This window comes from Heterocephalus glaber, unplaced genomic scaffold (genome assembly GCF_053883595.1).
Source record: "Heterocephalus glaber isolate CG9 unplaced genomic scaffold, H.glaber_assembly_v1.0 deba00001733, whole genome shotgun sequence".
In the NCBI taxonomy this organism is placed as follows: Eukaryota; Metazoa; Chordata; class Mammalia; order Rodentia; family Bathyergidae; genus Heterocephalus; species Heterocephalus glaber.
In genome coordinates, this window is record NW_028258444.1 from 17,144,419 (window position 1) to 17,214,077 (window position 69,659).

At 50.3% G+C, this 69,659-nt stretch overlaps 1 protein-coding gene across 4 annotated transcripts; it reads right to left on the reverse strand.

Moving 5' to 3' along the window:
- Positions 1-941: 941 nt before the first annotated feature.
- Positions 942-31,262, reverse strand: Col2a1 (collagen type II alpha 1 chain). Of its 4 annotated transcripts, none has more exons than XM_004863102.4 (54): positions 30,987-31,262; positions 26,571-26,777; positions 25,125-25,141; positions 24,902-24,934; positions 24,768-24,800; positions 24,607-24,660; positions 24,360-24,461; positions 23,193-23,270; positions 22,523-22,567; positions 22,226-22,279; positions 21,783-21,836; positions 21,000-21,053; positions 20,619-20,672; positions 20,438-20,491; positions 20,149-20,193; positions 19,547-19,600; positions 16,909-16,953; positions 16,359-16,412; positions 14,765-14,863; positions 14,417-14,461; positions 14,229-14,327; positions 14,017-14,070; positions 13,550-13,657; positions 13,158-13,211; positions 12,976-13,074; positions 12,775-12,828; positions 12,242-12,340; positions 11,788-11,841; positions 11,348-11,401; positions 10,958-11,011; positions 10,689-10,742; positions 10,425-10,469; positions 10,143-10,241; positions 9,845-9,952; positions 9,482-9,535; positions 9,205-9,258; positions 8,816-8,869; positions 8,461-8,514; positions 8,057-8,164; positions 7,529-7,582; positions 7,070-7,123; positions 6,150-6,311; positions 5,890-5,997; positions 5,570-5,677; positions 5,189-5,242; positions 4,940-5,047; positions 4,689-4,742; positions 4,469-4,576; positions 4,168-4,221; positions 3,696-3,803; positions 3,115-3,403; positions 2,565-2,752; positions 2,001-2,243; positions 942-1,515 (listed from the first exon to the last, which is right to left on the reverse strand). In XM_004863102.4, exons 1-54 carry the CDS (start codon positions 31,069-31,071, stop codon positions 1,369-1,371), a joined length of 4,464 nt encoding a protein of 1,487 aa, XP_004863159.1. In that variant the 5' UTR covers positions 31,072-31,262; the 3' UTR covers positions 942-1,368. The 4 variants fall into 4 exon arrangements, with proteins under 4 accessions (XP_004863159.1, XP_087056048.1, XP_004863160.1 ...); XM_087199922.1 differs by having other exon boundaries at positions 1,186-1,515; positions 26,571-26,774; positions 30,987-31,199; XM_004863103.4 differs by lacking the exon at positions 26,571-26,777 and having other exon boundaries at positions 1,186-1,515; positions 30,987-31,199.
- Positions 31,263-69,659: the final 38,397 nt, after the last annotated feature.

Below are 69,659 nucleotides of genomic sequence, written 5' to 3' on the forward strand. Positions count from 1 at the left end.
TCTGTGGAAGGTTTAAATGCAGAGCCAGGAAGTGAAGGCGTGGGAAAGAGGAATGAGAGGGTAGGAGGGGCAGGGTTTAACTTTTCCTCCTCTCCTTGACCTGAAAGACATATAGGAAGATGCAAATGATCCCCCGGATTGCTTATGCACACTTCTCATGGTTCCTGGAGGAATCGCCCTCCTGCCCCCTCCTTCCCCCTCACCTTTCCTCTCCATGTTTCCCACCCAGCAGGATCTAGCCCACACCTGGTCTCACGCCCACCCCTACAGGGCATCCTGCCTCTTGCACTATTCTGCTGTAGAGCTGAGATCAGTGTTTACTCCCCACAGCAAGGCCATCCCTCAAGTATGCCTCCCTTCCCAAATCCTAGTACTATGGTTTGAATATGGAGCGTGCCCCTCAAAGGTGACCCATTAAAAGGTCAGTCGGTCCGAGGGTGATGCTGTTAGGAGGTGGTGAGAACGTTGACAGGTGGGGCCTTGAGGGAGATCACTGGGCCCATCCTCTCAGAGGACAGTGTGGGCCCCTGTGGGATCCTGGTCTCCTGCCATTCCCTGCTTCCTGGAGCATGACGTGAGAATATTCCCCCTAGGTAATCCCGCCATAATGGCAGCCTGAGGGCTGCCTGACCTTGGCCTTAAACCTCCAGAACTGTGAGCCAAAGTAAGCCTTCTCTACTTCATTGTAGCAACGTGAAGCTGGCTAAGAATACACTTGGTTTCTGGCCCCAGTTCACCACTGGGTTCCATGCATGGTCACGGGTTACAGAAGAGCTAAGTCTGGGTGCGTGTGAGGTCACTAAACCAAGCCATGTGACTTTAGTGTCCTTCCTCTTGATTGAAAAGTCACCAGAAGAAGGTCCTAGGACCACATTTGAGTAATCCTACAAAATCAAGGACTAAAGGAGAAGAAACTCAAGAACAAAACACAAATCAATGTGTACTTTCCAATAATTTTTTTGTTTTTAATATCAATTGATGTTTTAAAAAATACAGAGGTGTTTGACACAGAATAGCACCATTGTGTAGAGCACACAGTCCCTGCGCCCAGCATCTGGAGGAGGTCTTCTTGCCGGGGCTGGGGGCAGTCACTCAGGGGACATTTGACTCATACCAGTTAATTTCCTGCCTCTGCCTTGACCCAAAGGTCTTACAGGAAGACAATAAATAAATAGAATACCAAGATTTTATTTTGCAGTCTGCCCAGTTCAGGTCTCTTAGAAGCACAGTCCAAACTGTGACAGGGTGGGATGAATGGACATCAGGTCAGGTCAGCCATTCAGTGTGGAATCCTAGAGTGACTGGGATTGGAAAGTACTTGGGTCCTTCGGGTTTGTAATTGATTGTGTTGTTTCTGGGTTCAGATTTTTACAAGAAGCAGACAGGCCCTATCTCCACGCCAAATTCCTGCTCTGGCCCTCCTATGTCCATAGGGGCAATGTCAATGATGGGGAGGCGTGAGGTCTTCTGTGACCGGTACTCAATGACAGTCTTGCCCCACTTACCGGTGTGTTTCTAGGGAGAAAGAGAGGAGATGCTATTCAGTAGATGCCTTGAAGTCTAGTGCCAGCTTCCCAGGACCCCAACAGTGAGCAACCACAAAGCGTCAGCCCCATTTAGTGAGCAGCCCAGACCTCTTCTTGACTTGCCCGAGCCCTCTCCTCTTCAGCTATTCTCAGCAGAGCCCTCCTCCACCAACCTGTCTCCCACACTGTCCACCCTCACAGTGGGCTCCTCGTCCGTGACCCCTTCTTCAATGTGTTGAATATCGAATAGGTGTGCGCATTCATATTACATCACAAGTTACTCATCTACAAGAGTCACTGAGGACCAGGCAGGGCCTTGTTTGCTCTAAGCCAGGGAGTTGACAAGCTGACTGAACGACATGTACCTCTCCCTCACCTGTCACTTTAGGGCAGGACACCTGCTGCAGGCTGGCCTTCAGCCCTGTTCCAACGCACCCCACCCTGGGCAGTTCTCCTCTCTGGTGCCCCACTCACCGTGCAGCCATCCTTCAGGACAGTATACGTGAACCTGCTATTGCCCTCAGCCCGTATCTCCACATCGTTAGAGCCCTGGAGGAGCAGGGCCTTCTTGAGGCTGCCAGCTACTTCATCCAAGTAGGCAATGCTGTTCCTGCAGTGGTAGGTGATGTTCTGGAAGCCCTCCGTGGACAGCAGGCGTAGGAAGGTCATCTGGATGTTGGCAGTGTTGGGAGCCAGGTTGTCATCTCCATAGCTGAACTGTGGGGGTAGAGAGGCAGGCGTGAGGCCTGGCACAGCATTCACTGGGTCCAAGGCTGCAGGGGTGCCCACAGTTCGGGGCTCAGGAGTTGTGGGCTGCTTAGGCAGCAGGGAATGGGTATTTTGCTTCCAAGGAGCAGAACAAACTCAGAGGGCCTCTTTTTCACCTCTAAGTGAGGAACAACACTCTTCCTCCTCTTTCCCTCCTCTCAAGACCAAAAGAAAGCTGGTGGAGAATTGGGGGAGATGCTAAAAACACCCATGGAGAGAAAAAACAAAGACAGAGAAGCCAACTTGGGCCTGAAGCACCCAGATACTCACATGGAAGCCACCATTGATGGTTTCTCCAAACCAGACGTGCTTCTTCTCCTTGCTCTTGCTGCTCCACCAGTTCTTCTTGGGCACATTGGCTGGGTTGGGGTAGACGCAGGTTTCTCCTGTGTCCATGTTACAGAAGACCTTCATGGCATCCAAGGTGCACCCCTGGTTGGGGTCAATCCAGTAGTCTCCTGCACAGAAAGAGGCAGTACCCCATCAGGCTCAAAGTCCTACAAGGGTCAGGCTGACTGGGAGACAGAGGGCCTACAGGGAGACCAGGGTGCAGAAAGGGGAGGCCTGCAGATGGCCTAAAGGGAGGGGAGACAAAGGACACAGGGCCAAGGAGATCTGGAAGAACACAGGCAAAAAGGGAATGAGGAGTGCCCCCCAGGGGATGGGCCCCTCCAGTCACTTCTGTTGTGCCAGGACAGGTGAGATGGGGAAGCAGCCATCTGCTGGGACCTTCCTGCCCTGCACTAAGTGGCATCTTCGCCTTGCTGCTGAAGGTAGCCATGCCATCTCTAGGGCAGGGGATCCTGGCCTCCAGGCTCACCACTCTTCCACTCTGGGTGGCAGAGTTTCAGGTCCCGGCAGGTGCGAGCAGGGTTCTTGCGGGAGCCCTCGGGGCTACGGATGCTCTCAATCTGGTTGTTGAGGGACTTGAGTGTGGCATCCACTTCCACATCATGCTGTCTCAGGGTACCGGCTGCCTGGTCAGCCCGCATGTACTGCAGGGGGTCGGGGCCCTTCTCTCTCTGGCCTAGGCCAGCAAAGGCAGACATGTCAATGCCAGGGCCAGGGGGACCTGGGGGCCCAGGGGGGCCCGGATTCCCAGGAGGACCCTGCAACAGGAAACAGAGGTCAGACAGGAGCCATGGGGAGGAGCCCCTCCTGTGTCTGTCCCCGGCTGCTAGAGTATACTAGTGTCCTCTTCCCAGTCCCGTGCCAGGGCCTTGCAAGGACCAAGAAAACCATAGCACCTCCCAGTTCCTCCTCAGCCCCTACCTCTGAGGAGACCTCAGGATAAAGTACACCATCACCGTGAGCTACAGGCCCATGCTCCCAAAGAGGTCCCAAGCACCAGAGAGATGCTGGGGACACCTCAGCCAGCAGGGATAGAGTCAGGACACTTACAGCAGGGCCAGTTTCGCCTGAGCGTCCACGGGGACCAGGAGGCCCAATGGGGCCAGGGATTCCATTAGCACCATCTTTGCCAGAGGGACCGACAGGGCCAGGGGGACCCTACAGAGCAGGAGAGAAAAGGAGTAATAAGAAAGGAGTGGAGGCTGGGAGTAGCTGTGGCCAGTCAGGTGGCCACCCTAAGGGGACAGGCACGCCGCTGAGCCACAGTGCCTGGAATTGGTCTCTGTTTGGCCGAGGACCAGCAAGCTCCCTTCATTGTTCTCCCACCCTTCTGAGTTCCTGGCTGTAAAATCCTGCCAATGGAGGCTGGCGTGAAGAACTGGCCTCGTATTCCTCATGGAAAATCGGCCCTACCTCTCTCCAGGTACCTTCTGAGTACCCGGGAGGCAGCAGTGTCCCCTCCGCTTCAGAGCTCCCACCCCTCTGGGAGGGCTCACCCCACCCCCAACTCCACCTCACTTACTCTAGGGCCAGAGGGGCCAGCAGGACCAGAAGCACCTTGGTCTCCAGAAGGACCCTGTGAAAGAAAGCAGCAAAGGGCAGAGATCAGCGCAGGCAAACGCATAAAACTGTCTATCTGGGGAGGCGGGCAGCAGCTGCATGTCCCTCCGTGTCCTCTTTCCTCCTCCTCCTCCTCCCTCCGTCTCCACTCTGAGGCAGCCCAGGGGGTTTCTGACAGTGACCCCTTGGGCAGCAGACAAAGCACCGGTGGGCTCTGAGCAGCATGAGGCGCTGAGTAGCACTCCTCAGGCAGTGACACTCACAGGAGGGCCAGGTAGACCCTGCAGGCCAGTGAAGCCACGGTGACCCTTCACTCCCCTCTCTCCAGGTTCTCCAGATTCTCCTTTGTCACCTCGGGGGCCTTGAGGGCCCTGGGAATAAGACAGACATGGATCAGAGAGCAGGTAGGGGCCAGCAGGAGCCCTCTGTTCGTCCCAAGCCTGTCCCTCCAGGGGTCCCAGCACGGGGTACTCTGATACTCACTGGGATTCCTCGGGCTCCAGCTGGTCCTGCGGGTCCCATGGGGCCCTGTGCACCCTGCGAGGAAAAAGTGAGAGCGACATGTGGGAAAAGCAGTGTGAGGGACGTGGACAGCCCTCCACACCTGCCACTGGGCTGAGCACTGCGAGGCCCCTGGACCCGAGGACTGCCCAGGGGAGGGCGATCCTGGCCGCGCCCCCTGCTCGCTCGGCCACTGCCCCAGCACCAGCTCCTACTGAATCGAGGCTACTCACAGCTTCTCCTCTGTCTCCTTGCTTGCCAGTGGGGCCGGAGGGGCCGGGAGAGCCAGGAGGCCCAGGGGCTCCGGGACCACCCACGGCACCAGTGTCACCGCGATCACCCTGTCAGGACACAGAGCTCAGGCTCAGAACAGAACATTCCAAAAGAGGACAGCAGCTCCTTGTAGACTGACAAGGTTAATGCCCACCTCTGCCTTGGCTGACCTTTTAGGCCCCGTGCACACGGAGACGTGACAGACTCACCTTGACTCCCGCCGCGCCATCTCTGCCAGGGGGGCCGTCAGCACCAGGGCTCCCCTGGGCAGAGAGAAACAAGAACACGATTAGAGCTGCTCCTTGGCCCGCCCCTCACCCTCTCCTTCTCCCCGGAAGCCCAGGCCTGTTCTCTTCCGTTCGACTAGCACTTTGGAGCCAAAGCTGCCTCTCCAGGCTTTTGCCCTGTTTTTTCCCTGTGTGCCAGTATCTGGGCTGCCCCCCTCCACGGCCTATGGCACTGGGATCTTGGGCCTAACAGCCCACACCGCCATCCCCTTCTCCGGGGCTCTGAGACTTGGCTGGCCGGGGACACCGATACACCGGGCCCTCTCCCTGGTCAGGATCACCCCAAGGGGGTTCCCCACTCACCTCTCGTCCAGGTTCACCTGCAGGACCCGTCAGGCCAGGAGGCCCCACAGGGCCAGGAGGACCTCGGTCTCCAGATGAGCCAGGTGCGCCCTGCTTGCCAGGCTCACCCTGCAGGGACAGACACAAGGACCGTGAGTGCACACCCTGGACATCCCCCTGGGCCCCCACAACCCCTCTCAGGAGACAGGACTGGTAAAGGGACAGTTCTGAGGGTGCAGGGTGGGTGAGAGACATGGGCCGGGAAGGCTCCTGCCAAGGCCGGGCCCTGCAGCAGCAGACACTGCCCAGCTGGGCTAGAGGGAGGAGCACCCGTCACTCACCGATGGGCCCGGCAGGCCCGGGAATCCTCTCTCACCACGCTGTCCCGGCAGACCAACAATGCCTCTCTGACCAGCCAGACCCTGGGGGCCTGGAGGACCATCAGCACCCTGGGAGAGGAGGGCCAGGAGAGGAGGGCTGACAGAGCTGCAGTGCCCTTGCGCATCCACACAGCCCCTGCAACCTCCCGCCTGTGCGTGCGGCTCAGGAGCCCTCACGACTGTGCACCAGGGACCTCGGCACAAGCCTGGTGGGCACTTACAGAGGGACCGTCATCTCCGGGCTCTCCCTTCTCGCCAGGGGGTCCTGCAGGACCCTGGAGGCCAGGGTCACCAGCTCGGCCAGGGGGACCACCATCTCCTCGAGCACCTTTGGGACCATCTTTTCCAGAAGGACCAGGGGGACCAGGGGGTCCAGGGTTGCCCTAAGAGGAGCAAATGCAGGAGTGAAAACTTGTCTCTCCCTTCCCAACCAGGCTGCCGCTTTGGCCTCAAGGAAGTAGCTCCCCTGTGGGGACTTCACTGTCCCACACTAAGGACAGCTTGACACCCCAACCCAGTCTTCCTCTTTGGGCTCTTCTCTGGCAGCACCTGGCCAGCCCCTGCACACTTTACCTTTCCCTGTCCACACAGAATCCCTCCTGCCTCTTCCACTTCACCCTCCGTCCCCCAGGCCTCAAGTTGCGAACAGCCCCAAGCCTTCTGCTCACCCAAGCATCACTCCCTCTGCACTTTGCCTTGGTGAGCTGAGTGAATTTTCCTCATCTCTGCTCTCTCCTATAGCCCCCTAGGAGTCAGATGTGGGACTTGCAGGCTTCCTTATAAAGCAAAGAGCCAGGTGCACAGAATGTGCTCTAGAGATGTGTCCAGGATAAAGGCCATCATGCCAACCCTTCTTGCTTGCTGAGTCAGAAATCTGGGGAGGGAGCCCAAGATAGAGGGGAAGGTTGCATGATCCTGCCCCTGCCCTTAGCTGACTAGAAGAGGCCAGTTAGCTCATCCTCCCAGTTAGCTAACTGGCTAGTGGCTGGCTGCTGGCCTCCTCCACCAGGAGTGGAGATGGGCAGAGGAACAGGGGCAGCCTGGAGCTCTCTAGACCTCTGCTGGGGGGACTAGGCCAGACAGGTCCACTCCTGCCTCCTGTCCCGGGAGTAAGGTAGCCACCAGCCAAAGTGACACTTACATTGGAACCTGGGGGTCCGACGCGGCCAGCGGCTCCCGGGAATCCGGTGGCTCCCTGTGAGGAGAGGACAGCTCTGAATACCTTGGGCCCTCGGTGGGGCCAAGAATCAAACCAGCAGGGGTCAGGGCGGGGGCAAAGGGGATGTCTCAGCAGCGGGAGGCTAGAGATCAGCACGAGGGGAGGTAGAAAGGGAGAAGGAGCCCCTTGGGCCATGGAATCAGGCACCAGGACCTCACACCCACAGGACATATGGGCGGCCGGGCGAGGGCTGGGAACTCCCAGGATGACTGTGCCAGCAGAGAGAGACGCTTTCGCTTCACCTGGCAAGGAATGGGCTTGGGCTGGGGCATGAACAGGACTGAGAGGGGAGGAGGAGGAGGAGGAGGAGAATCCTGAACACCCCAGGAATCAATTAGCTTGGTAAGTCAGGGTGGGGTGAGGGTGGAGGACCTCACTTACCGGGGGCCCTTGAGCACCTCGGGCTCCTTTAGGCCCAGTCACTCCAGTAGGACCCTGGGAAGGAAAGGAGACAGGGAGGCTTTGAGCCCCAGCACTGGACTCCTGAGGCCTAGGTATTCAAAGCACAGCTTCTGGGAAGTAAGATCCTAGCTTGGAGAAGCCACCATAGGCAGCCTACCCACCCCACCAATGGAAGACTCCAGAGAAGCCAACCAGGCACCCACGGAAAGTCTCACCTCCGGGAAAGTCTTTCCAGTCCCCTTACCATCCCTAGGGGACCAGCTGTCTCCTGGATGTCTGTGGTCAGTGGAGACACTGTCTGTACTTTGTGCTGGTCCTCCGCCACCCGACCTGGGCGCCCCCTACACCACACCCCAGACAATGAGAGCCCCTTCCACTGTCTGACAGCAGGGTGTCCCTTGGGCCCCTAGCCATTCTCTCTCTGTCCTGTCTATCAGGGCCTCTCCTCTTGCACCCAGCCACCCCTGCCTCATGGGAACACTTCTGGGGGAGCTGGGCTTCACCCACCTGAGGCCCAGGAGCTCCAGAGGGGCCCTGAGGACCAGGGGACCCAGCATCACCTTTCTGTCCGGCCTCTCCTTGCTCACCCTTGGCACCAGGCTGTCCATCAGCACCCTGTAACCAGACGTGGGGACAGGTGAGGGAGGGGGAAGCCAAGCCCTTGAGGCTCCAGGAATGTAATGTGCGTGAGTTTATGTGTACAATCTGGATATGAAGACTGGGTCTAAGACAGGACTGTTATATTCCCGTGGAAGCATGAAAGAAGAGGGGAGAGTCCATTTCCCTCTTCCTGAAATTCTGTCCCTCCCTCCTTCCATCCCTCCTCCACACAACTAGAGGGTACCCTTGGGTGCTGGATATGGAGCCAGCCTGTGGCAAGGGGTAGGACTGGGGTGAACGGAGATACTCACAGGGGGTCCAGCAAATCCAGCAGGTCCGGGAGGCCCAGTCTCCCCACGTTCACCCTGTTAGGAGCAGCCCAGGAGAGGTCAGGTGCCACTGCCTGCCTCCTTCTGTGCCCTCTCAAGAGCCCAAAGACCCCTGCCCAGCCCAGTCTCATGACCAGTCACCCCCAGAGGGCATATGAATGTGGCCCGAGTCTCAAAGGAAGGGACCCAGGCTGGAAAACCTCTCTGGGGCGGAGGATCTGTGGCCCAAAGGCCCTGTGCTGTGACTACATCCTGGGCAGGAGGAAACTGTGTGAGGCAGACCGCAGGGCAGGCTAAGGACAGAGCTGACTCCCTGGCTTCTGGAGCAGCCACTCACCGGGGCACCGCGAGCACCAGCACTTCCGGCGGGGCCAGGAGGTCCAACTTCTCCCTAGGGGGAGCCAGAGATGAGGAGACAGCTCAGAGGGGGCCCTCAAGAGCCAAGGGCCCCCAGGAAGTCCTGCCTGTTCTCCCCTTGTTTCAGTCTCCCCGGCAGCTCTTCAGGGCCTTTCACCCCCGAGACCAGCTGCTCCACCAAGCAGGGCACAGAGCCAGGGGCTTCCCTGCTGAGCCGACCCCCACCCCCGACTCCTGCAGCGCCAGTGACAGGAGGGTGAAGGATGACGAGGGAGGTGGATGTTTGAGAAGACGGCATCTCTGCCAGGAGATGAGAACCAGCCTTGCTGGGCATGGGAAGCCAAGTGGGGAAGGGCAGGAACCACTCACCTTCTCCCCATTGGCACCTGCTGGCCCAGGGGGGCCGATGGGACCGGTCAGACCCTGGGAGAGAGGAGGCAGGAAGTCAGCCACACGCAGCTACACAGGGTCTCCTGGGCCCCACACCCGATGGACCTTGGTGTTCCCTCCTGCCGTGGCCTGGTTCCCAGCTTTCACAGGGAAGACCCCGTGGTTTTCTGTTCCCTCCCCAGAGTGCTGGAGATCCACTGTGTCCCTGCACCTGTCCCACCTCAATCCCCAAGTCCCGCAACCAGCAGTCACTTACTCGTCCGCCATCCTTTCCAGGGGCGCCCTCAGGGCCTTTCTCACCAACATCGCCCTGGAGAAGAGAAAAGCAGCTGCCTCAGGGGGGCACTTCAGGGCTCTTTCACCAGCTCAGTCCCACCCTGCTGGAGTTCCAAGTTCAGTGCTTGCCCAAGAAGGATTTGCTGTAGCCTCAGCATAAATGACAAGAAATAATGGAGCGAGATGAAGGCCAGGATGTCACTCAAAGGCTGAGAGCTTTGGAAGGAAGTCTGCAATCTTCTGAAGAAAGGGTGATCACAGCCCTCATCCCCACAGGGACACGGAGTGAGGAATGTGGCAAAGCTGAGGCTTCGGGGAGAGGCACATGAACCCTGGAACTTACCCTGTCTCCCTTGGGCCCAGTGATGCCTGCCGCTCCTCTCTCGCCAGGCATTCCCTGCAGACCTGGAGGGCCCTGAGCCCCAGGAGGGCCAGCTGGGCCAGAGGCACCCTACAGGGTGGGGAGGGAGGCCGGAGGAGTCTTGGTGGGCAGCACCTCCCCCAGAGCCCCAGTGTACACAGTTTGGAAAGCCTATATCCCAGTCCCTCCTTCCTTCCCTTCTTCTTCCCCTCATTCCTCCTACTTTTCCTCCTCCTGAGCCCCTTGCCTCCCTGTCTCCTCAGGTCTCGGTCTCACTTACTTTGGGACCATCTGTGCCGGGAGTGCCAGGGAGGCCACGGGGACCCTGGAGGCCCTGGGCACCGGGAGATCCACGTTCACCTGGAAAGCCTCGTTCACCCTGTGACAGACACAGGAGAGTCACTCTTGGGCAGATCAGCAGGGAGGAGGCCAGGCAGAAGTAGGAAGGGGCGGTGCAGAGGGGATTGGAGACCTGAGACCAGGGCTAGGAGGTCTTGGCAGAACTGCACGGAGAGGGCAGGCCCAGGGAGACACCCAACAAAGGTGATGACAGGATACTCACCCTGGGACCCACGAGGCCGGGGGCTCCAGCTTCACCAGGAACACCCTGGAGAGCAAAGGAGAGGTGAGAGGGTGATGACCCTGGACTCCGCTCCCCCAGGGCAGCTCTCCCTCCAGGAGAGCTGTGCTCAGACTGTGTCATCTGTGCAGAGGTGGGATGTGGGTCTGGGACATTCCCAGGCCTCATGGGCTCCTCATGCCTTCCTGCCCTTGTCTCCTGTGCATCAGCTAAATAGGTTGCAGGCTCCAAGAGCTCCCTACTTACCTGGTCACCTGGTTTTCCACCTTCACCCGGGGCACCCGGAGGGCCAGGAAGTCCCTAAAAGCCAGAGTAAGAGTTACACATGTTAGCGTAGGAACGAGTTTGCTTCCCTGGCCCTTTAGGGAGGCACAGCACAAGGAACACCAGAAGGGGACAGGGATGAGAGCCAGGAGGGCAAGGAAGCCTCAGACCCCTGGCATCCCACCTGCTGCTCCCCAGAGAACCCCAGGTGTGGAAAGGAACTGGATAGAAAGCTGGGTCCAGCCACCTACCTGGAATCCAGATGGCCCAGGAGCACCCTGCTCGCCTCGTTCACCAGCAGGTCCCTGTAGAGGACAAGAGAAGGCCAGCTGGGCAAAGCCCTCCAGAGAACCTGCGAGCCACAGCTAGAGGGACCCGGAGCAGCCAGCAGGGTGGGCAAAATGAACACCCCCTCCTGCACCATCCAGCTATGGTGTGCTGTGAGCCTCCCTCCCATCAGTCCACCAAGGTGGGGTCCACACTGTTCCTGGACACCCCATCTCCATCGGGATGGATGTGTCCTAGTTCAGCCCAGATCCCCATCTCTCAGCTCTATTACTAGGAGGGCTTGAGGTTCCCCTCCCTCTACCCACCAAGCCTCTTCCCACAGAGCCACCTACAGGGGCTGGGTAGGTACTTACAGCGGGGCCAGGAGGCCCTGCAGCACCCGTCTCACCATCTTTGCCAGGAAGACCCTAGAGAGCAGAGAAAACAGGTCATGTAATGATCTAAAGGCTTTTCTCCAGTTCCCCAGTCCTCCCAGGACTACTGGGCAGATGCACTCTTTGGCCCAGGGTTTCTAGATCACCTTGATCCCCTAACTGAACTCAATTTCCACCCTTCCCCACCCTTCCTTCACTGGCCCCTTCACTGTCTCTGCCTTTCTTCATAGAAGGATCCCCATTTCCCCACAGCTGCCTCCAGCAGCCAGAAGTCTCCCTGGGTGGATGCCAAAGGACCTGAGCTAGTATGGGGTCAGCCACAGGAATCAACACTTGTTAACCAGGATCCCAAGACTATGCCCTGTCCTCCACTGGTGTCCAGCCAACACCAAGCCATGGGTAGTGGGAGGGGTACTTACTCTTAGACCAGGAGCACCAGCCAGTCCCTTCTCGCCAGCTTTGCCAGGCTCTCCCTGGAGAAAGAAGAGAGCAGGACCATGAGGTGGAAGGTTGTAGAGGGAGTGGGGGGATAGAGCAGGCTGGGGACTCTGGGGCTTGGAGCTCCATGCTGATGGGCAGCAGGGAATAAAGCCAAGCATCACTCCCTTCTGTTATACTCAGAAGTAGCCAGGCCACTAGGCATTGCCCTGTGGCACAATGTCATGGCTGTGATGTCCTGAACCTCAAAGGGACCTCCCTTGTCCAGATCACGTGCACTCTGTGGGACAGGAGAGACTGGAGCTGCCCATGGTTCAGAGATCCCACCATCACTGTCCCTGGGTTAACTGTGTTCAGGATCCAACCCTTTTCCCAAGGACCAAGGAGGGAGGCAGCATCACATGGAAGGAAATAGAAGAGCAAATTATGACTTACATTGGCACCCTTGGGGCCAGGGAAACCCATGACACCAGGCTGCCCACGAGCCCCCTGAGGACCTGGAGGTCCAGGGCGCCCATCTTCACCAGGAGCTCCCTGAAAGAGATGATGCCATTCTCAGAACATAGACCCTCTGACTGCTTCCAGTCATCAACATGTCCCAAGTGCCCACTGTGTGGCATGTACAGGATGAGGCACAGGTCACACGCGTGGCATCTAGGATTGACCAAGGCTGCAACCCGCAGCCCAATCCACACACCTGGGCTCATCTGCAACAAGCTGCAATGAGCTCCGAATTCTGCCCCTGAAAGTGCACACAGAGCTTTGTCTTTCCCGCAGGAGTGGCCTCCAAATGATTGGGGGGTGGCATTTTCCGAGCTCATAGTGACTGCACGGGCCACACCTGGCCCCACCACCCACCCTCTATCCCCTTCCCCGCTTCTCACTCTTCACAGCACACCCAAACTCCTTCCCACCACCTCCCCATAGGTGTCCTCCATTCTCCCCGCAGCCCAGGATGCTGAACTTACAGATGGACCAACTTTGCCTTGAGGACCAGCATCACCAGGGCGACCAGTGAGACCCTGTGTTCAGGAGAGATAAGAGGGTGGTATCAAGGCCAGGCCCAAGACCTCCCAACCTGACAGCACAGGTTGGAGAGGGCAGGCAAGAAGGGTGTGAGGGTCTGTGCAGAACTCAAAGCCAAGGGCAACGGCAGCCGTCCTACTTACCCGGGCTCCGGGAAGGCCAGGTTCTCCGGGACGGCCAGGGTCACCATTGGCTCCCTTGGGGCCAGCAAGGCCACTGGGCCCTCGCTCTCCAGGGGCTCCCTACACCAGAGGAGACGGGGAGTCAGTGGGATGCCTTGTAACCATGAGTGGGGGGAAGACCCAACCCTTTCTTCCCCACTCACCTTGGGACCTGCCAGACCATCCTGACCTGGGAAACCGCGGTTGCCAGGAGCACCCTGGGGAGAAATGGGATGGAGGCAGGGAGTGAAAACAGCTCCTCACCCAACAGGCTCCAGAGGTCCATCCCATCCACCCACCCACCACAACTGGTTTGGAGCAGGAGCTACAGTCTGCGAGATTCTGGGAGGTAACTTCTTGGCTCCATGCCCATCTTTCTGGGAAGGAGTTCGTTGTTTTGTGTCATCCTAAGGGTAGGGGCACAAACAGGATAAAGATCCCTGTCTCCCTGGTCGTGGATGGAGGAGAGGAGTGTGCTATCCAGAAAGTCACAGGACTTGGCAAGGACTCAGCCCCAAGACGCGTTTAGCAGACAGGAGGCTCCTTGTCCACTTACTCTCTCTCCAGGGGGACCAATGGGCCCCGCACCACCAGGCTCTCCACGAGCACCTCTTTTGCCTTCTTCACCAGCAGGACCGGGAGCTCCCTGGGGGCCAGCAGGACCCTGAGGACCAACAGAGGGAGAAACAGGGTGAGTCTTCTGGCCTTGGGGCAAGCACTGGCTCCATGTGCAGAAGAAGTGATCTTGGCAACATTTCAGGGCTAGGGGACTTGGGGAAGGAGGGCCACACAGAATCACCATGGAAGAAGCACCCCAGGGGAGAAAGGTAGTGTAAAATTCAATGTGTTCAAACTGGGAGCAGCTGTAAGAGGGTCCTCTTAGCCCCATGAAGCCCACTTGTTTGGTACAATGGAAGAGAGCCCGGGCTGGGGGATGGCTCCAGGAGAGGGGCAGTGGGTTAGGGGCTGTTCTGTGCCCCAGGGCAGCGGCGAGGAAGACCAGACTGGCAAGCAGATACTCACCGTTTCTCCTTTCGGGCCTTGTTCGCCTTTGAAGCCAGCAATACCAGGCTCACCCTGTATGAAGGCGAGAGGCAGACTCACACTGGGTTTTCTCCACGGAGCCTGCCTACCTCCAGAAACCCTATCAAAGTGCCCTCACAGGACACTGGGTGAGGCCAGAGCAGGAGAACACAGGAAGAAGAGGGAACATCAGGGTCACTTCGGGTTCTTACCGCCTGACCTTTTGGACCCAGAGGACCTGTAGCACCTTGAGGACCGGGAGGACCACGGGGCCCAGGGAAGCCAGGAGCACCAGCAATCCCAGGAGCACCCTGTCAGCATGAACAGAAGACAGGCACCTCAGGAAAGAGGGGAGGAAGGACTGAGCCCACCTGAGGAACCAGCCCAGTGCAGCACTCACGGCAGATCCTTTGGCTCCAGGGATGCCATCAGTTCCGGGGTTTCCCTGAAAAAGGAGAGAGTCACTGTAAAGTATGCAGCGGAGAATGAACCCCGGCCACCTGCCAGCCCTGCAGGTCCCAGTCCGAGGCACCAGGACAGATGCTGTCCACTCAGGGATGTTCCTGCTGCGTGTCTCAAGGGAAGGACCGGGGATGGAGAGAACCATCCCTCCTGGAGGTCAGAGGGAAGGAATTGGGCAGGAGGAAGGTTTGGTGATTGGAGCCCATGCCCCTCAGAGGGACACATGGAGTCAGGAGTGCCAAGGCCACAGACCCTTCCCCTCAGGGGAAAGAGGAGCTGCACTTACGGAAGCACCAGCAGGCCCAGGGGACCCAGGGTTGCCCGGTTCGCCTCGGGGACCTTGACCACCTTCAGGACCACGGGCTCCAGTGGGGCCAGCCTCACCCTGGAAAGAAACCAGAAGATAAAGAGAAAAGTGGAGAGCATAGACCTCCAGGGGCCGGGCAGCAGTTTAGGGCTAGCTGCTTGAGCGCACAGTTATGTGTATGCACTAGCCCTACATGTGACCATGCATGTGCACACAAGTTTACATGCAGGTCTCATGGCCATTCTTGTCCTCACCAGACTGGGCCTGAAGACTTCCTACTCCTGCCTTCTCTGTTCTTCTCCTGGCCTCTACACTGGAACCCCCCACAGACACAGTTGCAGTTGCTTGCTCAGTTAGAGCCATGGGCAGCCTGCTGGGTCTGGCAGCCCTTTCAGAGAAGCCTGGGTTCTGGGACACTGTGCCATCCTAGCACCATGAGATAATGACAGATAGCCTGGATGGTCATCTCTCCTACCCTGTCCTATTTTTCTACTCATGAAGGAAGAGAGGCTTGAGAAGGTGACTTCCCAGTCACCTGGCCTTCTGCTTCCTCGAGCATTTCAGCTCAGACCACTGCTTCGTTCCTACCTGGCTGCAGAGCAATCTGTTTGAAGCACACGAACCCAGGGCAGAAGCAAGCTGGGACAGTCATCCTGATTCTACTTTTCTCTGCTCCAACTCCAGCCAGATTCTTCTCTACCTCTGGCAGCCCCCTCCCCCACAAAATGGCTCTGCTTTATTTTCCTTTTTTCCTGAAAGTTACAACTCTCTGAGATTAGACTCTCTGGACAAGGAAGGCCCTAGGGAGGGCTGCTGACCTAGAGAGAGGGCAGAGCCTCCTTAGGTTTCTTCTCAGAGCGTTCTTGCTTCACTTTTGTAATTATTATTTTCTAAAGGTCAGGCCCCCTCACCTTCCGCTATCCCTCTTCACAATGAGTCTCCTTCACCCGGCTCCCTGGGCCTCAGACACTGTCTGGTTGTCATGGAAACCCCCCGGAGGGGAAAAGCAACCTGATGCCAGTGACTCGAGGAGGCTCCTTATTCATTCCCAGGGACATACACGCTGGAATCCCTCCTGGGCTAGGGGCCTTTCCCTGAACTGGCTGGCCTCCCACTGGCCTCTATAATCTTTAGAAGAACTCCATTAACGTGGCTTGGAGGAGGCCAGCACCCCAAGTGAAGCAGAAATTCGAAGGGGGCAGAGGGAAGCAAGGTGCCCTCTTCCCCTGCCCACTTTACTTCAGCTCCCTCTGCCCAGCTTCTGGATTCCCCCAAGCCTGTCTTCTTTCCTTTCTGCCCTGGTTTTCTGCTCCCTCCAGGGTCTCTGGGATCTTCCCATCTCTCTCTGCCTCTCCCTATTCTGAAGCTGTAACCAGACCTCCAGCTTCTGTCATCCCATCTTATTCTCCCTTCCAGAGGATGACTCTGGAAAGCCTGGCTTTCTTTCTTTCCTATGTGGGGAGCTTGGGTGGAATGGGGGAGATTTCTCAGGGCAGTAGTGGTGTCCAAAGCCCTGTAGCAGGGGTTTTAGGAACGGGGAGCTACTGAGCGACTTGATGAGCAGGGCACACACCTTGGCACCAGGAGCACCAGGGAAGCCAGGACCACCAGCTGGACCAACGGGACCCTGGAAAGAGAAAGTGGTGGAGGCGTCAATCTGGGCAGAATCCCTCTGACCCCCAAAGAAGACTCCTCCCTACCTCATGATCCCCCCGCCCCGCACCTTTTTACTGATTTTGATCTATGTCCATTGTGGCTAAAATCTCTGGACAGAAACTCTCCCTGTGGTCTATGTCCCCAAGGAATGCCAGAGAATGCCTTGCTTTGCCTGGCTTCAGAAGGCAAAGAGAATCTCTGACTATACATACGGTAAGAAGCTCCTTGGCTATCCCTCCTCATGATTAAAAAAAAAAGTTTTTAAAGGGCTGGGAATGTAGCTCAGTGCAAAGACCCTGGGTTCAATGCCCAGTTCAGGGGAAAAAAATAAAAAGACACAAAGCTGCTAGCAGGGAGTTGAGAAGGAATGAAGCTTCTAAGGCTGTCACCGGCAGGCCCAAGGGGCAGTCCGCCCCCTCCCCTCTCTGAAACTGCTGAGCACAGTGGGAACCGCAAACTGAACTTACCGGAGGCCCAGCCGGGCCTGGCTGGCCATCATTGCCTCGGGCACCCTGTGAGCAAGGAACAAGAAGCCATGTGAGAGGTGCGCACAGGCCCAGCAACCCCACTCCCAGGGAGCGGCACCCACCCTCCCAGGAAACGTGAGAGACACCATCTCAGGGCCCCAGGGCTGAGCATGAGGACGGCAAGGCCTGAGCTGCCGGTCAGCCTGCCCCCAGGACCTGCTGTGGTGTCGGTGTGGGTGGGCCGAGGGTAGCAGTGGGCTTGTTCTTCTGGTTAATGAACCTTGGGTAATTTCCCAACTGGCCCTTCATTTCTGAAACTTCAATTTAGACCCCAGATATCCCTAACTTTAAGGCTGAGTTTTCATTTAGTGACTCAGTGAACTGGGCAAAAGGAAAATGAAATAGCCTTGCAGCAACTTTGACTCAGTGCTTGCTGACCACACAGAGGGAAGCGCAGGCATGGCTTGGTCAGGGGTCTGTTGAGGCCTCCCCCTGGTTAGCCCCAGGTTGCCCCTGTGCTCTGCCTCTCCAGACAAACTGTTCTTGAGGAGAACAAAGATGCTCACAGGATGCCTCTCACTGGCTGAGGAGGCAGCTACTTGATGGAGATGGGGCACCAGCAAAGTCCCAGAATCACACCTGAGCTCCTGCCCTGTGAGGCTCCGCTCTGCAGAGCAAGGCAGGGCTGCCAGGACTCTCTGCAGGACTCACATGTTGAGGGCTTTCCTTGTTTATGGTGAGCACCTTCCAGATTCTGTCTCAAGGTCCTCTAGGGCCAGGGAATTCTACCCTAACCCAGTAGCCATTGGGCTGGGCAGAATGAACCAGACCTGGAATCTGGTCCTTGGCAGGGGACCCCAGCAGGTCAGGAGGGGACATTTCCCCAGCTGAGCCTGGTCTGTCAGCATCTGCCCCTCCTCAGAAGCTGAAAGAGAAGGGTGCTTTGAAGGGAGTTCATACTTTAATACTTAGGCTATGGTCCATTTCTCCTGAATGAAACTATCCAAACTGGAGGTCCACAGGAAAGCAAGACAAGGAAGAAAAATCAGAGGGGAGGCACAGCTTCAGTTTTTCTGTAGCCCTCTTAGGCTGGCCAGGGTGCTTCGGGAAGCTGTGTTCTTAAGAATCCCCAAGGTTGGCCAGCAGAGAGCCCAGAGCTGACGATGAGAGAGGGGAGCTGCTGTGTTCCTCTGAGAGGCCTGTGCTAGGCTGAGGTCTGCATCTGCCGCTCTCCCTGCGACAGCACTGGGCTGAGGGCAGGGTCCGGGCCAAGGCAGAGAGCTGCATAAGCCCGCCTGTGTCTGGGGCTGCACAGCTACCTTCGGGAAGTCCAGGCTCAGAAGGCCACAGGAGACCTCAGAGCAGGGGCCTGGGTGGAGGGCTCAGAAACAACAGAGTCAGTGTTCTAAGCCAACTCTTCCGCACACAGTTCCAGCCTGACTACTGTGGGGACAGGAGCCAGCAAGGAGGGGCAGGCACCTGGGAAGGAGGAGAACCACAGCAGGGATGCAGCTCAGCCTCACCTCTTCATGGCCAGGGCCACTGTGGCTCAGGGCCTCCCACAAAGCCCAAAGTCATGGTCCTGCAGATCCATAGAGGCAGCAATGCTTCTAGGCAGGCCCAGCGCTCTCATCCCCTCTCACACAGTGACCCTGGGACAAGGCACAGTGGCAGCTCTGGCTCATGAGCAGGGCTTGAGGCTGCCTCTTATTTCACTGAGCTGCTCTTGAGGGAAATGTCTGCCAATCAGATACATCATCTGGAAAGCAGCGCGGCGAGTGCAGCTGATTTAGTGTGGCCCACCCCCCACGGACCTGGAGGAAGAGCCTCTGAGCTGGTGTGGCTGAGGAGAGGGAGCACCAGAAAGCATAATCTTTCTTAAACACAGCTTTCATCACATCACTCGCCTGAACAAACACCTACAAGGCCTCTCTATTGCTAAGGATCCAAGCTAACTGCCTCCTTCTGACACCTGCACCTTCCACTGGCTGCCAATCCCTTCGCTGGTAATTTTCCACAGCAACTAGAGGCCAACAGAGTCCAAGCCTGCAAAGTACCATTTGTCTTAAGCTATTTAACCTTTCTGTGCCCCAGTTTCCTCTTCTTTAAAATGGGGAAAAGAACAGAAACTACCTCACAGGGGAAGAGTAGACAAAGCGAAGCATGTAGGTATTAAACCCAGGAAGTGCCTGTGAGAGGGAGACCATCGGAGACCGTCACTGATGCAGCATCCTGTCTGGAGCCCCGTGAGCTGACGCTCGACTCTGCTACCCTTTTTGAGGACACCATCATGGGAGCAACCCCAAAGAGCAGAGTGGCACAGTTCTCTAGCTAAGTCTGTACACTCCACCCAGATGGACAGGGCGGGTGGAGGCTGCTGAAGGGGTCACCTAATAATCCAGACTGATGGAGAGAGAGCCTGGCTCTCCCTGCCCAACCCCTCAGGCCTGATCAGCCCTTCCTCCTAGCATGGTACAGGCCTTCCTGGGGCTCTTTCTGGAGCACACTCAGGGTGTGTCCTTCTGGGATGGTGTTGCTTTCTACACCTCCGGGACTTGTCCTGAGGACCAGGTCAAATAAGCTTGTAAATTCTAAAGAGCTGAGCATATAACGGCATTTGGCTTTGCTTATTCCTCACCGCAGCACCAGCAGGGCCAGTCCGTCCTCTCTCACCAGGCAGGCCACGAGGTCCCTGGAAGACACACAGCCCAAGCATGAGTTGGCTTAACAGTGCTCGGTGTGGTGACTGCTCCCTGCAGGCCCCTCCCAGACTCGGGAGACAAAAACTGAGCCTCTCCTGACCATGCCACCTTTCTGGCCAACCCGCATCCCCTCCCACAGACTTTCTGCCAGGCAGCACCCACAAACACACCTGTTGTTCCCTATGGGGAACCTTGTTACAAACATGGCTTGTTTCTTATAACAGAAAAGCTCCCCCAAAACATTGAGAATAAACACAATGTTTAAAAACGGAAGCATAGACTAAATGTGTGAACATGGCGATTTCAAAGAAATGTTGGTGAAAGGTTGAACAAACCATCGGTCCGTTACCTGTTGCTGTTTGCTCACAATCAGATTGAATCTGAAGCAGGCTATTGGTGTTTGCTTTTAATCAGATCGAAAACTGCAAATCTACTTTCCACAAAGAGAGCAAAGGTGTTTGAAGTGCAGCCACCTGACAGGCACTGGGGGTCTCCAGAGTGGGCGGCTACAGCTCCTGTGGGGGACACTCATACTCACCATTGGGCCTGGAGAGCCATTCTCCCCAGGGGAACCACTCTCACCCTGGAAGAAAAGATACACAAGGTCAGTGCCTGGCCCTGAGAAAGCCTCTGAAAGGCCTGGGATCGAAGCTGACGCATTCCAGCTTCATCTCCATGAGGGACAGTTCCTCAAGCTCTCAAGCCTGTTATTCATTCACTAGGATCAAGCCCAGCCAACACTTTGGTTGTCCCAACTCCATAAACCCCACAGCACCTGCCCTGCTGGACAGAAAGTCTTCTTTTTCTTGGCCATGCTCCACCCCTACCTTCACACCTGGGGCACCAGCTTCTCCCTTAGCACCATCTAGGCCTGGGTAACCCTGAAGAATAAGAAAAAGAGCTTCATCACACTCTGGAGCCCAAACAGGAAGGAATACACATATCCCAAAGTGCTCCTTCTACCCTAGGCAACCCCTTCCTTTCAGTAACCTCACCTACGATACTTACTCTGTGACCTTTGACACCAGGAAGGCCTGGGGTTCCTGGGAAGCCACGAGCACCCTGCAATCCAAAAAGGAGACACTCAAGACACAGATAAAATGGAGTAAAGGCTGTGCTGGGCTTTTAGAATGCCTGCAGAGCCAGCTCACTTGGGCCACCAGGGAAGAGCCTGCATCCCAGGACCTGGACAGTTCATTTAGCCAAACCCAGAATCCCTCAACCCTGCCTCCTTGTGTTCACACACATGATTGCCAGTATGAGGGCATGATACACACAGGCATGACTAATATCTGGCTTTGGACTGAAGTAATTGAACTGGACGAGCTGCATGGTGCAAGGAGGGAGACAAGGGAAAGCCTGTTGAGGCTGGGAAAGGTGGGGCTTTACCTGAGGGCCAGGTGGGCCTCTTTCACCAGATTTTCCAGGCTTTCCAGCTTCACCCTGAGAAAGAGAGACAGAGAGAGACTGTTCTTGGAAGACACTAGCATGGCGGGTGAGCTCCAGATCAGCATCTCTCCTCTAGCCCTCTACACACTTGTCCACCTGTCTACTCTCTCCCCCACTTTGTTCAGGCTCCTGCTCCCTGGATGCCTCTCATGGGTCAGTTATTCTCTTGGTTCTTGCTAGCCTCTGGCTTCCCCTGGCAGACTGTTGCTCTCCTTTCCTGGGCTCTGCTGACTGCCCTGACCTCAAGGGACTTCACTGGCTAATGCCATTCATGAAAGTAGCTTGAGAGCCAACTCTTGTCTCTGCTTTGCTTGCATCCTCTGCAGACATCCTGACTCAGGGTGAGCTTTTTCTAACTCATTTACAATTGAGATAATATTAGGGTGTTGAGTGATTCTCTCTTTGTTTTTCCTTCTCTACAACTTTCTGCCTTGTGTTTTTCTTCTCCCTCCTCTCATTTCTCAATTTCCCTTTCTAGGCCCGATGATGTTTAATTATTTCCCTTCTCATTGCATCCAAACCAGTCCCCAGGGAACTCACAAGCTAAGTCTCAAATGCGCACACAGACGGTGGGCAGAGCTGGAGTTTAGGATTGACCATCTTGCCACTCGCTCAGGGCATCGCTACCCCAGGTGCCTCCCTTCTCCCTCCAGCACACAGGCTCAGTGGGCCCTTTCAGAGGCCCATTTGACTATGTTCATTTGACTAGGCAGGTGTACTCACATCATCACCAGGTTTTCCAGGGGGCCCAGCAGGACCACGGGGACCCATGGGACCCTATAAACAAAGCAAGAGTTTAAGAGATGGTCAGAGGGGGTAACATTTAAGTGGGCAAAACTCAGGGATGGTAATTTTGGAAGTCAGTTCTCCTAGGAAGAAAAAGTAGAAAGGTCAGAGCAAAGTGCAGAGCCAATCATAGTAGGAGGGAGCAAGCAGCACAGGCCATGGCAACCCCCAGAAAGGGGACTGTCATGGCAGTTCCTGGTGGTCCTGCCACAATTGGCTCTCTGCCAGAGCTTCTCCATCAATAGGGAGTGACATCTGAATTCCCCCTGGACTGCCCTGCTGTGGGAAAAAGCTGGTGGGGCCTGGTAAAGGAGGGTCCAAGGGATCTGTCATCAGAGGCTCCTGGGTAGAGGGAAGCGGGGAGGGACATAGGTACTCACAGAAACACCAGGTTCGCCAGGTTCACCAGGGTTGCCTTGAAATCCTTGAGGGCCCTAAAAATTAAAGTGAGGACACCAGGTTGACTCCCCCAAACTGTGTTAATCAAAGAACTTCCAAGACAAGCATCTGCAATGCTACCAAGAGAGAAAGCCCCAGGGCCGGGGATTTAGCTCAGTGGTTCTGCAGCCTGCCTCGCAAGCAAGCGCAAGGTCCCAAGTTTGATCCCCTGTACAACCACCCCCCCAAAAAACAAACAAACAAACGAAAAAACAATGAGAGAAAGACCCAATACTTACAGGAGCACCAGCAGGCCCTGGAGGTCCTCGAGGTCCCATGGGGCCCTGCATTGGGACAGAAAGAGAGGTTCATTGGACACACTTCACCAGCAGCCTCCGGGGGCCACATTCTCCCCGCCAGAAGCCCAGACAAAGAACAAGAAGATGCTCTATGGGCAGGGGGCCTACAGTGGCTGCTCCCTCTCATTTCCCACTCCCCACACAACCATCTATTTTTATTTATAGGCACCATTTGGATGGAGAAGTTGGCCTCATTTTCTCCTGGACAGCAGCCATGTTTACTAAACTCTGAGTTTCATTTAGCATGTGCCAAGTCAGAGCTGCACGGCTGAGATCTCCTGCTGGAAGTCTTGTGGATGCTGGAGAACAGTAGCTGCTGTGTGCATTCTTCAGTTCTCGTTCCAACAGCTACAGCAATTGGCTTTCTAAGACACAAGCTATATGCATCTCTCCATCCCCATTCTTCTTAGTTGCTCCAGTGCATCATTAAAACTGGCATCTAGCACCATTAGAGGCCAAATGTTTGGTTTTAAGTAACTGGAAGGTTATATAATTGACAGAGAAGCACCACTGTAAGCAACTATCTACAAAGCAGAGGTTGTCAGGCTCCCTAGCTCTGCTAAGACCACCTCGTGTCATTTTGGCTGCAAACAACTGTTGTTTTTCTTACCATGGGTCCTTGCATTACTCCCATCTGGGCACCACCAGCCTTCTCATCAAATCCTCCAGCCATCTGGGCAGCAAAATTCTGCAGAATCAACCCAACATCCTCTCAGGAGGCTGTGAGACCGAAGGTCATTCCTACTTGCCAGGGAGCTATATCTGGAGCTAAGCTAGAATGCTATTTAGACAATCTCTAGTTGTTAGAAACTAATTGGAGGGCCGGGGATTTAGCTCAGTGGTTTCGCCGCCTGCTACGCAAGCATAAGGACCCGAGTTTGATCCCCGGTACCAAAAAAAAAAAAAAAGAAACTAACTGGACATTGACCAGAATTAGCAATGACGTCCGAGAAATAATTTGGGGGAATATGTTATTAATGACAGTGGTAAAATCATTTCCCTGGAAGATGAAGTGTTATTTGGAGGAATATCAGTTCCTTGAGTTTCATTTTATACAATTATTTTTATATTCTAAGAGTATTACATACACTATTTAACATATATTGAGAAACATAACCAAAACATCACTTCCAAAGGTATTCTTTGTTCTCTAGGACTTCAATGCCAAGCAAAGGACTAAAATCAACAGTCTTGAAATATTTCAGTGAGGGATGTAGTAGGCGTCTGTGAGCCAATTTAAGTTGATGAATTGAAAACATAGCAAACATCAAAATGGCAAACCTGCAAAAACTGGGCAATAATATAATTTGTTGACTGGTTTGATTCCAAACACGATGTTAGCCACACACCTTTACTCAGTGGGGCCCTTTCATGAGAATGAATAGTTGCTTGGAATGTACTTGGCAAGGATCAGGAATAAATGTCTTCCAAGGACAGTGATCACTCCTCTTCCAGAGAAATACAAGTGCCCAGTCATTCTGTCCCCAAACTCCTACACCCACCCCTAAGAATCAACCACATGGTACAGACGCCAGGAAGCCAGGTAACGAAAGACTTTCTGTGCAGAAACCCATGAGTTAAAAAAAAGTCAGCCTCAGCCCCATAGTCTCAGGCCTAAGATGTGATTCTGCTCAATTAGAGGCCTGAGGGAGAAGCCTGCAGACAGGCGCTGTACACACTGCTGGCAGCCCTGGGAGCTGGCCAGGTAAGCGCAAGTAGCAATTTAGAAGCCACATTTCTGGAGGGGCATTGGAAGAGGGGAAATAAGGATACTTACTCCACCAAGGCCAGGGGGGCCGGGGGGCCCAGGAGGACCAGGAGGGCCGGGATTTCCAGGGGTCCCAGGTTCTCCATCTCTGCCTCGAGGTCCAGGGGCACCCTTGGCAGAAAGAGAACAGCGGACCTGGGTGAAGCAGTGCTTCTTTCTATTCAGGAGCAGCTCTTAGAGAGGTAGTCAGGCATGCGGTGGGCCTAGGAGGACCCGGGAAATCTACAGATATCAAGCATTGTGGCTCTTTACTCACTTTTTCTCCTTTGTCACCACGATCACCTCTGGGACCTTGTTCACCAGCAGGTCCCTGAAGGCAAAGAACACAGTGAGATGACAGTAAGTCCAGGACCCTGAAGATTAATGACTCAGATGTGGTAAGAGAGGGTTGGAGGAAAGGATTTCTCCTTTTCTTACCTGAGGCCCAGGAGGTCCTTTGGGTCCTACAATCTATGAGAGGGAGACCCACAGAATGGTTGGTTAGGGGAGTGTCCAGGACATGACCATTTAGGACAGCAGATGTACTGCATAGAAGGAAAATTTGTACTTACATCCTTGATGTCTCCAGGTTCTCCTTTCTGTCCCTGAAACAGGAAACATGCACAAGATTAGCTGAGTAAGCCCACTAAGTCCCAAGTACAACCCCCTGCCCAGCAGCCCCAGTGTGGAGTTACCCTCTGAAACAGACATCTTCTGATGTCTAAAGAATCACAGGCTGGATCAACATCCCACTGTGCCTGAAGAAGGAAATATAAACGGAGAGGGGCCTCTTACCTTTGGTCCTGGTTGTCCTGCATGGGGAAAAAATACAGAAGGAGAAGGTAAGACTTGTAAGATGGGTGCGCACCAGTTCTTGTCACTTAAACACTCTTTAGGGGGTAAAACAAAGAAAAGGATACAACCAAGGGAGGAGGCAGCTGCCAGTTACTCCACTGAACCTCTCTGTGGAGGCATTAGGGTCACTGGTGGCCCTGGGGTTGCTGAGGACACATAGGAATGGAGGTGCCCTACACCTTGTTATTCAGAAAGCAGGCGGCATGCAAAGAAATGGAGCAAGAGCAGAACAAAGCAAAAATAAAGAGCTTAGGTGGAATCAGCCACCAAGAAAGCAAGCTTGGGAGCTTCAGTCTTTCTTTGCCCCAGAGGTAGGAAACCCTTCCCCAAACCCAAGCCTTCCCAGAAGAAGAATTGGGGACTTAGCAAGTCTTACGTTAGAGCTGGTCTCCTTGAAGCAAGCACAAAAAAACAGCAGGACAGAGGAATTACAAAGAGCACTGAAGCCAGGGCCAACCCAAATCATAGCCCCTGCCCCCACCTACCCCCTCCATGGAAGCAAGATCCTACAGGCAGTCAACACTTCACTGGCATGGGCCCTTCAGACAGATGGCATCTGTACCAAACGAGGAGCCCATGTTGGGGAAGTGTTAAGGAAAGGCAACTTCTCTGATCTGCTTTCATGTGTCCCCTCTACTAGAACAGGAAAGGAACAGTGAGTCAACCAAGAAAGCCAGAAATCTGTCCTGTCACCCTGCAGGGAGATGTCTGTCTGAGTGCTGGGAAAGGGGTCACTTGCACATGTATCCTCTACCAGCATTAATAACTACATTAATAACTAGGTGAATAACTATGCACCTGAGTGCAGGCACCGGGACTCGGTCCTACCTCCATCTTTCCCCACCCAACTCCTCCTGAACTTGCATCTTAATTGGCAATCAGCTCCAAGCCGATCAAAGTAAAGGTAAAACACCACCAATGTGCCACAGGTCAGAGAGGGAGCCTGCCTCATCTGTTTTCCCACTCACTGGCCTCACGGGCAGAGGTTTCTCTGCACTGAGAACAACATACTTGGGGTCTTTTATAGAGAAGAGAAGGTGTGGGAAACAGAGGAGGAATTAATTCCTGGTCCGACCAGAGCATTGGATCTGCATTATGACTCTAGTAATTTGTAGAGAGGATACTTTGTGGAATCATATTTACACTTCCATAGGTGCCAGAAGCCTGTCTTTGGGAGGTGTTGGTGAGGAAGCACCCCTCTAGTGCACCAGGCTCCCTGGGTTCCAACCTGCAAGTGAGAAGTGGCCTTTCCTTTCTGCCCCAGCTTCCAGGGTCCCATGGATAACCAGCCCCTGCTGGTGACAGAAATGGTGACATCCATGGGAGGGATTTGCTGTGCCTGCAGGTAACTTATTTATATTGAACAAGAAATAAATAAATTACGACCACTGGCAGTGGCACGGTCAGCTGGGCAGATGGGGCAGCATTCTCCGAAGGGGATTTCAGGGTTGAGGCAGTCTTTCGTGTCTTCACAGATTATGTCATCGCAGAGGATAAAACCACTGTCACAGACACAGATCCGGCAGGGTTCGGGCTTCCATACATCTTTATCATTATAACTCTCCCCATCCTGCAAGCAGTTGCGATTCTCTACTGCACCAAGTGGGGCAAGGGAAGCAGAAGTGAAGGGCGGGCAGAAGGCAGAGAGAAAGAGAGAGTTGCAGTCAGTTTATGTAATCCAAAGACTGAAAAGCAGTGGCTTGGGGCCCAGAGAGAACTTACGAGTTATTTTTCTACAGTAGTACTCATTTCTTTACATTACACAAATATTTATTATGACCCTTGCACTGTGCTGTCTATTCAACCGCACAGGGCAATCCTGACTCAGCTGTAACGGTGAAGAGGTTACGGCGCTATCCGTATTTTCTTCATCTGTCCGGTATGGGGGAGACCTGGTGATGGGGGTACAAGGTAGGAGGTGAGGAGGGGCAGATGAGACCGAACAGGAACCAGGGAAGGTAAAGACTGAGGAGGCAGGAAAATGGTGAGGTGCCCTATCACAAGAGTGGAGAGGTCTTTCTTTTATTTTTCCAGGAATTATGGAACTTGCTAAAAAGAACTGACAGCTAAAATTCAAAGGGAAAGTAGAAAATTCCACCCACAAAAGTCAGAATCTATAAACAACCAGCCTCCACAAAATGAACATATACGGGGAGGGGGACAGTGAAAGGAGGAGCTATTCGAATTAGGATCTTTCCCACTGTTTAAACCATATTAAGATGGACCGTGGATGCACCTCAGCAGCACAGTGCCTGTCTGGCAAGCGTGAGGCCCTGAGTTAGATTCCGGATACAACCCCCCCCCCCCGCCCCAAACACCCACCAAAATTAAGATTAGAACTAATGCGGGGGTGGTGGGGGTGGTGGAGGGGGGTTTGCAGGCCCTTCCACACACTTGAGGCCACAGCAGGCTACTAAATGACTTGGAAGGTAAACTGAACACAATGGTCGATGCAGCTGACCTCCAGGTGTACCCCTTCCTAGAGAGGCCCTGCCTCCACCTGAAGACAGACAACACCCCTTTCGGAGGCCGGAGGCTTCGAAGGCCAGTCCTTGGCTAAGACTGGCCAGCCCAGGCAAGGCGCCCTCCAAGGATGCAGACGGAGAATAGCGCTGAATTGATCCCTCTCCGCCAGCGCCCCGCCGTCTGGAATTCGCGCTGCCTAAGAAACCTGTGCTGACAAGAGCGCTCCAGAGAGCGCCGAGGGCTGCCCAGCGTGCACCAAGTGCTAGGGAGCACCCGGCACTGTTTTTCTCATCAAAATCCCCAGCGCCAGGGTAAGAGTAGGGGATGAATAACAGGAAAGAGCCGCAAACCCGGCGGGCATGGAGAGAAATGGTCCTGCCCGCTGCACTTTAAGGACAGTGAAAACCTAAAGATAAACATTTCTTTTTTCTTTTCCACTAGAAGAAATCCTAGCCTTTGGGCAAGATAATCACGAGCAACGAGAAGAGATCACAGGAAAATACCGAAGCGGGTGGGACACACCACACCCACCGCTAAAATAGCTGGAGGTGTAGAAGGCACCAATCGAGGGGAGGGGGCGTCCAGTACGTACTACGGGTGAACCCACCCTCACCCCAGAGGGCCCAGGGAGGAAAGGGGAAGGTGCTGGGAGAGAGGGTGTCGCGAGAGCAGATCTAATTTCCCTAAGGCGGCGCAGGGGCGGGGCGGGGCGGGGCGGGGGGGCGGGGCGACGCTGGGTGTGAGAGCCGCGGGCTGACTCTTTGTAGCTGCGGCTCTGGACGCGGCTCTTCTGCAGACACTGGGAGCGTTAAAAGTGGCATTAAATGACTGCCCCAGAAAGGAGCCAGCACCGTAACCGGATCTCCTAGGTGTGGACGGAGGAGGGCAGCACCACCATAATTGCTCCATGAAAACGGCTGCAGATACCATCCCGGCGCGCCTGATCCGGTTCCCCTCATTACCCGCAGCGCCGTATAAGTGCTTCTTTGTGGCGAGCCAATTAAAAAGCTACCTCTTTCGGGGAACTGTTTTGCTTCGCCACCGCTTTGCGCGAGGCTGGAGTCCGGGAGGTGGCGGCGGGCGGGTACAGGGGGCCATTGTGGGAGAGAGGGTCAGGGAGTCCAGGGGAGCCCACTGGACCTCGCCTTCCATGAATGAGGCTTTTCTGGAGCGCATACAGAGCCCGATTCACGGGTCTCCGCGAGGAACCAGTTTAAACAAATACAGGCAGGATTTCGGCCCCATCTGGAAGCCATCGCTGCCAATCTCCCAACGCAAACAAGCCTCACAAAGGAGGATTGAGGTCGCTCCCCTGAGCCATGGCACTTTCCGAGCGAGGGCTGTGAAATGCAGATGTGGGTCAAAGACGCCGCCGCCAAGTTTCTCAAACTCGTGGAAAGTCAGGAAGGAGAGGCGTGGCGGACTCTAGGTTTCTGACATTCCTGACGTCCACGCAGACTTCGCCTTTCCCCAAGTCACGCTTTGGGTCTGCTGACCCGGGGCCGGGAGGAGGGTGGCTTATGTAGCCGGGATGAGCCAGGGCGCATATTCAGACTCTCAGATGCAGAATCACACTGCCTCTGGGAGAAGGAGATGGGGGCGGGGGCGCCTGGAAGGTTAGGCCCTAAAAGTTGTGGAATTCACTCCCTGCCGTGAAAGATGCGGCGAGGGCCTCTCACATCAGCGAATCAGGGGGTTATTAAGTCACCTAGCTCGTCCCATTGCGCACGAACCTCAGTCAAGAAGACAGCTTTCTTGTGAAGGTGTGCTTACAAGTTTAAGACAAAAGTATTGTCAGTCCAACCTCCGACCTCGTACAGACGCGCCGTCTTCCCCAGATGTCCGGGAGCGCGACCTCAGCGTGGCTCCCTACCCTGCGACGCAGCCGCAGCCGGAGTCTCCGGCCCGGGCTCCGGCTGCCGAGCCGCCGGCACCTGCCTTGCCCCCATCGCGCTAGTGAACCGAAAGTCCGCAGGAGCCCGCCTCCGTTCAACTACGTCATCTCTGGAGACAGCCTGGTGGCAGGCTATAGCGCACAGAGCCTCGAAGGCGGAGGAACTTTGATCCCTGCCCCGACCCAAAGTTTCACCTGCGATTGATTTACAATCTGTAACACACAAAGACAGGGCTGGAATCCCAGAGGTAGGAAACGTGCCCAAACGCGTGGAAAAAAATCATCTCTACCTAATAGGCTTTCCAGGCTTCGTTTGTTCTGAATATAATCCCAGACAGTGAGCCTTACCAAGGGAGGAGGTGGAAAGGTACTGTCCGAACCGCCTTTGGACCCAACTGTAAAACTGTCCTCTAAATATCTTCGGCTGAAATAGTAATCGTGCCTCCTTTCTCTGTTACGCACACACACAGAAACACACACACACACACGCACGCATGGCCTGCTGCCTGGCTTGGTGAGTTCCAGAAACTTAGAAAAATTATTTATTGTCTCTCACAAGGAATGGGGGTGGATGGTAGGGAGAGGGTGCTCTTTTCAGGAGCAACTGAAAAGCGAGTCTGGTTGGAAAGTTATCGCCTTTCCTAGGAGAAGTTCCTGGCTTTTGCGAGGAGAGGCAGAGAGAAAGCGAGATGTGAAGGAGGGCTGCACCTTACTCTGGAGTCAGCCGGAGGAGGTGGGAACTCAAGCCGGGCGCTGTGGTCCTGAGGCCTCTCTGAAGCCTTTCTTTTCTTTTTGGTACCGGGGATCGAACTCGGGTCCTTGCGCTTGCGAGGCAGGAGGCGTCGGAACACTGAGCTAAATCCCCGGCCCCTCCGAAGCCTTTCTTTGTGGCCTCAGGTTTCAGTCCCCCAGTGTCAGAGTTAGTTCTCTTTGTCTAACTTCTCTTTGAACTCCCCCCACCCCCACAGCCTCCAAGCCCTGGACAGGGACGTGAAGTCAAGCCTCTGGCATTTGCTTGCTGCCTCGCTCGCTCTCCTGCTCTCTCCCCTACATCTGAGTCCGGTGGGTCATGACCTGCTTTGCTGCACTCTTAAGGGCTTCGGCGAGGCCAGTTGCGCGCTAGTGCGCCTAATTACCAAAGTCGGTTGAAGAGCGCATTTGTATCTGTGAGCAAACCTCTATCTCTCGACACTGCAAGTCCAGTAGCCTTGCTCAAGGTAGGGCCCTGTGAATGTTTCCAGCCTTCACCAGCATTGATCGTGCTGGGACCGACCCCTCACCACAGATCTAGTCTTGGTGAGCGCCTTCATGTTCTACGTCTCTGCCTCCACGCGCAAGGACTCCGAGAATCGCTCTCGCAGGAATCCTCGATCTCCAGAGCCAGAGCAGGCAGGGGAGCAGGGATTCGAGGAAGGGAAGCGGGGTGGGAGGGCACGACTTACTGGCATCCTGGCCCTGACACCGCAGGACAGCGGCGACGAGCAGCGTCAGCAGTACCAGCGTCTGGGGAGCCCCGAGGCGGACCATGGCTCACCGCGAGGCCTGGCGGAGCCCGGCCCTGGCAGAGCGCTGTGTGGCGGCGGGAGCGCGGCGCGGGTCGGGTCTCTACCGCGCGCTCATGCAGGAGACCCTCGGAGCGGGAGGAGGCAGCAGGAGACCGGGCAGCCCAGCGGCGCTCTGCGTCTTCTCTCCGCAGCGGCGCCCGTTATATGTGCCCAGCCCCTCTCGAGGCTGGCAAACTGGCCCAAACCGCGAGCCGCCCCCGGCCCCCCGCCGGGCTGTAACCTGAGACCCCCGCCCCCGGAGCCTGCCTGGGCCTTGCCAGAGCCCGCACCTGCCTGGACCGGACCCTCGCTCCGAGAACCGTGCTTCCCGCCCCCCACCAGTATGCCCAGTGGCCTGATCGGGCGGGGTGCAGAGACGGCTCCCTGCCCCCCACCACCTGGGACTGCCGCCCGGTCCCCTCCAACCACAGGCGGGAAGGGGGGCCTCCAGCTCCTCCCCTCGGAGTTCTGCCGGGGTGGGGGGGGCGGTGTTTGCAGAGGCACAGGCCGTGAGCCCTAGACCGAGGACTGGACGGAAAAGACGAGGCAGGGAGGAGGGAAGCAGTACAGAAGAGCAGCAAGGGGAGAGGGGACACCGTGTTGAGCGCTTGGGGATGGTGGCAGGGGAGATGCCACGAGGTTATCCGGAGTTCTGGATCTTGGAGAAGGGCTAGCCGGGCCAGTTTTGAGGGGTTGCCCAGACCTATCATCTAGCCCCTTCCCGGAGTACCTGGCTCCTGGACTCCCACCTGGAGGTTCACAGCTAAGCCCCTCACCCCTCCTCTACCCACTTGGCAGTGAATGAGCCTCCTCTGGAGCCTCCGCCTGAGCCAGCTGGCCAGGAAGGGGCTGATGTGTTCCTGCACAGAGGGAGATCTGTGTGAAGGTGCAGGGGGCGGGGATGGGCCCTGGGAAGGGGCTGAAGGAGCTGCAGAGAACCGTGACAGCCCAGACACAAACGCGCGCATGCTGCAGCTGCCCAGGTGGGAAACTGTCTGGTTCCTGGCTCAGACATGGTGTCTGCTCTTCCTGGCCTGGGTCCGGGAGTCCCGGAGGGAGTGGGCACTGCTAGCTGAAGTGAAGCAGCTCCACCAGGGATGGTTGGTCACTGTGCGTCCTGGCCAGGGAACCAGGAGGCCACTCCAGCTGGACGGAGTTCTGTGAGCAGGGGCAGGGAGGGGGGCAAAATTTCCTAGTTGGGCCCCTGGCCCTTGCTTCTCTCCCCACCTCATCTTCCCCAGTGGGTCCTCTCCCACACACATCAGCCCAAACTACCTCCTCCTCGGGCCGGGGCTCGGGCTCGGCTGAGCTTTTTTCTCTTGTCCATGGTGTCTACTTTGATAACAACGAGTAAGTAACACTCCCCTAAATAGATTTTTTTATTGGAAATGAGATTGGACACCCCAAGAACATTCAGCAAAATGAAACTTAGACTTTAGGGCCTGATTCAAGAAGGAACTCCCCTCTCCAGCAGCTGAGTTTCCATGGAGCTTTTCTCCTGGGGGGTAAAAGTACTTCAAGCAACCTCCACTGCCCTGGCTCGGGCTTAGCCCATCTCCCCTAGAATAGGAGTTCTGGGTGTGCAAAACTTGACTTCTGTGCAAGTGTGTTGGCTGAGAAGGGAAAGAACTTTTATTGTTTAAAAAGATCCCTTCATGTTTTGTCTAAGTCTGCCTGGAGATGGTAAAGGATTCAACCATTGGTTCCAAGGTCTCCTCTACCTGTTATGAGCCTTTCTTGAGCCTTTTCCATCCTTCTTCTTTTCAAGGCTGTTTGTTCAGCTCTGGGCTGGCCTCCAGCTCCTGCCTTGGCTGGGAGAAAGTTGGTCTGAAGCTTCAGTGTCTGTGTTCACCCTGGGACGGTAAGTCCTATCCTCTCCACATATTTGGCACACTCCCCCAGGCCTAGGGTCTCTGAGAAGCCTTGCCTGCTATCTTTAGAATGCAGCGTCTTCCTGCTTTTCTGAACCCTTCTAGGATCTATAACCTATAACCATAGATGTACTCTAAGCTACTTTTATTTCTATGTGGTTTTCTTTTTTCTCCTCCTTATAGTCACTGGTCTTATCCCACCAGTGACTTGGAAGTTCCTTAGGGGCAAAAACTGTACCTAGCACAATTTTAGAATATAGGAAGATTTAGGTAAGTCCTTGTGACCTAATTTATTTAGATGCAAAATAGAATATATTTTATGATATAAGCAATACCTAGGCAACTATATAGTTATGTATTGAAACAGAAAAATTCAACAGAAAATTTTGAAAAAAATACTAAAGTATATGAAAGAAATTGAAGCCTATTTGAAAATGACCTAACTCAGTGGTACATACTGTGTGGCTACTCTGCTCATGATTTCATCTAACTCTGATTCATCTCTGACAGTAGACTGTATCTACATATAAGAGCTCTGGACTCTTTCCAATAGTCTATCTGTGAATGCAAAGTTTAGTTCTTTACTCCCTGCGGGAATTTTTTTTCATCAAAGATAGGAATTGAGGGCCGGGGATTTAGCTCAGTGGTTCCGCAGCCTGCCTTGCAACCGCAAGGACCCGAGTTCGATCCCCGGTACCAAAAAAAAAAAAAAAAAAAAGATAGAAACTGATGAAAACAAAATAAAATTTAAAATTCAAATCAACAAAGTCAAAATAAACTATGGAAATTAAATTCCAAAGCCAACTAAGCAGTAATATTAATGTCTTACACATCCTTGATTGCAAAAAATTACAATTTAAAAACCTCTAATTTGTGATTTAAAGTAGAATGAATCTGTAAGTGACAAAAACCAAATTAAAACAAAACAAAACACTGATTTTCAGATTACTTATCTAGCCATCTCACTATCTGCTAAATACCCAAGAGACTGAAAAGAATGGAAAATAATCTCTGAGTAGCCAGAATACATTGACTACTCAGTGTATTCTGTAAATGTCAGGTACACACTGACATTTATGCATTTTATGCATAGACTACTTCTTACTGTGTCTATTAGTTCATAGTTTATATATTTTATTAACAGGCAGTGTCATCTTTTTCTCTCTCTTTCTCTCTCTCTCTCTTTTTTTCCTTTTTCAGTACCAGGAATCGAACTCAGGACCTTGCACTTGCCATGCAGGTGTGGTTACCACTGAGCTACATCCCCAGCCTATCTTTTTCTCTTTTTGACAGTACTGGGGATTGAACCCAGGTCTCAAGCATGCCAGGTAAGGGCTCTACAGGCAGTGTCATCTGACCTCACCAATTGGATGCAGATAAATACAGGGAAGGTAGAATAGCAGTTGTTGGATGAAAGGACAATGAAAACATCAAGAAAGGACTGTAAGAGAGGAGACAAAGAAACACAATGAAGTTGTCACAATGAATACAAAATACGGAAGCCTCAGGTCAATATAGAGGGTCAATAGCCCTAGAGTCTTCAGTGGCTTAGGGAATATCCTGATTTAGACCATCATGTGGCTCATAATGATGAACTTTAATGTTTGCTAAGTGCTATTTAGGTTTCATATAAACTCTTAGAGGAGACAAGGAAATATATATTCTAGTTTAGAAAGGTCTTCATTAAACATAACGAAAATAAATGTCCATCACTTAATATGAGACCCCTTGTATCATATTAGTGTCAGATAAATGAAGTGATGCAATCTCTAGAGCTATTGAACTGAGGGGAAAAAGTGCTTCTCTCTTTCCCACTTGGTAGAAAAAGGGCATGGATGGCTGAGGATGAAGGTCTCAGGTGGCTGTCATTGTTCAAACCTACATCCTTAAGCGCAGCATGAATAATAGTAGGTACAAGAGTTAGAAAGGAAACACTGTACCTACCCCAAGTCAGACAAGTTCAGTGAAGCAGATGGATTAAGTCATTAATTTGGCGTTGTGTAGACAAAATAACTGCTTTGCTATTTTTCTCTCTTTTATGGGGATATTAAGTTTAGACTTATGTAGACACAACCTTGTTGGGAAAGGTATTTGAAGGTGGACTGTAAAGAAAACATCTTTTTCTCTTCGTCTGCATAAATTCCATTTAAAAATAGTGATAAAGTGAGGAAGGATTCACATTCCAAAGAGGTAGGTCCGTTCCAAATATGGCAGGTGGTGAATGCACACACTTCACAGAGCTGGCTGCTGGGAGGTTGCTTCCTCTGTGATGCCCAGCCTCTGTTGGTTAGGTTCAGTTCAGACAGCCTTTCAAGATGTGTTTATGTTTTCCTTAGGCATTTTTTGGACAGACGAACAGGATCAAGACTGTCCAAGATAGGATTTTTCCAAATTTATTGTGTACATTCCATTCCATAGGAGCATGAATGTGTTACTATGTATTCTCAGATGCAAACAGCATTAAGAATACCACCCAGTCTCCTCTGTCCTGTCCCATTGCCATACATGTTTAGTTTAGCACTGGTACTAAACACCTTCTGTACAAAGTGAGGACACAGAGAGGATCCATAGGGTACACAAGAAACAAATGATGATCAAAAGTGTTGCAACAAAGGTACTCATTCCAAAGAAAGGAAGGAGAGAAAGAAGAAAAGGGACTTGGATGACTGAGGAAAGGAAAGGCCATTCCAGGAGCCCTAGAGTCAGCTAGGGAATGTTTCCTAGGTGAATCGAGTCTCTGAGGATGGGTGGAGTCGGAAGTGCAGAGGCACAGTGAGAAGGCAAAATGGCTGTAAATGACAGCAAAGAAGGACAAGTGAACCAAGAGGTTCCTGAACCAGTGTGGAGTCAGCCACGAGGGATCCTGGGAACAAAACACAGATGTAAGACCTGAAATCAAGGCCAGACACTGAACACTCCTTGAAAGGGAGTAGTTGTCATTAGTCTGCCTTAACTTCTCACTGGTCCTTCTTTATTTATCTTCTACTGGGCTTTGGACAGGAGGACAGATAAAGATATCTGGATGGTATTTTTTTTTAATGCTATACTTTTATCCAGAAATTATCTTCTTGGTCCAGTTTTTTTTTTTAAACAAAAGTCTTTCATGAAAAATCTTGCATTTTCTTGAAGTTCTTAGCTTTCAGGCTTTCAGGAACATATATCTTTTGTCATCTCTTGATGGTTTGAGGATGCAGAGAAGAGCACAAATGTCTCAATGAAAAGAATTTTGAGTACTCTAGTAGATGTTCCATGGTAAACAGCTGGTTCTACATCAGACTAAAACAATTTCCAAGAGTTAGAAGGCATCAAGCAAGGGCACAGCACAGTGATTCCAGGGGACAAATACAAGAGATATACTTTTGCTATGAGAGGATTTTATATGATAAAAATTTTGTCCTTCTAGAAAGATAGAAAGATAATGGCAAGACTGGAAAGCTTATGAATGTCAAGAAAGCATGCAAAAGTGATTTACCAGAGGAAATATGTATATTTGCTTGTTGGTTTGGTGAAAGCCCATGCTGTACCTTCCAAAAACTCCTTGTGGCTCAAAAGACTCAAAAATACGTCTTGTAAGTTTGATGATCCTCAGACTGTTCCTAAAACAAAAGTGATTTGCGTCACAGCAGAGTAGATATGGGATGAAAAACAACCCACCCCATTAGGATGTATGCTGAAGAACTTTAAAAGACGCTATATGGGGGACTATGAAATAAAGCTGACCCCTCAGAAGTTAAAAACTCTTTGTGAAATAGATTGGCCCTCCTTTGATGTAGGGTGGCCCGCTGAAGGAACCACTGATAGAATGACAATTGGGTGTGTGTATAAGGTGATAACTGGAAAAGGAGGAGAACTAGGACATCCAGATCAGTTTCTCTACATTGATTCCTGGTTAAATATAATGCAGCCTCGACCGACCCGGCTACAGCCCTCCTTAGAGACATACTATAAAGACACTTGTAGCCCAAGCCATGCCTGAAACATGAGAGGGGAATCAGCTTTACTGGGAGGCTCAACAATAACAACAAAAAGAAAAAGGTCGCCAAGGGACAGGGGCACAGATGCAAACAGAGTAAGAGACAAACTGGGCCAAGATCTTCCAGTTGGCCAAAGCTAGATTGGGATCGATGCATGTGATGTAAAAAGTATGGACATTGGGAAGACAAATGCCTAGAAAATGATGACAGACATGGTGATAAAAATTTCCAAGCCAAGAGCTAAGCCCCTATATGAACCCACTAAGGGGAGAAAACCCCCTTCTCTGGGAAGCTGAACAGGAAAAATAATTTAAACAAAGCCTTGACTCAAGCCCCAGCCTCAGGACTACCAGACATAGCCAAGCCTTTCTTTCTTTCTATGTATCCATGAGTGGAAGAAAATGGCTAAGAGTCTTAACTCAAGTCTTGGGATCTTGACATTGTCCAATGACATACTTGTCAAAACAGACTCTATGGCCCTGGGATGGCCCCCATGCTTCAGAGCACTTACTGCCACAGCCCTGCTGACACAAAAAGCTGACCTCAGGACAACAACTGACCATTTGAGTATCACACTCAGTCACAACCTTGATGATAGTCCAAAAACAGACCTAATAGCCTTGACAAGGGCTCTTTTACTAACAAAGGACAAAAAAGCTAACATCTATGCTGATTCCAGATATGCCTTTACATGGGGACATATATAAAAAGAGCACTCTTGACTGATGGAAGGAAAAAATAAAATATAAAAAAAAATTTTATAGCTATTAATACAATGTGAACCCAAAGAAGATGGCTATTATACACTACAAAGAACATCAATGGACTGGAACATTAAAAGTCAGAGGAGATTAAAAACAAAAACAAAAACAGAGAAACAAAGCAAGCTGCTATGTCACCCCCCTCCCCCAGCCCAAAAGAGGAGCCCTTTCCCTGCCCCTTGTCTTGGAGCCTCTTCTCCCAGAGACCCCAGGTTACTCCTCAGATAAAAGAGCCTGATTTGCCTGAGAAGCTGAAAAGTATGTAAAAGGGGGATAATAAAAGTCTAGCCATCCCAGAAATGTTGGGCCCCAAGCTCATAAGAAAATTCCATCAGGGGTCTCACATAAAAAAGATGATACTAGAGTCATGGCTGAGTCAACATTTCTATGTGCCTTAGCTCACTGCCATCACTCGGGCTGTTTGTAAGCAATGATTAACCTGTGCCCAAAACAACCAAAGGCAAGGGCCCACCCAGTCCCCCAGGTATCCAGGAAACAAGAGCTTCCCCATGTAAAACTTGCTTATGGACTTCACTGAATTGCCTTGAGCTGGTGGCTATCAATATATGTTGATGCTTGTCTGTACCTTCTCAGGATTGATTAAAGCCTTCCCCACTCAAGCAGAAAAGACACAAAAGGTAATCAAGGTACTGTTAAGAGACACCATCTCAAAATTTGGATTGCCTTAGACCCTGGGGTCACACAATGGACAAGTATTCATAGCCAAAATAGTCCAGGAGCTCACATAGATGTTAAAAATAAAAGAAAGATGAAGCACATGAACTAAACAAACAACTGCTAAAAAATATTGTCAAAAACCCCACTTGAGATGAGGTCAAATCCTGCCTGTGGTCCTCCTCCAAGTCCAGTGCACCTCCACCAAACAAACTGGGTATTCCCCTTATGAGATTTTATTTGGCCAGCCAACCCCCAATCTTAAGTCATATTAAAGTAATTTTTATAAACTAGAAAAATTGTCCCTGAGAAAACAAACGTAGGCTTTGAGAATAGCCATGCAAGATATCCATGGCTGAGTACAAAAAAATGTGTATAAACTTAATAGACCCAGTACACTCATTCAAACCTGGGGACTTTGAGTAACAAAATAATAATAAGAAAATCCAACTCTAGGGCTCATATGAGATGGGCCTCATACTATAATCCTGTCTACCCCTACTACTGTTAAAGTTACAGAAACTGTATCTTAGATCTACCACAGTTGGCTTTATAAAGTCAACAGCTCAAGACAAGTGGACCAGCTAGCAGGATCCAGACCACCAAAACCAGCTGACCCTGTGACATCTCAGGCCACCACCAGAGATGATAGCCCTGCTCTAGTTCACCCTGGAAGCTGACTAGTCTATGCACAGCAGAAGCCTAAGGAAACAACACCCCTGCTTTGGTCACTGCAGAAGCTGACCAGTCCACATATGGCTGAAGCTTGAGGATCAACATTAAATCACAATGACAACATAAGTATCTTATCCTCTTTGTTATAATTCTCCCTTACCTCTTACCCCTATTTGTCAAAAACATTCAGTTGGCCATAGAGTCTCTGATAGACAGGCACACCACCACTCAACTGATGGCCTTAACCAAGTACCAACCTCTGCTCAATAGGTTATACTGAACTCCCCCTTGTGACAAAAAATTGATCATAATAATGATAAAAAAGATAACAGTGGGCCAGGGATTTAGCTCAGTGGTTTCGTTGCCTGCTGCACAAGCGCAAGGACCTGAGTTTGATCCCTGGTACACCCCAAAAAAGATAATGGTGTCTAGTAAAACTTGTTATAGAAAGCATCAAAGGGGAGAATGAAGCAAGACTTAAATGTTGCTAACAGAATCCTGTAACAACCTGGCAACTCAGAAATCTGCCTTCCTTCAAGGCTGATCCCTCCCTGTACTGATAAGGTAAACAATCATTTCTGTAAATGAAGTTTTATACCCCTGAGGAACTATATGCTCTCAAAAGGTACACACAAAATTCACAACTACGGGCCCGAGGATTTAGCTCAGTGGCACCATGCCTGCCTCACAAGTACAAGGTCCTGAGTTTGATCCCCAGTACAAAAAAAAAAATTGACAACCATGTTCTGTAAACAAAGTTTATAATACTCTGACTTCATATGATTCCTAAGACACTTACAAGGCTAACTTACTAAACTGTCTGCCCTTGTCCTATTCTGGTAAACTCACTTGCTGCATCACCAGAAAAACTCTGCCCCATTAAATGTATAAAAACTGGAACTATTCTTTGACTGAACACTCTGCCTTTGGAGGAGTTCATTGAGCCAGTGTACACCTGAAGCCTGAAATAAATCCTCATGATTCCCATTGAGATATCGCCTTGATCCATCCATCCATCCATCACCTTCATTTATGAAACCCATGAGTCTATTTACACAACTCCTAGGGATCAAAGACCATAATTTAGACACAAAATTCTCATATAAGGCCTGTCTGCATCATGCTGTCACCTATTGAGTATTGTAAATTCTGTGATTGAAAGTGTGGTCATGCCTCTACACTAAAAACTACAGCACTCTGAAAAAGGAGATCGAGGAGGATATAAGAAGATGGAAAGACATCCCTTGTTCCTGGATAGGAAGAACCAATATAGTGAAAATGGTGATACTTCCAAAACTACTATAAAGATTTGATGCAATGCCAATTGAAATTCCAACAATATACTTCACAGAACTAGAGAAAACAATCCAGAAATTCACTTGGAACCAGAAGAGACCTAGAATAACAAAAGCAATTCTAGGCAACAGAGACATGGCTGGGAGTATCACAATCCCCAACTTGAAACTATACTACAAAGCCACTGTGATAAAATCAGCATGGTACTGGCAAAAAAACAGACCCAAGGATCAGTGGAATAGATTAGAAGACACAAAAACAACTCCAGACATACTCAGCCACCTCATCTTTCACAAAGGAGCCAATCACCCTCATTGGAGGAAAGATACCCTATTTAATAAATGGTGTTGGAAAAACTGGATTTCAACCTGCCAAAGATTAAAACTAGACCCATACCTATCACTGTGCACTAAACTTAGATCAAAGTGGATTAAAGACCTAAATATTAAGACAGAAACACTACACTTGCTGGAAGATAAGTTAGGTAGAACTCTTGAAGACATTGGCATAGGAAAAGACTTTATGAACAAAACCTCAATAGCACAGGAACTAGGGCAAAGAATCAACAACTGGGATCTCATCTTATTAAAAAGCTTCTGCACTGCAAGAGAAACCACCAACAGAGCTAAAAGACAACCTACAATGTGGGAAAAATTTTTTAGCAGCTGTACCTCAGACAAAGGACTACTATCTAGAATATATAAAGAACTGAAAAAATTCAGACCCTCCAAATTCAAAGACCCAATTCAACAATGGGCATCTGAAATGACAGACATTTCTCACACAAAGAAGTAAAAGCAGCAAATAAACATGAAAAAATGTTCAACATTACTGGTCATTCGAGAGATGCAGATGACAACAACACTGAGATTCCACCTCACCCCAGAAAGAATGGCTGCTATCAAGAAATCAACCAATAACAAATGCTGGCGGGGTTGTGGGGAGAAAGGAACCCTTCTCCATTGTTGGTGGGAGTGCAGACTGGTGCAACAACTGTGGAAATCAGTATGGAGATACCTCAAAGAACTAGGGTTAGAGGTCCCATTTGACCCAGCTATTCCCCCGCTGGGTATCTTCCCCAAAGAACTAAAAGAATCATACCACAGTGATATATGTGCACCCATGTTTATAGCGGCACAGTTTGTAATAGCTAAAGCTTGGAAACAGCCCAAGTGCCCATCAACTGGAAAGTGGATAAAGAAGATGTGATTTTTTTTATAGAATGGGGTACTACTCAGCCATAAAGAACAAGAAACTAGAGACATTTATAGCTAAATGGATGCATATTGAGGCCATCCTCTTAAGTGAAATAAATAGGACACGCATGTGCAAATACCAAATAGTTTCTCTAGTGTGAGAAACTGAAAGTGTAAATAAGGATTCAAAGGATTAATAATGAATAATTGATAATTTGAAATAGGAAAAGGTCCTAGGGGTAGTGTGAGGGGAAGGGGAAAGGAAAGAAGGGAAAGGAAAAATTATGAGAAAAGAAAAAAAATGGAAACGAAGTCTATGTAAATAGGGAAGGGTGGAGGGGGTGAAGGGCTCACAGGTAATGGGGAAAAAATAAGAACCAAGATACATCATGTACAGGTACAAGCACCCAATGATAAATGTAAACGTATTGTATACCTAAAGTGTACCAATAAAAGGATTTAAGGAAAAAAAAAAAAAGTGTGGTCATGGACCAGCTGCATCACCTTGGAGAAACAGAATCTACTAAATCAAAATTGGCTTTACTAATTTCTTCAGATACCTTGTATGCCTGCTAAGGTGGAGAAATACTGGCAGATAGATGTGTGACCCTGTTGAATAGAGAGGGTGTTACAGATGGCTGGGCTCACAGTGCCCTAGATACAAGCAGGTCAAGCAGGAGGCCTGGGTTAAATGTAATGGAAAGGAGATGGGAGCTCGGGAGAGAACCCCAATTTAAATATGGTTTGTTCCTCCTGAAGCACATGTTGAAGTTTGCCATTGCGGTAAAACAGAGTAAACGAAAAACCTGCTGCTGAGGGTTGTGAATGTGGTCACTCTCAGAAGGTCAGTTCCTCCTACAGTAGATGGGAGGTCACTTTTCCCCGCCCAATTTCTCCCACATAAAATGGGATTGGTGCTAGGAGGAGACTGACCCATGATTAGAACTTGACTCCTGGAGTCCGTGGTGAGTGTCAGGGCAGAGCTGGGAAGAAATCAGATTCTGTTCCCTCACCCTCCTTCCCATTGTGTCCCCTCAGGAACTCCTCCAGATGAACACTTCCTGGTGGAGAGCAAGGAGCTGACTGGGACCTCTCCAGGTCTAATAGGGTTTGTAATACCTCAGAGAAAGCCAGGCCTCTGGAAACCGTTCATTCTGTCCTGTGGTGGGGTGGGCCTGCTCTCCAGGAAGTCCCTGAAAGGCTAAAGGGAACGTGCTGTGAGTTTCTAGTGGGCGGCTCTGCCAAAAACAACCTGCAGTGTGAACAGGACAGTGTGGGCCACAAACCTAGTGAAGGCACCCTGTCTCCCCTGCCTGAGGCACCCCCACTGCTCTGACACCCTCCCCAGGACTCTCTCCCTCGCCCTGCCTCCATCATTCCTGCTAGCATTCCCTCAGCTCCACTATGCTGAGCACCAGCTATGTACCAGGCACTTACTAGGTGGTGTGGGGACACACAGAAAAACTTGTGAGAGGAGGATCCTGTCCTCATGGACAGTGCCACCTCCAGAGGAGGGGTAAACAAGTTATATTGTGAAGGGATGTTGTGTTCTATGATGTATTATAGCACTAGCAATGTTCTATGTAGAAGTACCTGTCTGGCTTTTAACTGAAAATAGCTCTTCTTGGCGCGGCCTGGTCACATCTGTCTCATGGTGTAACTAATCTTTAGGATCTGCAGAGACTTGCCTTCCTCTATATTCCACACACACACTCTCCCCACAATTGTAATTTTCTTCCTTGGGGAGCTTAATTGGGCTATCAATGAGGTCCCCAGAGTGACTTGTCACATGGGGACCTTGTTTTGGGATCCTCAGCCTATTATACATGGGCTGCATTCTCATGGCGCTAAGAAGAAACAATCTCATATGTACCCCAATTATGAACAATAAAGGAAATAACAAGTGTGAAGTATCAGCAGTATGCTTTACTCAGAGGCTCAGAATAAAGGTCTGTTGTGACCATTCCTCTTTTCTTTGGTGTCCAATCTATCTCTTTACCCTTCCTGCATACTGCTACCAGAAAGAAGCGGTCTCATTTTTCTGTTTTTAATTTAGTTAAGTGCCATTAAAATTTTTTGTCTGAACAGTTATATTGCATGAGTTTGGACTACAACCAATAGATTCTAGGTTGATTGAAGGATATCCTGGAATTTAAGATATCCAGTAGATGATGTTTTGATTATTATAAAATCAGTTAGTAACACAAACTCTAGATTCACAAACTTTTGATATTACCAGAAAAAGGAATTTGGCACTGGGAATAAATGAACACAACACGTAAGTACATCTTTTTCTCAAGGAGGAAAACAGGCCCTTCTGAGTTTATCATGAAAGCTGGGAGAAGCCGCACAGCTGCTGCTAACTACCAGCTTAGACATAAAGACAAGTTAGATGCAACTGTGAAAAGATCAATATTTGAAGGATAACTACCTGCAAGTCTTTTTGTTTCATATAATAAGTAAATCTAGATGATTTAACTCAAAGAAACAAGAGGAAGAAGCAAGATTTGCTCATGCCTTGACAGAACAAATGCTTTATTTTTCACAGTCCTGGAACAGTTCAAATGAATGAAAAATATCTCATTGTCTCTTGTGTTTCTGTTTCTTTAAATCTTGCTTGGGATCATATAACTTCATTTGTAAGTTGCTTATTCTGATTCTCTGTGATCTTTATACTTACTTGTATTAATAACGTTCTATTTTAGGGAAGATGCAACTAAAGAAAAGATGCATTTGCCAGCCTATTCAGGCCACAAATAAAACAGGACGTCCACCTAGTGGTGGAGGGAGGCAATTGCAGGCAAAGCACCCAAGGGCAAAGTGCCGAACAATGTTGACCTGACAAAAGCAACCCAAGGGCAAACTGCACATGGCTCTTCCTCTCCAAGAGTACTGTAAATGCTAATACTCTGCCTGTGAGCTTAGTACTCTTTTACTCTTGGTGGGATCATACTTACTGGTGCTTATTATATATGAGCACTTAGGAAATGTTAGAGTCCCCTAATTTTTTTTTTTTTTGGTACCGGGGATTGAACTCGGGACCTTGAGCTTGCAATGCAGGAGGAACCACTGAGCTAAATCCCCGGCCCTAGAGTCCTCTAATATTAATGTAAATTATCTGACCACTTTGGTGTGTTGTCTTTGACACTAAAGTAAAGGTCAGGGATTACTTTTGTCTAGCACATACTCTTAATAGAGACTACTCTCAAAAAGGACAACACTGGTGATTTTCTAGCCTGAAAACTGTTAAGTCACATGATCAGTACTGGTGTGGGGAAAAGCTAAGGAGATTTTGAGAAATGTTGGCTGATGTAAATTTGTTAAGAGCTGACTGATGACCACTTTGGTGTCTTGGGCTCGTGGCTTGCCAATGCCTGGGGTGCTGTGTCTGTAGATCCACAAAAGAAGAACCATTCTCTGCTTTAGGAGCCTGGAAACACTTCTCATGGTTCTAGTGCACATAGCTCCACCCTGCTTTTCTGACAATCAGTGACTCATTCAACATGTTGCTTTGTTGCTGAGATGTGTGCAGGGTGGAGGGGTTGGGGCGGGCTGGTTGTCTCAGAAGCAGTAAGCAAAGTGAATCCAGCAGTGGGATGTGCAGGGTGGTCATGAGAAGACAGGAAAAAAGCAATTGTATTATCCTTTGTAGAACACCTACACTGAGCTAGAATGCATAATATTCTATTTTTATTTCTATTCTGTTTGAGTGGCTGATGAATTCTTATGGATCTCTTGGGCATGAAGTAGTAGAAAGAACTCTGTCCCTAAAATTAGGAACTTCAATTTCACACCTAACCATGTGTCTAATTTGCTGTGTGATCTGGATCGAATTGCTTTCCTCTGTGGGCCTTAGATGTGCATCAGTACAATGAGGTGGCTGCATGTGGTTCTGTGATGAGGGGCACCTGCTCCAGTTTCTTTTCCACTACCTCTTTGAGCCTAGCAGAATTTAGTTTTACTATTACTGATCCATAGAATGAATCTGAAAATCAACCACTATGATACTAAAGTCAGAGATCACCTAGCTCTGGGAAATGTTACAGCGTAACTTTCCCACCTAGTGCAGCTAGGACAGCTAGAGATTCACCCTGCTTCTGGGACTCAGCACCCCTCACCCAGCTCCACTTGCCTCCTGAGCCTGTGGCAGCTGCCCAAGGAGAGATAGAGCAGCGGCTCAGGAATTGAAGCAGCTCCTCTCTAGGCACTTCCCTCTCCCCAGGCCCAGGAAATATGCCGATGTTTCTCCTCTGCACTGGCCTTGCAAGGTGAAGAGTCCTGTTAGCTGTACCTGGCCATCTGGGCCCAGCTCCTGAACTATAATGACTAGTGAGATACTGTGGATGAGGAGAACACCTGGAACCCCACTAGCTCTCGCGTGAATCATGGGCCACCCAGGTATAAAAAAGACATTGCTATTGCAACCTGATCATTGACCTCTGCCAACCTGACCTGCCCATTGAGCTGTCCTGGTACAATTCCACTAGAATTACTAATTGATACCCAAGTAGACCTTAATCAGCCAGCATTTATAAGACAGTGGTCTTTGGGAAAACATAAGCATACTAACCCAACCTAGCATTAACTGAGCACCTACTATATGCCTGGGGCATGGTCACCACATGGGGAGTGCAAAAGAACTGTTTCATAGCCCCTCCCACCAATAAAGCATCTATATTCCAAGAGATAGTAACTTGAATAGGAGTTCAAAAACAAAGAGCTGCTCAAAAGAAACCACCAACAGAGTGAAGAGACAATGCAATGTGGGGGAAAAAATGTTGCCAGCTGTTCTTCAGATAAAGAACTAATATCCAGAATATATGAAGAACTCAAAGAAATCAGACCTCCCCCCCCAAAATGTGCATCAGACCCAATCCAAAAATGGACATCTGAAATGAATAGACCTTTCTCAGATGAAGAAGTAGAAACAGCAAATAAATATATGAAAATAGGGTGGGGGATTTAGCTCAATGGTGCCACCACCTGCTTCTCAAGAGCAAGGTCAAGAGTTCGATCCCCGGTACCCCCCCAAAATATATGAAAATATGTTAAAAAAGAAAGAAAAAATGTTCACCATCACTGCTTATTTGTGAGATGCAAATTAAAACAACACTGAGATTCTATCTCACTCCAGAGAGAATGGCTATTATTAAGAAATCAGCTAATAAAAAATGCTGGCGGGGCTGTAGGGAAAAACTAACCCTTCTCCACTGATGGGAGTGCAGACTGGTGCAACCTCTGTGGAAATCAGTGTACAGAATCCTCAAAAAACTAAAACTAGAGATTCCATTCAACCATATTCCTCTTCTTGATATCTTCCTGAAAGAATTAAAAGCATCACAGCACAGCGATATATGCACACCCATGTTTATAGCGGCACAGTTTGTAATAGCTAAATTTTGGAAACAACTCAAATGCCCATTAACCAACAAACGGATAAGGAAGATGTAGGGTTTTTTTTTTTTTTAATACAATGGAGTACTACCTTACCTTAAAGAAGAATAAGCTTGAGACATTTCTAGCTAAATGGATGCACCTTGAGACCATACTCTTAAGTGAGATAAATTGGACACACATGTTTAAATACTGCATTGTTTCTCCGGTGTGAGAAATCAAAAGTGTAAATAAGGACCAAAATGTATAATAGACATTGGGAAATGGGAAGAAAATGTTCAAATGAGAAGGAGAACAAGGGAGGGGAGAGCGGGAAAGGAAAGAAGGGACAAGGAAGAAAGACTAGAAGGGAAAAAATGGAAACAAAGCTTCTGTAAATAAGGAAGGGAAGAGGGGTTGAAGGGAGGGGAGGGGAATGGCAAAAAAAAGAAGCAAGAGGGCCAGGGATTTAGCTCAGTGATTTTGCCTCCTGCTGTGCAAGCTCAAGGACCCAAATTCGATCCCGGTACCAAAAAAAAAAAAAAAAAGCAAGCTATATCACATACAGGTACCAATTCCCCATGATGAGTGTTATCATCATGTATATCTAAAATGTACCAATAAATCTTTTGCTTCAAACCAAAACCAAAGAGCTGCTTTAAGACAAGCCTGTCTTGTGGGCTGGGGATTTAGCTAAGTGGCACCATGCCTGCCTTGCAAGCAAGGTCTTGAGTTCGATCCCCAGTACAAAAAAAATAGAGGCCTGGCTGCAGAACTTTCTGTGATAATGGAAATAGTCCCTATTTGTGCTGTTCAATACAGTAGCCACAGCCAAATGTGGCCCTGAACACTTAAAAGATGGCTAAGGCAATTGAAGAAATGCCTTTTTAAAGTCTACTTACTTTTGATTCTTTTCACTTTTAATTAAGTGGCCACATGTGTTGGTTGGTAGCTACCATACCGATTCATCTAGCTTGTCCTCACTACCCAAAGTAAGGTCTGCACACCAGCAGCACCACATGGCCTGAAGCTTCTTAGACACACACAGACTCAGATTCCACTTCAGTCCCACCTGAATCACAATGTACAGCTTGACAAATCCAGAGGTCATGCGCTTGCACATTAGGGATTGAGAAGCATGGGTCTAAGCTATGGTTCCCACTGTTCACGCATATTAGACTCACTTAGGGTGTTTTTCAAAATTCCAATGTTAGCACTGCACCATAGACCAATTAAGTCAGAATTTCTGGGTTGGAGAAGCCAGGCATCAGCACTTTTACTCCCCCAGGTTATTCCAGTGTGTGCCCAAGGTTGAGAACCACTGCTCTCAGGCCATGCAGCCACCTAGGGTCATGCTTGGATGGATGGGTCCCTGTGAAGGCCAATAATGCTTCTCAGCCTCTAAATTCACTTGTTGGGCCTGGCTGCCTGAGAAGCCAAAGGCCTTATTCATCCCTCAGCAAGTGTAAGAATTGGCTGGGGCTTCTATTTGTTTCCAGTGTCTAAGTGAGACGTTCATGGGTTTTTGACAAAACATGTCCAAACACCACATCACCAAAGGGCACTAAATGGGCTCAGATGCCTGAAAGCTGGGAAAGACTGATTCACTTCCTCACTCTGGGCCCTGCAGAACCCTGGCATCCCAGAGCAGTCCCCATGAAGAGAGCCATTCTTCCCACCCAGGGCAGAGGCTGCTGCTTTTTCCAATGCCACATGTCTTTGGCTGCCCCTCCTGAAGCTCAGCAGGAGTCTGAGGGGCACTGGGCCCAGAGTGAAGAGCTTGGGATTCTGGTCCTGTTGATCTAAACAGCATCTCAGAGCCCCTGCCACTTTCTAGTGATCAATGATATTTGCAGAGATGGGTCTTCTCTGAGTTGGTGAAGATTGGTGAAACATATATCTGAAATAAGCTCTGAGGAAATTGGGTCCCATGCTGCAAGGCTGTCCATAGGGGTCATCAGTTGGTAATATCTCCCTGAGGTTTGGCACCCCTGACTTGGGTGCTGTGGTGGGGCAAGCGAGTCATTTTGAAGTAGGATTCCCCATCTGCATAACGAGCAGCTCATTTGTCTTGATGGTCATAGAACTGCTTGAGCTTTGTACTCAGAGGTTTTGTCATGCATTCATTCCACACTGACCCGAGATGACTTAGCAGTGACCTCAAGAAGGTTACAAGAGCAAGCCAGGATGCTCTGTCCATCTTGGGTCAAAGGAGGGGAGGGGGCCAGCACTAGTTTTGTTCCAGCACAGTAGAGCAAGTTACCTCTACTCCATCTCCTCCACATGCAGGTTATAAGTGTGGGTTTCCTTTGAAAGCCACCTGCCCTGAGCCACACATGCTTGAAGGAAGCTTCTCTGTGCTCCGACTGGATATAAGCCCAGCTCCAGAGGAGATTCAGGGAAGAGGTGAGGCAGCATCATCTCCCTGGAAGTCACTGGAAGGTGACTTGCGCCCAGTGGAAACAGCAAGAGAAAGCTGGCCAAATGTCTTTATCTCCTCCAGCTGCCTCAGTCCAATTGAGGTCCTTGTCTCTATGAAGATGCTCTTTACCCCGCCCACACTGTCGTCTGAGCTACACAATCAGCGCTTTGTTAAATGTTCCCCCACTCTTCAATGGCACTCCAGTACCAAGCCGTAAAACATCAGGGTTCAGCAGGCTCCTTGGCAATCAAACGCCTTAACCTTGACTTAGAGATGAGGAAAATGAGGCCCTAGGGGCAGTGCTATGACCTGCCATATTGGAGGCCAAGGCAAGAGGAAAAATCAATAACACTAACTTGTCTTTGTTCTATTCATTATGGATTTCTTGCAGTAGATGTTATCTTTGAAATGCTGTAATGAAGTAATCTCCATCTTATTATCAAGCTTTTTAGTGCCTCTTGGAGTTTGTAGTCTGGCCCAGGCCCGGCAGGGAAGATGATGACTTGCTCAAGGTATCACTAGTTTTGGTCAGAGGTAAAAGAAGAGGTTCTTCCAACTTCTCTACTTTCTTCTTTGTGGAAAACTCTGAACTTGTGGAATAACAATACTCTGACATGGTCGTTGCCCAGCCAAAAAAGCAATTATATTTGAAAATTCAAGAATCTGTGAATCTATTCCCTAAATAATGCATCACTGTTGATAATAAAATAAAAAATAAGCTAGGAAGACACATGCATGTAAGCCCCATGCTCTGGGAGGCTGAGGCTGGAGGATCACAAGCTCAAGCCCAGCCTGGCAATTTAGCAACTAAATGAAAATGTGTCTCAAAATTATTAAATGTTTTTTCAAGGGCTGGAGATGTAGCTCAGTGCAAAGGCCCTGGGTTCAACCCCCAGTACCACAAACAATTAAATAAAAATTAAAAAAGACCAAATATTGATACTGCAGTGAGATAGGTAAGAGATCTAGAAATGCATGGTAAAGTGTAGGCCATTTCCCTAACCCAAACCTGCACTGCTTTGAAAGTCAGGAAGAAGCCCTTCCCTTCCTTCCAAACCCAGCTGGCATCCCTCTAAGAACTTTGTTTCTTTGATCAAGCTTCATCACATTTGTACTTCTATTCACCCACTGTACACGGTTCAAGCACAGTTTAGGCACATAGAGTAAGACTATCCAACCCCTGAGCACATTTCTAAGGGCTGCTCAGCCTGGTCTTCCCCTGTATGGATGAACCATGATTTTACCAGTTGCCTACTGGCAGACTTTCAATTACTTCTCTCCCCTCTGCCCTCTCCCATCTTTCCTCTCCCTTCCCCAGCTCCGTCTTTTTGACCAGCCTTCTTCAGGGTTCTCCAGGGCAGAGCCATGCAGTGCCCACACAGTCTTCCCAGAGAGAGTGCAGTCCAAACACTTTGTATATGGTCGAGTTTGTCATTTTATTTTATGGTCTATGGTTTCGTTCACAGATTTTTAAAAAATTTCTCATGGTTCCTTCGAGTTATTTTAGAGTTTAGTTTTTACAACTTTTGATCCACATGTGACTGCTCTTTATTTTATGGCATGAAGGGTGAATCTGAATGTATTGTTCCCACCCCCACAAATGTCTACCCAGTTGTTCTGGGTCATTCATTAAACACCTGCCTTTCCTCCCTGGCTGCAATGGCCTTTTCATTTCATGATTATTCCTGGGATGTGTTTGCAACCCAACTCCTACTCTTCCTTGGGTCCTGTTATTCTGTGTATCTGTGTGCCAGCACCACACCCTCTTCACGCACCAGTCGGACTTGTCAGACTGGGGTGGAGGGATAAGGGTAACAAAAGAGTTGGACGTTCAGATCAGATCTTTCCTCCCACACTTCCTCTCAAAAAAAAAAAAAAAATCCGACTTCCATCTCCGGTACCAAAAAAAAGAACGAAGAAGCTGTTTCCTCATTAAAAATCCATTTATCCAGCACAGAGGGAACAGCTCTCCATACAGATTCGGTAGGGACTAGAGTTGCCCCCCAGGCTACCTGGGCTCAGAGAGCTCAAACCTGATGGGGATGGGCCCCGTGGGTCCGTTCAAATTGATCTGGTCTCCATCTTAACAACAGTATCAGGATCCTAAACAAATACCTGAGCAGCCACTGACAGAACTCCTAAAGGGAGCCAAGCACCTATTCCAGGGAAAAGGCTGCTGCTTCCCTACAGGCCACTTTCCTACTTTCACCTTTCCTTTTCCCATTAGCAGCTTGGGCTGTCACAGGAATGCCCTCCTCTGAGCAAGTGATTACCTGTGCACGGGAGGTTTTACAGCTCAGGTCTGTGGATGCTCTTCTGGGGTCCTTGTACCCAGGCAAAGACTTGCAAAATTTATAGGTAGGCCAAGGGGAGAAGATCCTGGTGTTCATGACACCCGTACAAAAACATAAACTAGAGGTCTGTGTGAAAAGGATATGATGTCTATGATTTGCTTCAAAAGAGCCCATTTGGGGGGCAGGAAATAAGGGAGAGTGGGAAGGGGTGAAGGGAGTGGGAAAGGGAGCAGCTGTAGGTTAAGTAGGATTGGCCATGAGTTGGATATCGGTAAAGCTAGTGATGGATGTTTGGGGTTTAGTACATTATTCTCACGAAATAAATGAAAGCTTGAGGGGCCAGAGGAAAGAAGGGAACTTGCTAGACTGCACTGATTTACCTGCCAGCACATGCGCGGCCCTGCCAGTCTCATGGTTCTAGCTCTACAGGAACAACCGCTCTGTGGTTTCCCTGAGAAGTAGATTCCCTTTCACTCCCACTCATGCCCTCTTTCCTCACCATCACCGAAGACAGGGACCAGAGACCTGAGCCATCTCTGTCCATCTGCACCCTTTCTGCTAAACCCATGTCACCCCACCACAGGAGACAGTCATTGGAGGCCTGAGCCCGCCAGCCCAGCCCTACGCAGGTGAAGCCCTGCTTTCTGGGTGAGTGTGTGGAGAAGGAGGCTAGGGCTGCTCCATGGATGTGCTTGGATAGAATATTCACAAATTCCAAGCTCTGTACCCAAAGCAAACCTCCCAGCCCAGGTGGGTGCATCCCTGTCCTCCCCTCCAACGACTCCACTGGGCCTGGGCCACCGAGCCAGAGGCTTTGAAAACCGACTTGTATTTGAGTTGTAAAAGCACCAATGTCTGCAGTGTTTGTCTAGCAGAGAAGGAGCATATTTTCTCCTTTCCCAATACAAATTCCAAAGATGCTCCATGGGTTTTTCTTCAGACTTTCCACAGGAAACATAAATAAGGAAGAAAAATGACTGCAGGTTCTGAGACCCAAAGTGGAATTTCAACCCTGAAGGAACTGCTTGGAACAAACACCCTCTGTCCCAGTGACGCCTTCAAGAGTCTTTCCTCTGAGCAGCCATCACAGAAGAGGCAAAGAGAGGAGCTGGCTCATTTCTTAGGTCTGACTCTTAGCCAGGTCTCCCGCATCCAGTGGATGGACCATGCTGGCCTCAGCAGCTACTGAGACTCCCTGGTCAATCATTTATCTTTATTGACTGTGTTAGCGTAGAACAAACTAGGATGCTCCAATCCCAGAGGCCCAGCAGCACTGGAAGCCAGGTGGCGAGTTGAAGATGAAGTGTGGGCGTGCACCCCAGGAGCTCAAGGCTGCAGTAGGCCAGCCCTTTGGCCCATCTCCATCTTACAAAGACAACTAGTCCATGGTCTGCTCTCATGGAGCCTATGATCAACAGGCAAATACGGCCTAAGAGTAGTCATAAGGCAACATTTAGGTGACACACATGTAATTCATAGGTGATCCAGGGTTTTGAAAAACCTTATGGGGTAAAGAATCAGATACCTGTTGTTCATAGATTATAGCTGTCAAATGACTGCTTCCAGGTTGGGAGTTTGCAAATTATGTATTTGCAGACCACCTGACCGTGACAAAAGACTCTATACCCAAGAACCATGAGGGTGAATTCACTGTGGCTAGTTCCAGTGGTATGAATGCAACATGCTGGTTGATTTCTTATAAACTATGAGTTGTTTACTAGGGTTATAGGTGGAATGCTTCAAGGCCACTGCTTCTGTCTCTTGACATCCAATAACTGTCTTCTTGAGGTGTTTTCCTTTCCTATAACATCCTGTCTTTGCATAGGTCCAGCAAGGCCTTTGAGCATCTGTACCCCTTAAAAATCCATATTCTCAATTCAGATAGCCCTTTTGATAAGTTGACTAAGCAAAGAAGACAGCAGCACTGGAAGGTGTTTGGGACTCATGCTTTCAACTAGAATTTATCTTTGATGTACCAAATTCTGAAAAAGGCCCTAGAAGCCATTGTCTTTTTGGCTGAGGTTTATGCATGCTGTTGATCTGACGCCCAGCCAATAATCCAAATGCTTTCAGTGGCTACAAAGTTTTCTCAGCATTAGATCAATCCATCCCTATCACAGGAAAGGGCGCTGACCTGCAGAGCAGCCCACTGTTTTCATGAGTGGTGCTGCTGCTTCTGGCAGGTGACTGGGGAGGAGAGATTTCCTCAGATGTTCCCAGGGGGAAGAGGCAGGAGCTGAGGCAGGCTCTGAGAAGAGATGCAGAGGAGAAAAAGGAAGGTGAATGCTGACACGGGTGAGGGAGGGTGCACTAGTAGACGTAGCCAGGGTTCGAGCAGCTGAGAGCATGGTCTGGGCAGTCACATCGATCCCGGCCCAAAGACTTAGCGAGGCCCTTCCCCTTACACGCTGCACAAACTTCTGTACCTGCACATTGCCTGCCATGTGAAAGTGCCACAGTACAGGTTAAGCATCCTTAATTCTTAGGACCAGAATGTTTCAGATTTTAAGGGGTTTTGTTTTGTTTTGTTTTTGGTACTGGGGATCGAACTTGGGTCCTTGCGCTTGCCGGGCAGGCGGTGGAACCACTGAGCTAAATCCCTTGCCCTTTAAGGTTTTTTTGATTCTGGGATATTTGCAGCTGCATAATGAGATAGCTTGGTAAGGGAACTCAGGCCAAAACATGAAATTCGTTGTTTCATATATACTTTATACACATTTAAAAGGTAACTTAAATTTTATTTTAAAAATTTGTTATTGTTATTACTTTGCAGTGCTAGTGTGATACCAGGGTACATGCGAGACAAGTACTCCCCCACTGAGCTACAACCCCTGCCCTCTGAAAGGGATTTTGATACAATGTTTCTAGGGTGCCTGTGTTTTGACTGTGACACATACATCACAAGGTCAGGTGTGGCATTTTCCACCTGTGGCATCATCTCAGAATTCAAAACATTTCAGATTTTGGAGCATTTTTTTATTTTGGATTTTTGAATTAAGGATGATCAACCTTTTGTTTGTGTTCGTTTGTGTTTTTATCGTTTATTTATTTATTTATTTAGGCTACCAGGGATCGAACTCAGGACCCTGCACTTTCGAGGCAGGCGGCTGAACCACTGAGCTAAATCCCGGGCCCTGTGTTTTTATTCGTTTGTTTTGCTGCCTACCTTTGGAAGTGCTTGTGAGGATTAAGTAAGGCAAAATGGAGAAGAGCGGAGGCTGTGTGGGACTCACAGTCAGCCCTCAGCGATTGGTAGCCGCTCTCATTATGGTGAAAAGAAAGGAGGAGGACAAAGAGGGCAGTGGGAAGGAGTGCAAAGGCCTGGTCTGCAGACAGCTGCCCCTCACTCAGCCCTGTCTCTGGGCCCTGGGACAACTCAGGTCCCAGTCCAGACAGGCTGCTGCTCGGACGTTTATTAAACACCATCCATGAACGTTGTTGGAAACTAGGTTTGCAGCATGATCTCTGCACACTGTGCCGCTGCCATGGCCCTCGACAAGGCCTCATTCGCCTTCCCGGCCACTCCCCAGCTGCTCCCAGCTCCTAGGCCTCACACCCCCCAGGGTGCCCCCTCCGGGCCTTGTTTACAGAGCCCCCCATGCCTGGCTTCCTTCCCGCCCGCCTGTACTGAGTGCTTTTCTGACTTGCCTTTTCCAAACGCGAAATCTCTGAATGAGGTCACTCAGACTGGGAGAGCAAGGGAGGGTCCCACGGCAACATTTCCTTCGTGTAGACTTCCCCGGCTGACTGTAGGTAGATTCTGAAGGAATATTTCTCTTTTTAATAGCTATGCTAAAGCAGGAGAAAGTGAAAAAGTTGATAAAGGAAGTTACTAAGTGAACAGCAGTCTAGATGGTCCTCAGACTCAGCAGGTAGACCTGGAACGTGCCTGCTCTTCCCAGCCCTCACCAAAAGCTGCTGTGACAGACAGACAGTTTGGACCTAAACAGGCAGGCCTGTCTTGGGCTGTCCAAAGAGAAGAGCTGCTCCACTTCCAAAGAGCTTCAGGGTCCTGTCTTGGGATGTTCCCCATGCTTCTCTTGTCCCCTGGCTTTCTGTACTGGCCAGACTTGCTCTCCTGAAAGGCCGCTCTTGTTGCCCACAGAAGGGAGGGCAACTGCCCTGTTCAGTGCACCTTTCCTGTCTGCCAGGCTGGCCTCTCCACTGGGCCCAGGGCAGTCCCTTCAAGGGACAGAAAGTCTTCTCCCTTTGGCCTCCCCTCTACTCAGAGCAGAGCTGTCTGAGCTCAGCAATCTCCGACCTGTTCCCACTCCCCCTCAGCCTTCTCCTGGCTCCCAACCTCCTCCTTCCTGTAGCAGGAACAGATACTGTGTGGGTAAATCAGCTTAGCGTGTGCTCCTAGCACTGCTGCTGACCAGATGTGTGTCCTGTGTTACTCAGCTCCTCTTCTGGAATGATGGTGTAATGTCACCAACATCTACCTCCTCCCAGGTTTGTTGGCAGAACTGAATGACGTGATGCTCCTGGCCTAGAACCAGGTACACATTAACAGGATGTGAACTGAGGGGGGCTATGGCTTCATTACACTTGGAGTTTAGCTCCTGCCAAGAGCAGCCTTTTGGCACTCATTTTCCAGGGAGTAGGTGTTTGATAAACATTCGTTGACTGCTTGCGGATGTCCTGTGATGTGCTTTCTACATATGTTCTCTTTATCAGAGGCTCCAGGGAGCCTGAGAGCAGAGTCCCCTTCCTAACATCCATGTGGCGACTTAAAGAGCATCTATTCCGGACATCCTGCAGCCTTCTCTGGGCATGGTTATGCTTGCTCTCCAGGGCTCTTCCTGGAGATTGATCTTCTATCAGACTTCTAATAGCTGGAGTCTCCCCAGGAGCGTACATGCCAGGTGAAGGAGACACATGACTTCCCCAGTGCAGGGGAAACAGAGATGGTACCTGGGGAGGCACACGGCTGTCTGCTCTGAAGCTGCCTTTACCGACGGACCCCTGGCACAAGCCCAGCCAGCATCCCTTCGTGTCAGGCACTGGGCTAGGTGGGTCCTGCTTCTTGGTCCCGGCTTTGCTTAGGTGAAGGGGGTTGAAATGAATTCAACTTCTAGCCCGTGGCCACCCTGGACCCTGTGGGAGGGAAAGTGGGTCTAGCACACGCATTCCTTCCCCTCCCCAGCTTTCAGCCTTTTCGGAAAGAAATGTTGTGTTTCCTCCCTTCCCCCTTGCCACATCCCCTTCCAGCAGACCCCGGTCCCCCAGGCTGCAGTCCAGCAGTCCCTCTGCCAGCAGACTTCCAGTGACACGTGGCTCTGTTTGAAACCTCACTAGCAGAGACAGAAAGACGAGAGGCAGCCGATCAGGCATTCCAGGTGTCAGTTAGGAGGCTGAGAGAGGAGGAGGTCAGCCCCCAGGAGAACAAAAGTAATAGACAGAGACCTGGGAGAGGGGGAGAAGGTAGATGGGGAGTTGAGGGGAGAGTACCCCCTGCTCTGGTGGGGAAGGGAAGGTCCCAGTTCCTGGAGGGACCGCCAGCTTCTCTTGCCTGGTTCGGGGCATCCCAGACAGCCTCCATATGTAAACTCCTGAGGACGGGGCTGGGCCCAGGAGACTCTGAACCTGGATGAATGAGCAGAACTTAGCTGTAGCTCAGATGTGCTGAGAGCCTGGGTCTGGTGCTGTACTTAGCACTGCCTGTCTGTAAACTCTTAGTACCTCAATCACAGAGGTATTATTAGCTCCATTTCAAAGATAAGGAAATGTAGATAGCAGAATGTGTTATTTTGGGGCTCCTCTGACTCTTGAGAATTCACTAAAATGCCACCTCCTGATGATACTTGGAACATCTGAACCAGGGAAACATTCCTTCATTCCACAATTACTCATAAAAAGGCTGAATGTGTTGGGGTGGCAGCCACACGCTGAAACTCACCCCTCTTGGAGGGCAATTAGTGTGAATGTCTGGTATCTGGTGCTCCCTGTCCTGCTGAGGATCGGGGGGATGGGGGGCCCTGCCTGGAGGTAGAGGACTGCCTGTGGAGGGCAGGGGAGGACAGAGGCGGCTCTGTGTGGACTCCCAGCCTTGCTCCAGGGATCTCTGTTTGCCTTTGCTGGCCAGAGGTCCACAGGGCCATGGTTTTTTGCCATGACTGGCAGGGAATGACAAAAGGAATTTATGAAGATTTTTCTTTTTTTTAATTTAAATTTTGATTTTAATTTTTGGTACTGGGGATCAAACTCGGGACCTTGCACTTTCGAGGCAGGCGCTGGAACCACTGAGTTAAATCCCTGGCCCTTCTTTTTTTTTTTTTTTAACCCTGAAGCTCCTCATGAAGGGGCTTTGAGAAGATGACAGGGAATCTAGTTAGGAAAGGCTTTCCTTTCTGGGCTGTGTAGGTGAGGCATTGTTGACTGCCCACACTCAAGATTAGGGGTGTGGGTGCCCCATCCTAGGTCTGGAATGGCCAGAGACCCCAAGAAAACTGCCTGAGATATCGCTGAGTCCCTCTTCCGCGACAGCCTTGACTTCACAGGCGTACGTTTCCCCGGACAAGTCACCTGATCTCACCGAGTCTCAGTTTTCTCAACTGCAAAATGAGCAGAAAAGAATATCCTCCTCAAGTTCTTGGCAACACCAATGCCTCCCACACCAATTAGCCAGCTCTCGGGGGACAGCTCACCTTGAGTCTTGTTACTTCTAGTCTCTCTGGGACCTCGTGTAGGGCCGGGCAAATAGCAGTGGGCACTACATGGCAATTGGTAGAACTGCAATCTCCTAAATTCAGTGAATGAGGAAGATAGCAAATGTTTCTGAAAGCAGCTAGCACTGTGCCTGACTCTCACTGACACTAAGAGAATTTGGGCTAAGTTGGCATAAGAAACTGACTGTCCTGCAGACACAGAACAACAGGCCCCTGCCCAGGTTCTGAGGTGGCTCCCAGGGCTCCAGCTGTCCCCTCTGCATTTGCCTGGGGCTGCAGAGAACCTCTGTCAGCCTCCTGCCCTGGTACTCCTCCCCCAACCCTGACCGCCCAGCCTCTGGGAGCAGCAACCCCCAAGGCCCCTGTAGGGCAGTGGGCGTCCCTGAGTCGGCTCAGCCAGGCTGGGCCCTTCTCCAGGGAAGGGGCTGAGGGGTGTGAAGGACTGGTGTGTGTGACTTTGTTTATTTTCTCTGAAGGATCCTGCCTGAGCCCTGCTATAAAAATAACCTGCCTGGAAACCTCGGCTTGGACGGGGAGAAAGAGGCTTTTGTATCCAGGGAAGTGGCTCGAAAGGCCTCCCTGTGCCTGCTTCAGCCCAATGCATCAAGCACCAGGAAGGGCCGGCTGGGGTGATGTGGGGCAGGGATGCAGCTCTGGAGCCCCCCTCCCAGCACCACAGAAGCTCACACAAGCCTGAGGGACTCGGAAGTTCCCAAGGAGGAGCTGAGGAAGAGGAGCGAAGGAGCAAGCCAAGGGAAAATACAAAACAAGATCCCTAAAGAGGCCAAGAGCCAGAGGAAAATCAAGAAGAGGGACGTGAGGAAGGTGGACCAGAGACTGAAGTCTGAGGACAAAGAAAGTGGAAAGATGTATACCCACAGTGACATGGAGCCCAAGGGACCAGAAAGAGACTGTGGCCATGTTTTCAGATGTCGCTAAGAATTTGGGCCAATTCCAGGATGCCCACTGTGTGAGGGGGAAGGCAGGGCAGGGATAGGTTGGCCCAACGAGCACTGAGTTCCTGCTCAGCTGCATTGCCCAGCACCAGCTCTGGCTCAGACTGTGACAGAAGGACAAAGTCCCTGAGCACCCACAGACCAGGCCCTGGTGGGGCATGAGATGCAGGTCCCACTCTGTTTCTCGAGGTTCTACTTCATCCGGGCCAGGCCCAGAAGCAAGGATGAATCTGCACTGGTCCTGGATCTCGGAGGCCTGGATTCAAGTCCTGGTTTTCCCACTGATTAGCTGAGTGGTCTTGAACAAACCATTTAGTGTCCTAGTCTGGTTTTCTTATCTGTAAATGACAAATAATAAACCTCCTTGCCTCTGTCTCGTGGGGCTGCTGAGCAGATCCATGGAAGGTATCTAACTGGGCTAAGCTGTATGTTGCCAAGGGAACAAGAGGCACTGACCTGTCCGGCCGCCTTTAGGTACTGGCAATGGGCTGGTGCTAACCCAGAAGTCATCAGTTGGAACCAGGGCCACTCATGTCCCCTGAAAGCTGCAGGGCAAGGTCTCTGTTGCAGTGAGAAGGCCAAAGAGAAGCCCACAGAATCAGTATCTGAAGAACAGCAGGTCCTAACAGTAACTATGCACAGGAAGCTCTTCGTTTAGAGAATTCTCCCATAGGTGTCATCACCAAAACTTGGGATGGACTCATACAGAATCAGACGTTGGTAAAACATGTGCCACTGAAGATACCCCTGAAACTTCTGTCTATGAGGGAATTTTATGTCCCCTGGGAAACAGTGGGTCTAGCAGAGGGTGGCATCTTATCTCTGGGGCTTGGAGATGGTATTTAAGTAACATAGATCAAAGGGAAGAAGTGCGGAGTCCAGGATACCCTACAGAAACTTTGGGAGGAAGGACAGTTTCTCCTCCTAGCATAAGGACTGTTGAGAGACTGAAAAGGAAGCTGCACTGGAGATGCATATCCAGGTAGCAGCACAGCTGTCCACTGCGGCGGGGAGGGAGTGGGGCCTTCAACAATATAGTAAGAGTGGGCTGGTACAGTCATGGGCCTTAATGGCTTCTTAGTGGCCTGAAGCTGAGCAGAGGCCCAACAGAGAAAGAAACAGGGAGGGAGACAGGGTGAGCAACAGGGCCGATGGAAAACAGAAAACCGTAGGCTTGGCTCAACCAAGGTCCAGCAGTAGATGAACGGATTTTTAAAAAATGTTCTATATACACCCACGTGGAATATTAGTCAACCATAAAAAAGAATAAAATACTGTGGATGGAATGAGATGGACATTATGTTAATTAAAATAAGTCAGGCACAGAAAGACATTTACCACATATTCTCACTCATTTGTGGAAGCTAAAAATGTCTATCTCGAAGAAGAGAGTAGAATAGTGGTCACTAAAGACTAACAAGGTGAAGGAGAGTGGTAGAGATTAGCTAACTAGTACCAAAATCCAGTTAGATAAAATGAATTAGTTCTATGCTGCATAGCACAGTAGAATAACTACAGTCTTCAAACAATTTATGATACATTTTAAAATAGCCAGAAAAGAATCTGAAGGTTCCCAATACACACAGCTGGTAAGTGTTTGAGGAGAGAAATGTCAATTGCCCTTATTTGGTAATTGCACAAATGTATTGAATCGTCCTACTGTACCACATAAATATGCACAAAAATATACATCCAAACCAACCCTCAGTAAACCATCTGAAAACTAATTCATGCTACAGGCTAATTCATGGTGATAACGAGAGGTTAATAAAAATGGATAGCACTCACTGTGCACCAGGCACTGCATGCATATCTCACTTAGCCCTTGTGAATGTCCTTTGCAAGTGTCATTGTGATCACCTCCCCTAGCATCTGTCACATGCCACCCTCCAGCAAACTCGCAATTTGGGTAGAGTCAACGCCAGTCCTGGTTCCCAGGTAGGCCCTGGCCGATCGAGGCTGATCAGGCTAACACTTTCACCCAGGCCAGAGAAATAACTTTAGGTTGGTCCATATGAAGTACAGGAAAAAACTTAGTTTAATGATGAGGCAAGAGAAGACCCTGTTTCCTTTTTGTGCAACACTGTATTCTGTGCAGGTGCAAGGCCTGGAACTTCTGGTATCATTTGAGGATTTAGGTTAGCCATTCTGAGACTAACTAAAGTAGAAGGAAGGCAAAGCCAAGAGAATTGCAGAGATCACACTGAAGCTTGATCAAAACTATTCCTGAAACCCTCACGACCTTCAGATCTTCAGTTCTATAAATTAATAAAGTCAGTGATTATTTAAGTCAATGGAGTTGAATTTTTTCATAATTCGAAGCTGAAATTACCCAAACTGATGTAGAATAAGAGGCCCAGTAGGATACATAGAAAGTGAAAGAACTGGGGTTCTGAGCACAGCAGTGTGAATCCAGAGCCTATGCTCTTACAGCAGCAGCAACAACAAAACCAACACTGTCTGCATGCTGACCGTATATGAGCCCTGTGCTTCAGTACTTTTCAGGTTACCTCACTGTACCCTTACAATAGCCTTTGGAGGCAGAAATTCCAATATCCCTGTTTTTGCAGATGAGGGAACAGAGCTTAAACAGTGCATAATATGCTCACCATCAGGTAGCTCTTAAGCAATAGAGCCTGCTTTAAGTCCAGGTCTGTATGTTCAGAGTCAGCATGAGACCAGGGTGTGGGTCCTTTTCTCTAATTGGGAGCTGCTCAGAAATGACCGGGAGCAGTTGTCCCACTGCTTCGGAGAGTTGCAGACTGTGCAGCTCAGTCCTGGCTCTCTGTGGAGACTGCAGCAGGTGAGCAATTACGGGAGACAGGAGACCGATTTTAGTCCCATTCCAGGAAGAACATTCCTATTATTTCCACAATAGAATGAGCTGCCTGGGAGCTTTGGAGCTTTCTATGGCTGAGGCCAGCTGGCCAGGGCTCATGTAGACCACAGGCACCTGTGCAAGAAGTACGCTGTCAGGGAAGCCTGACATTCAGTGCTCCTTAAGCCTTCCTGTGTCTAGGCCTCAGTTTCTTCTTCTGCACAGTGTTTGGAGCAGGACCAGGTAAGGCCTGAGGTCTGGTCCAGCCTAACATTCTAGCACTCAGGAATTCCCAAGGCAGAACTCCAGGCCCTAAGGGCTGGCGGAGAGAACAGAGCCGCAGCTGTTCAGCCGGCCTGCTAGAACAGTGGAGCTTATTGAGCTCGAGGTCCCCTGAAACAGAAACAGCCAGACGGCGCAAGCAGAGAAGAGAAACTCATCCGTGGGGCTGATGAGAGTTGCTGAAAAAAATGCAGTGTTTGAGGACTGCCGAAGGAGAGCCAATTTTCAACTCACAGGCTGTGATAACAGTGTGCCCAGCGACCGGAAGAGCACACTGGGCTGCATTCTGCCACAGCCACAGGGAAGGCGGTGTCGGTTCGGATGATGGTCCTTGTGGACCCCACAGTGACCACCTGGACCTCTGTGGTGGGGGCTCCCCAGGGTGGGTCTACTCCCTTTGTGGGCTTGGTTGTGTTGTGTTGTGTTTATAAAGCAACAGGAGTCCTTTTAGAAATTTGCCTTGACTTAAACCATTCTTGGCCATGTGACCAAAAGGTGTTTATTTCAGTGATATAAAGACTGCCCTCAACAAGTCGTGAGCCCAGAAGGAGAGTGAGAAGGCCAGGGTCTCCCTCTCTGGATCCTGGAGTTGGACTGGAGGCCAAGAGGTGGGACAAGATGCCATCACAGAGCTTCAAGTGGTCACTCTGGGACCTTCCCTCCACTCTGGCTCTAATGATGGCTGATGCTGATGGAATGGCTGTTTTTAATCTGCTTTGACATCTGCAGTCCCATTTGCCACCAATTGCAACCTGCTAACATAACCAGATGATAATGGGTAGGTAATTATGCCTGTCATAGAAGAGGAAATGACCACAGAAATGATAACCCTATGGCTCCTCAGTTAGCAGATGAGTACTCTGAGGCCTGAGCTGAAGCCCTGTGGCCCCAAATTTTCTTTTATAGCACAATGCTGTCCCTTGACTGCCATTTTTGGGCCATGAAGTATTGACTTTTTCAGGCTTCTCCTTCTATTTAGGGACAAGACAAAGCCTTCGATACAAGATTAAAATATTTACAAGTAACAAGCTATAAAAAGATTGGTATTCAAAAGAAAAGCATTGTAGTGGTAAAAGCATAAAGAAGTAAAAAAAATTCTGAATTTTGCCATGATGATTACTTTAACACTTTAAAAATATCCAGTATTGAAAATTAAATTCCTTTTTGTTTTTGCTCGTTACCTTCCTAAGTTGTCCTAAGTAGTTTCTAACCTGCCTTTGGGCCATCTAGCCATGAACTTCCCACCATCACAGGCCACCTAAGTCTTTAAGCTACACTGCTCTGCTCTGAGAGAAAGTCTTACAAATTGTCGTGGAAGTTGGGTCAGCCTGCCAGGGTAGAAAGAGCCTGTGCTAGAGCAGGAACAGATACCGGGCACCCAAGATGTGCTTGGTGGGAGCGACCCAGATAGGGAAGAAGAACTATACCTGTCCAGGGACAGTATTGTCCTCAACCTTGAAAAGGCAAGGCAGGGACCAAAGAAAAGAAGCCACAGAAATATCTCACACAGAGACAAATATCACATTCTTCCCTGGCTTGGAAAATGCAACAACTACCACCCCTCCCCTCAGAGAGGAGGCAGACCTCAAATAAGAAGAGCCAAGGCAATAAGCAGGAGGGTGGAGCCTTGGGAGTGTCCTCCAGGAGGAGGAGGAAGCAGCCTGCAGACTCCCTACTCATTGGAGGAGTTTGTTCCATCCTCCAGGACTCCTCAAGACTAAGGTCTCCTCACATCAGCACATTCTTGTTCCTTCTGAAGGTGAGGATGTTTAGAGCTGTGTTCAGGGTTACCCTTCAAGAAGCTGACTGGCACATTTTCCGGTCTTCCTGGCTTATTTTGATGCTACAGAAGCTGGAAAGGGGTAATGGGAGGGATTATGGGAAGGATAGGGGAACAGTGTCAGCAAGTGGCTGGGGGAACCCTGAGTCCTCTAATAATTAATAATAATTAAAAATTGAATAGTATTAGTTGAAATATTAATATTTAATACCTACTACAAATTGCACATTAATTATTTACAAAACTCTTCTGTGGTGTTGAATATAAAAGTAAGCAGCTGAGAAGTCCTTCGTTCTCCACCTCTGAAATAAAAGAAGTAACACGTTTGATTGGGGAGCAGTCATCTTGCAGGTCCCGATTCTTCCTGACACAGCCCTTTCTATCCACCCATCTCCCTTGCAGTCCTGCCCCTTGCTTGTAGCCACCCATCCTTTTAGAAATCCTGAGGCATTGTGGCAGCTGGCTGCTCTCCAACTGAGGGTGGAGGGACTGGAGCCCCCCATATGGTGGTGGAGCAGCCCAAGGTCTCTGAGAACCCAGACATGGAGAATGCCTTGTAGAAATCTGAGCAGTGAACAAAGAGGCCTTTGAGCCAGGCCTTGGCCAAAACTCTAAGAGCCAGCCTCTTCAGCCTGCCTCCGTGCTCCTCCATACCCCAAGGACCAGCCTGGGTGGACTACTGACTCTAGCCTCTTCCCCCGAGAGGGATTCCTCACACAGCTTTGGGATCCAAATGCTGCAGCACGGTGTTCGCTTCATCTGAAAGGTCACCAGGCCTGGGATCATCCCCTCAATGTCTCCTCATTCCTTCTTTTCTAAGAATAAAGACTGGAGTCAACAAAACCTGCCTTCAGGGCTAATTTCTGCCACTAACTGATGAGTGGTCCTGAGTGACATGCTCTCTGAGCTTGTTTCTTCATTTGTAAAACAGGTGTGATGATATTACTTTATCAGTTTTTACACAAGCCTGCTGCACAGTAAGCACTCAGTTAATATTAGTGTCATGTATATTATTCCTAACAACCATCATCTTTGCGATGTTCCCTGCTAGGCTTAACCTATCCAGCACATGGGTCCATCAGATGAGAAACCATCAGTCTGAGCCCAAGCTGGGCTCTTTGTGGGAGTGATGGGGGCATATGGTTCCATAGCCTGGGCAGAGGATATAGGGGTCCTGAGGGGGACCTTCAGGTACTCAAAACAGGTAAGGCTGACAATGACCTTAGGGGACTATAATAATGGTCACATTTGCAACAGTTACAAATAGCTTCACTCATAGAGTCCTGAAACCTTCCGAATATCCACTGGTGCTTAAGTTTTAAGGGAGCTCAAGGGACTTATGAGAAACTGGGTGAATATATGAAACCTCTTCCAGCAAACTATAGAGTCCCATATGTTTTGCACATCATCTCAGTGGGTTTATGTAAGTGCCTCAAATTGACTCCTGCTCAAGTTCTTCTCTCTGATGCCACAGTTTGGAGACTGAAGTCCAGAGGCATTAAGTAGCTCGCCTGAGGAGTCATCGCTTGCTGGGGGTGTATCTGTGACTCGAAGCCAGACTTGCAAAGTCCTCTCCTCCTCCTCTGGAAGGTAATGTCTCCATGATGTCCTTTGGCTGAGATAGTGTTGATTTCCCCTCTGGGCCCTGGGAAGCTTGTGGGTGCCACCAAGGTGGGCTACCTGGAGTTCTGTTCAAGGATTGACTCTCATGTGTTCAGGGTTGGGTAAAGGGACTGAGAAAGCCAAAGCCAGAGCCAAGCCAACAGCCCAGAGCCACTCTGCATGTGGTGACAAAGGGTTAAATGAGCTTGAGCATGGCTTTAGGTGCACGTTGCTCACTTGTGCATGTCAGTGGTACGGGACCAGAACTGCAGGCCAGCTGGGAAAGGTGCTGTAGTGCTCCTGGTATGAATGGGCCTCTGTCCTCAAGGCTCTGTGAGCCTCTGTGTGTGCAGGTCCCATTAACTCACCTCACACAGTTGTGGAAAGGGTAGGAGAGGCCCAGACTAGCCCAAACCTCTCAGAGTCCCGAGTTTAGAATGAAGTGGAGAAGACTTTACAAAGACCCCAACTCACACAGAATAATGTACTTGCACCTGCACCACACACACACACACACACACACACACACACATTCACTTCCCACCCCTCTGGTGCCCTGTCACAACTTTCTGTTCTCAACTCTATTGCCAGCCTCCTATTATTCATCTGGGCACTTTGTGGGAACAATCTTCAGCTGATGTTCTAAGACAGATTCTAGCGAGTAGACCTCATTTGCTTGTGTCTATGTCAGTTTCACACGTCTGCGCCTGTGAGTCTGGGCACGACCCTTTCCCCTGCCTCACTTGCAGCTCCTGCTGTTTCACGCTCTACCACCACCCAGCCAACAGTCCTCACTTGCACCACTGTGCCCACAATAGACAGGTTGGCCCAAGCTCTGTCCTGGGCCCTGTGTTCCCACTCCCACTTCCAGTCCTCTCTGGGCCTGGGCCCCTGTTGCCCTTGGCTGTGGTTTGTTTAATGGAGTGACTCCTGTCTGGGAGCAAACCAGAGCTCAGGACACAGGGGGACAGTTGTCCAACCTTGCTATTTTTCACCGGTGGAGCCAAGCCACAGTGATGGGCTCAGTGGCCTGGCTGGGTTCCTTCCTCATTCCTCCAACCACCATCCTGGGCCCCATTCCCCTGGATGACCCTAATTACCAGCAGCCTCTGGTTTAGGACTTCTATGTAGTCACCCACTAGGAGACCTCCTGGGATGGAGTCTGGTCCTCTACATGAGAAGAGAAGGGAGGTCTCAGTTCTGAAAAAGTAGCTGAGGCTGAGAGGTACCCTGGGAAGCAAAGGACAGGCCCACAGAGACCGGCCACCATACTATATCCTTCCTATCCCTAGTGCTTGGCACAAAGTAGGTCCTATAAGCGTGAGTAAATAGTTGGATAGATGGGTAGATGGAGGGAAGGATGGATAAATAAAGGAAGACTCTTACATTCATGTAGACTTTCCTAATAAAAATCTAATATGATACCCTGCCCCAAACATAGGAAATATTCTAGGTCAAGAAGTTTCAACCATCATATTCCTGAACCTAAAGGAAATGCCTCAGCCCTGACCCTTCATGAAATGTCTTTGAGACTTCCCTAGTGGTCTGAGGTTGGGTGAGCCTGGCCTTTCTCCATTCTTGTGTCTACTACCCAGGCCCCCTCTTGCAAAGGTTGCTGTGCCCACCAGAAAAGCTGCTGGGTGAAGTAGCAATGAGTCAGGGTAGTGAGTAGGAGACAGGCGGAGGGGCAAGTCAGGCTGCAAGGGTGTCAGGGGCCATGGCACTCAGCAAGACATTTTAGTCTGGGGCTACGGCAGAGTGCTCTGTGCTTCCACCAGGAGATGCAGGGGGCTCTGGAACCTAGCACAGGGGCTACATTAGGCATTCAGTTTTTATTAAATGAATGAAGCATTTCTACGTCTTCTCTCTGGCTGACACCCCAAATCCTGTTCCACGGGGTAGATAAGACTCTCTAGGGCCCTTTCCCTGGGCACAGAATGAATCAGGATCAGCACCTCTGCTGAAGGAGAAAGGAGCAAGGTGTACACTGACCCTCAGGCTCTCCTCACCATCCATTATCCACAATCCTCCTCTTACACTCTCACCCTCCACCCTCACCCTGTCACCAATCACGCTGGTGTCGATCTAGAAGCTGAGGAACCAGAAGACAGCAACACGAAACTACCTTGTGTGTGCACGCATGCGTGTGGTGGTCTCCAGCGCTGGTAAAATGATTCCTCACCTCATTGGCTGGAGCCAGGGACGGAGAGGGGGTGGGTGGGTGGTGGGTAGAGGCTAATCCTTTGGTGGGGAGGGAGCTGACTGAAGAGAAGCAGCTCCATATCCCCAGGCCAGAGTGGTGGGGCTTGGAGACTCCATTTGAGTCCTGTTGTCCCCTCCCCTGCCAGACACCAAAGGTCTTTGTTACTGAGATCTTCAGTAAGCAAACACTCAGAGCTCTTCAGGGGGCCTTGTTCCTGAAGTTTGATCACTATTCTCTACAGCAATTAGCCTTGAGAGAGTCCAAGTAGGAGGCTTTTATCTGAATTAGGTCTAGAGAGCCAGGAGTTTGAGGCCCGAAGAGGCTTGTCTCTCATTCAGTGTGACTTCAGCCCACTTTGAGCAGACACAGGAGAGCTGTGTGCAGGCTAGGAAAGGCTTTCTGAGCCAAGGGAAAACAATTAGGAGTAATTACCATCAAGAGAAGCCTCCAGTGAGGGGTGAGGGTGGGAAAGGCCATCTGTTTGAGAGGAACGTGAAAGTGGCAGACTGATTTTGGGGAAGAAGCAGGAGAGGGTGGGAGGAAAGGCAGAGTGTGTAGCCTTTCTTCTCTGTCATAGGGACAGGACCCTTCCCCCTCCCCCTTCTACAGGGCAGGGGGGCTCAGTGTAGGGGGTGGGAGTGGAAGCCCGAGGGAGGGCACTGGGCTCTGCATTCCTGAGATTCTCAAACAAGTAGGAATGTCAGAGGAAACTTCGTACAGAGGAGCCAGTGTGAGGCACAGATGGAGGTGAAAGATACAAGAGACCACTAGAAATGTCTCCCAAGGGGATGGACATGGACACACACACACCCTTGCAGCAGGCCTGAATCTTGAGAACCTCTGTAGGGATAGGCTGAGTCTGCTTGGTGTCTCCCTACCTTACCCCTCCATCCTCAGCATTCTCCTTTCTAGGTTAGGACTGGAGACTTTTTTCTGGTTGTTTTTTTTGGTACTGGGGATCGAACTCGGGTCCTTGGGCTTGTGAGGCAGGCAGCAGAACCACTGAGCTAAATCCCCGGCCCAGGACCAGAGGCTTTTAATAGAAAAGTTTTGTTAATGTGGGCAGCCAAGAGCTGAGGCCGAAAGTAAGAGGTGAAAAGAAGTACGGTTGGAGAAAGAGGCAGGTGAAAGGAATCCCTTACTATGCTGTCTACAGAAGTCAAAAAAATGAAGCCAAAGGCAGAGGGTCCCTATCATTTCCTTGACTGTCCAAACTATGGCGAAAAGACGAATAAGGACTTCAATCCTGCTCTTGAAGGAAAAGAAGAAAGATGTTTGAGTGGATTCCACGGAAGGTTTTCTTTGGTTTCATTTCAGCATAGCCCTATGACGTCAGTGTCGGGCATTTTCCCTGTGGGAATGAAGAACTGTTGTCCACGTGAGAAGCAAGAGATCTCCATACTTGTAAGGACTTTGGAATCATATGCTTATGGCTTGAAGATTCTTATCATTGCTGATATGTGAGATTCTGGGGAGGCTGCTCAGTATCTATCATCCTTGCTTTCTCATCTGAGAAATGGGGATATGAGTAGGTGTGTGAGGATTTACAAAGCATTGCATATTAAGTGTTTGGCATGTAAATCTGGGGCTAGGGCCTCAATCAAATGGAAGGTGGCTTTAGTTGCTAGAGGGAAAACAAATGAAGCCAGAGAGCCTGAGGTAGGAAGCACTGTAAACCAGACACAAGAAAGTGAGACTTGCAATAAGATGGAAGATGGGAGACTA

Excerpts from the sequence above, each read along its gene's own strand:
- Col2a1 (XM_004863102.4), bottom strand. The coding sequence starts at position 31,071 with ATGGTCCGCCTCGGGGCTCCCCAGACGCTGGTACTGCTGACGCTGCTC. Across the intron at positions 23,271-24,359 it reads GCCCCCCTGGCCTTGGTGGA|AATTTTGCTGCCCAGATGGC; the intron begins GTAAGTATCCTT and ends TTGATTCTGCAG. Across the intron at positions 22,568-23,192 it reads GAGTAATGCAAGGACCCATG|GGCCCCATGGGACCTCGAGG; the intron begins GTAAGAAAAACA and ends GTCCCAATGCAG.